At 42.5% G+C, this 68,106-nt stretch overlaps 8 protein-coding genes across 19 annotated transcripts in view; 3 read left to right on the top strand and 5 right to left on the bottom strand.

The window, feature by feature from the left end:
* The window catches only part of slc25a42 (solute carrier family 25 member 42), a 9,588-nt gene extending 5,762 nt beyond the window's left edge, over positions 1 to 3,826 (bottom strand). Inside the window, exons 1-3 of the mRNA XM_071926885.2 lie at positions 3,498 to 3,826; positions 1,362 to 1,523; positions 283 to 394 (exon numbers count right to left, since the gene is read on the bottom strand). Coding sequence (XP_071782986.1) covers positions 283 to 394; positions 1,362 to 1,442 — 193 coding nt within the window. The 5' untranslated portion in view covers positions 1,443 to 1,523; positions 3,498 to 3,826. The remainder of the gene's footprint in view (positions 1 to 282; positions 395 to 1,361; positions 1,524 to 3,497) is intronic.
* A 311-nt stretch (positions 3,827 to 4,137) lies between these two features.
* armc6 (armadillo repeat containing 6) lies at positions 4,138 to 8,284 on the bottom strand. Its single transcript, XM_071926898.2, has 8 exons — positions 8,178 to 8,284; positions 7,757 to 7,898; positions 6,674 to 6,759; positions 5,978 to 6,554; positions 5,681 to 5,826; positions 5,448 to 5,579; positions 5,108 to 5,245; positions 4,138 to 5,000 (listed from the first exon to the last, which is right to left on the bottom strand). The coding sequence occupies exons 2-8, from the start codon at positions 7,875 to 7,877 to the stop codon at positions 4,788 to 4,790; spliced, it is 1,413 nt and encodes a 470-aa protein (XP_071782999.1). The 5' UTR covers positions 7,878 to 7,898; positions 8,178 to 8,284; the 3' UTR covers positions 4,138 to 4,787.
* Positions 8,285 to 8,887: 603 nt separating this feature from the next.
* On the top strand, positions 8,888 to 15,005 carry mau2 (MAU2 sister chromatid cohesion factor). Its single transcript, XM_071926897.2, has 19 exons — positions 8,888 to 9,224; positions 9,451 to 9,468; positions 9,651 to 9,716; positions 9,964 to 10,059; positions 10,157 to 10,251; positions 10,374 to 10,401; positions 10,508 to 10,663; positions 11,217 to 11,363; positions 11,514 to 11,604; positions 11,695 to 11,798; positions 11,953 to 12,030; positions 12,206 to 12,271; positions 12,618 to 12,701; positions 12,791 to 12,840; positions 12,948 to 13,025; positions 13,144 to 13,255; positions 13,365 to 13,455; positions 14,214 to 14,341; positions 14,432 to 15,005. Exons 1-19 carry the CDS (start codon positions 8,991 to 8,993, stop codon positions 14,504 to 14,506), a joined length of 1,797 nt encoding a protein of 598 aa, XP_071782998.1. The 5' UTR covers positions 8,888 to 8,990; the 3' UTR covers positions 14,507 to 15,005.
* A 5,967-nt stretch (positions 15,006 to 20,972) lies between these two features.
* On the top strand, positions 20,973 to 37,163 carry LOC139932916 (transcriptional repressor p66-alpha-like). Of its 6 annotated transcripts, none has more exons than XM_071926882.2 (11): positions 20,973 to 21,112; positions 28,292 to 28,818; positions 30,222 to 30,357; positions 30,814 to 30,942; positions 31,078 to 31,155; positions 31,238 to 31,357; positions 31,747 to 31,941; positions 33,831 to 34,104; positions 34,392 to 34,816; positions 35,049 to 35,310; positions 35,862 to 37,163. In XM_071926882.2, the coding sequence occupies exons 2-11, from the start codon at positions 28,295 to 28,297 to the stop codon at positions 35,996 to 35,998; spliced, it is 2,280 nt and encodes a 759-aa protein (XP_071782983.1). In that variant the 5' UTR covers positions 20,973 to 21,112; positions 28,292 to 28,294; the 3' UTR covers positions 35,999 to 37,163. The 6 variants fall into 6 exon arrangements, with proteins under 6 accessions (XP_071782983.1, XP_078143945.1, XP_078143944.1 ...); XM_078287819.1 differs by having other exon boundaries at positions 30,219 to 30,357; positions 30,817 to 30,942; XM_078287818.1 differs by having other exon boundaries at positions 30,219 to 30,357; positions 31,750 to 31,941.
* Positions 37,164 to 37,508: 345 nt separating this feature from the next.
* Positions 37,509 to 40,270, top strand: ndufa13 (NADH:ubiquinone oxidoreductase subunit A13). The gene is made up of 5 exons (XM_071926894.1): positions 37,509 to 37,631; positions 38,599 to 38,677; positions 38,809 to 38,880; positions 38,981 to 39,050; positions 40,038 to 40,270. The coding sequence occupies exons 1-5, from the start codon at positions 37,538 to 37,540 to the stop codon at positions 40,155 to 40,157; spliced, it is 435 nt and encodes a 144-aa protein (XP_071782995.1). The 5' UTR covers positions 37,509 to 37,537; the 3' UTR covers positions 40,158 to 40,270.
* A 2,450-nt stretch (positions 40,271 to 42,720) lies between these two features.
* Positions 42,721 to 48,298, bottom strand: LOC139932885 (cold-inducible RNA-binding protein A-like). Of its 7 annotated transcripts, none has more exons than XR_013507098.1 (8): positions 48,219 to 48,298; positions 47,305 to 47,404; positions 47,093 to 47,199; positions 46,450 to 46,600; positions 46,130 to 46,319; positions 45,970 to 46,025; positions 43,140 to 43,229; positions 42,721 to 43,012 (listed from the first exon to the last, which is right to left on the bottom strand). XR_013507098.1 is itself a non-coding variant. In XM_071926820.2 (7 exons), exons 2-7 carry the CDS (start codon positions 47,402 to 47,404, stop codon positions 45,337 to 45,339), a joined length of 618 nt encoding a protein of 205 aa, XP_071782921.2. In that variant the 5' UTR covers positions 48,219 to 48,298; the 3' UTR covers positions 44,396 to 45,336. The 7 variants fall into 7 exon arrangements, 5 of the variants coding, with proteins under 5 accessions (XP_071782921.2, XP_078143601.1, XP_078143600.1 ...); XR_013507099.1 differs by having other exon boundaries at positions 45,970 to 46,019; XM_071926820.2 differs by lacking the exons at positions 42,721 to 43,012; positions 43,140 to 43,229 and adding an exon at positions 44,396 to 45,350.
* Positions 48,299 to 53,820: 5,522 nt separating this feature from the next.
* On the bottom strand, positions 53,821 to 56,248 carry LOC139932936 (zona pellucida sperm-binding protein 3-like). The gene is made up of 8 exons (XM_071926908.2): positions 55,772 to 56,248; positions 55,568 to 55,686; positions 54,886 to 54,989; positions 54,569 to 54,746; positions 54,372 to 54,489; positions 54,194 to 54,282; positions 54,023 to 54,111; positions 53,821 to 53,901 (listed from the first exon to the last, which is right to left on the bottom strand). Exons 1-8 carry the CDS (start codon positions 56,246 to 56,248, stop codon positions 53,849 to 53,851), a joined length of 1,227 nt encoding a protein of 408 aa, XP_071783009.1. The 3' UTR covers positions 53,821 to 53,848.
* A 1,093-nt stretch (positions 56,249 to 57,341) lies between these two features.
* LOC139918855 (midnolin-like) lies at positions 57,342 to 61,750 on the bottom strand. Its single transcript, XM_071908384.2, has 7 exons — positions 61,246 to 61,750; positions 60,883 to 60,970; positions 60,652 to 60,714; positions 59,808 to 60,314; positions 59,527 to 59,626; positions 59,023 to 59,256; positions 57,342 to 58,143 (listed from the first exon to the last, which is right to left on the bottom strand). Exons 1-7 carry the CDS (start codon positions 61,476 to 61,478, stop codon positions 57,824 to 57,826), a joined length of 1,545 nt encoding a protein of 514 aa, XP_071764485.2. The 5' UTR covers positions 61,479 to 61,750; the 3' UTR covers positions 57,342 to 57,823.
* Positions 61,751 to 68,106: the final 6,356 nt, after the last annotated feature.

The raw sequence follows: 68,106 nt of genomic DNA, 5'->3' as shown, positions 1-68,106 counted from the left end.
ACAAAAAAATAAATATATAAAAGCTTAATGACAACAATGGGCTAAAAAGTGAGTCTGTGCAATGTGCTGCTCACGAATCCAATTATTTCCAAGTCCCTTTTCAGTATTACAATCAATATTCAGGTTGCATTAGCTACATTGAGAATGTCTGCAGTTTAAACTGAACTTGAAGTCTAGATATGATCCCATGTCGTCCCTGTGGGTCATATAAGGCTTATTACTCTATAATCTAAGACTAGATTCCTCTTCTAGGTCAATAAGTATATGGGGCACCCAACTTGCCTTGGAAGATGATTTTGGTTCTGTCCAATGGGGCGACAGCTGTCTTGGCCACAGCTCCTGCTAAAGCCCCTGAGAGGAGTGAGTTGAGCACAGACTGCGTCTGCTTCAGGCCCTGCACAGAGACGGAGGAATCCCACTTAGTGTTAACATCACCGATAAGAGTAAATGTTGCAATAAATGTATTACCTGGATCTAAATAAGAGCCAGCAGAAAACCTTCAGAGGTACTGGACTGACCAGGGTGAACCCAAAATCATAATAAAACCCTATCCACTGTTTAAAAAAAAATCAAGATGAAACACTGCCCTTGTAGACTGGAATTTCTCACTGGTCCCTTAAGCTGAACCAAGTTGTGTTTGAGTTGCTGTAGATCATTAAACTAGGCTTACATAAGGATAATGGATGACATCTGCCTAACCAGCTCAGGCAGAACATCTTACAAATGCACCCAGACTTCCTTACATACAGCTGGCTAGTTCAGCTCGATTCATCTCTCTCTCTCTCTCTCTCTCTCTCTCTCTCTCTCTCTCTCTCTCTCTCTCTCTCTCTCTCTCTCTCTCTCTCTCTCTCTCTCTCTCTCTCTCTCTCTCTCTCTCTCTCTCTCTCTCTCTCACACACACACACACACACACACACACACACACACACACACACACACACACACACACACACACAGCAACTTGCAGAGGGAAGCACAAATACTTTGCTGGCTAAACTGAAAAGCCTTTGCATGGAGACATTGCAAGGACAAGCCATAGGAACGGGGCATTATCATGACACTCCCCTTTACAGCAGAGACCCTGATGTCAGACCTTTGGGATTACCAGATAGTGAGAGACAAGTCATCGCATTCCATTGGAGGAAAGACAAAAATATAGTACTCATTGCTCAAAGTCTTAGGTCATTTTCTGAGGGAACACAACTTCCCTTGGTATATACTCACTAGTTTATTAATTGAGCTATGTGAATTGCTGGGCTAGGTGATCATCACAAAAACACAGGACAACCATGGTACGATTATCAGATATATTAAGTGAGGGAGGGATGATCATGTCAGTGAGATTTGACCACATAGCTCACTTCTGCTTGGCTGGAGGAGGCCAGCGGCAGCACTTCTCCCTGTGTGAGTGCTGCCCGTTGTTCCTGGACTCCACTCCCCATCCCAGAGTGCTACACACAGCTGTCACTGTCCGCTCTCATGTACTCCAGCCACCAGGGGGCGCCAACGCCAGCAGCTGTGAACTAAACAGTGAGGAGAGAGAGGGAAACAGACAGAGAGTAGGAGAGGTCAGTTTTTAGATTGAGTTAGCTGAAGTTAAATCTGCAGCCTAAATATAAAACAAGCAAGTTTTAAAAGCAAGTTTAGGTGGCCACACCTCTACTCTGTTACTCTGAGAATCACCAGATGAATCTTGCATAGTTGTAGACTTTAATCTTTGTTGGAAAAAAATAATAATATTAAGGAAGGGGCTGAAAATCTTATTGCGAATGTCATCTTGTAAAATTGTAAAACTGTATTCCTTATCTCAGTCTGCCTGATCAGCTATTTGTCAGAGCAGAACAGGGTCAGGATCAAGTGACATGAATTAGATCAGAGCTACAACTCGATAGCTAATTGTCATGTAAGCACTGTCTACTAATTAAGATCATTAGGCTTTGCATTCAGGAGTAACTATGCCCCATCACTTGGTATTCAGTACAAAACTGCTAGAGCCCAGCCCTGTGTTCACCAATAAGCAGAAAAGCTTGTTGTAGTTTGGCATTTTCATTGCATTCTCCTTGGTGACCAAAGCAGTCTCATGTTAGCATGTGACTGACAATGGGTGGTTATTAGATACTGTATAATACAATACACACCTTAGCAAATAGCTATAAGGAGGATAAACCAGTCACCCTTGACCAACTGGCGCACCCTTCAAGGCTATAAAAAGACACTGAGCAAAGTAGGGCTATGTTACACGCAAAAATATCCCTAGAAGGACAAAGTTGGTGACTTGTGGGTGAAAGGTTTCTGTCCAAGTAAAGCTGAAAGAACAAGAGCACCCTCTCTCTTTCACACACACACCTGATCACACCACTCTTTACCACTTCTTTGTACAGACATTCTTCCTACCTAACCAATAAAGAGTAATATGAGATGAGTGTGACTTTATAAGGCACAATCACACCATTATAAACAAGGATGTCTGCATGTTTTTCAATGAGCTAATCATTGTACTCCTCAATCACCCATTCTTGAAAGCTAGGTCAAAGTACCTTTTAGCAAGAGTGAGGAGAATCAGGGAAAACAAGACGGATCGAGAAAGCCATGAGACAAGAGAGCAAACAGAGGGGCTGTTGAAAAGCTGGGTAGCCAGGGGCAACATACTGGCATCTCTACAACCGGGCCTCGAGCCAGATCCTGGGACAAGCACTTTACACCCCAACCCTCAACCCCTCCCCTCTCACCTCAGCCTGTCTCCTCACTCTCAGCTCTCCCTCACCCCTCCCGACCTCTTTCCCCATGCATATCGTTTTACAGCTCTTGTTCCTGACCGGTACGCCTGTTTGGTGTCCCTCAAGCTTGGCTGCAGTTGCAGTGAAGATTTTCGCACTTGCCATCTATTCCACAATATCCCATTCCCATGCTTTTCACGCAGCAGTTGAAAGATGGACCTGTGAATTTGTATTAATTGTGATTAATAAAGAACAGTAACTAGTGAGGATGGCCTTGCCTTTAAGGGTTATCTGCATGGTCATAAAACTATAGTGGGAAAATCCACACAGCTACAACTGAGTGAAAGCATGACTTGCTTCAAGTGCTTACTGTGTGATGATATTTTTCCAATTGTTTTCTAGACAAACCCAGTTTTGAAATTTGTGTACCAATTCTTAAAAATTGACTAGCCAATGCATAACATAGGCTAATATTTTCATTGGCATGTGACATTTACTTATTATTCACACAGCACGCGAGCAGTGGCACTGCATAACCCAGAGAGAGAGTTTGGGTCATGGTGTTTACAACAAGAGAAAAGCTGGGGTAAGCTAATCAATTTCAGGGCAACTGTCCGCTGACATTTTCATGAAATCACCATGCTCCCTCTCTTGCCTCACTAGCTAGTACACTTACTAGCCTTGTTTAGCCACAACTTGTGTAACAACACATAACTACCACCCTTGGTACCCAGCTAGCTGGCTAGTTGTCAATGGTTACGCAAACACTTGATCTCTTACCTTACAAATTTCTGACACCCACCACGGAGACTTTTCTTGCTTTGATGGAGCCAGTCACCCTCCTCGGGTGTGTTATTTCTAATCGTTAGCAAGCTGCCTAGCAGGTTCTGCACACTTGGCTAAGTAGTAGGTTAGCTAACGTTAGCTAGCTAATATATTAGCTAACATTAATGTTACTCGTTGATAGCGCTGTGATTCCGAAAATGTTAAGAGTAAACTTGAGTCTTGTTAAAGATTCCTCCTGATCCTCTCAAGGCACTGTCTCTCACATACTTCTCAGATTCATTAACCCCACAGTGACTTTGAGTGACTGGCATCGTCCATGCTGTCATGTATCTGGTGTTACCCCTCTTGTCACCGACCGACAGCAGAGCGGTTAGCCTGATCGCAGGCTTGACAAGGGTGAGCACAGTGGGATTGTGGGAAATGGAGTGTCTGTGAGGTGGAGCATGCTTGGATAGGTCGGTGAGAGGGGCGTAAGCACGAGACAAACTTGACGATGAGCACTGACGTTTCTCTTGAGGTTTTGGGTTTTTCTGATGCACTTTGTGCACATTCCTTCTTTCAGCTTCTCACTCTCACCAGATACAACTGTGTCATATAGTAGGCTACACACCAAACACACACACAAAGATTACGGAGAGGCACCAAAACTCATTTATCACCATCTTCATCATGCCGACCATATAATGTAGTGAGGGGTAAGTATCAGAGGTTCCAGTTTAACGACGTGTAATATGGTAAACAGAATATAAAAAAGCACAATAGGGAATGATAAGCTCTAGTACATTCAAAGTAAGGCACAACATAAAACAAACATGAAATTGGCTCTGCCAAGACAGGAGGAGGAATTAAAACCCACATGTTGGCATTTAGGATCTCAGTAACAGAAACGTGTTACAAATATCAAATAATTGTGTCACAAAAATTGAATACAAAATATTAACAGCAAATAAAACATCTTGTGTCAAACAGGGCTAAAATTACCTCTTTTGAACTTGTCAAAATAAGACCAGACAATTGACCAGAAAATGTATCAAAACTGTCAAAGGTGTTGAGTGAGATTGGTGGCTTAATCATTTGCATGGGTGGTGGTCAGTGATCACAAGCCCTGTCTGCATCACTTCTTTACAAATACGGGTATGTCTAGATCATGTGTACTTCTGCTTCAACTAAATGCATACCAACATCATAAATTACTAATAGCATATTTAAGATGTTTCGTCCTGCCTGTTGCTAGACTAAAGGTAATGGTGTGTGTATATTCTTCAGCACTACTATCCTCCACTTTCAGTTGGTGAGGCTGCCATGTTTGCCAGTCCACAGCTCTCGTAGTTCCACTTGGCAGCCCAGGTCTCTGAGGGCCGCTCTGCCCACATCACCACAGTCTTGATGGGTTTGCAGCGCCTGGGATATCAGGGCCTCCGCTCCCATCTCCAGGATTGGCTGGCTGAAGTTCTGCATCCGCGCCACCAGGTTTCTCAAGAGCATACACGCCTGTTTCTGTTTATAAAGCGAGAAAACAAAATCATTCCTGTAGAGTTGGCAGACCGTCAAAGGGCCTCAGTTTCCTCAAGGGGAATGATTAATTATGCATGACCTTATATTACCTGCACATTGACCGAATTAGTATGTGCCTTCATAGCCTGCACAGCAGCCAGAGCGCCTCCATTCTCCATGATGACTTTGCAGTTGTTGGGTTTGCGCAAAGCAAGGACACAGAGACAAGCACAGCCCTGCTCACATACCTACAGGAGGATGTGGACACAAATATCTTAAGACATTTGCAGAATATATATATATATATATATAATTTATATAATTATATATAATTTATTTTTTCCCCAACAACAGCTTGTTTGTCTAAAATAACATTTCTATACTGAATCACTGGTAAATACAAGAGCAAAGGCATTAAAGGTCATCAAGCATGTATGAAGCTCAACTCACTGAAGTGTTGCTCATGTGTCTGTTCATGACGATGACAATGAGCTGGACTCCACCCGCATTAACGACCGCATCTTTGACATCATCGTTTCCTGCTATGGCCCGTATGGCGCTCAGTACCTGCCGAACCAAATCCTGCAAGGGAAAAGGACGATTCATTAAACAAACTGATTGAACAACACGTAGATTCAAACTTGCATCTTTTTCCATCACAATCCCTCGTGTGTGTTAGCTACCGCTGACTCATAGCTGTCTGCGAGGAGCGTCATCATGAATTTTAATCCTCCCAGGTCACAGATGTCCTGACAGAACTCATTCCTTACAGCCAGACGAGACAAAGTCGCACACAGCTCGCTAAGAACAGAAGTGTTATCAAGGTGAGCTGTAAGGGAGGAACAAACACAACATAAAGAAAATATATTAGTGAAATGCAAAATGCATGGTGGGTAATCAGAATTTGAGTCAGTCCAAAACTCGGCAGCTGAAGCTATTACAATAAACCCTCAAATACACCAAATTTCAGTTAATCTTACCTTTGGCAGCCTCAACTAAGACCTTCAGTCCACTGTGTTCGAGAACAATCATCTTGGCATGTTCGTGAGCATGCCCAAACGTAACTCGGACGTCATCATCAAAGGTCATGACCCTGAGAGCTATACAGGCCTCCTTCACCAGCTCAGCACATCCAGTGTGCTGTGTAATGGCAGTGGTCAGCAGTGGCAGGACTCCAGCTTTCACCAGATCCTGCCTGTTCTGTTCATGCTTCAAACAGCAGTGGCGCACTGCGCACATGCCGACGCACATCACAGCGGGATCGGCCTGGTACTTCCTGAGGACGGCCAAAAGGAGGTGCCGTCCCTCTGGGTCCAACAAGTCCGGCTGTCCATCGGTCAGTGCAGCCAGGGCGGACAGAGAGGCCAACAGGTCTTCCCGCTCCTCCACGCTCTTTTTGCAATAGGAGAGGATGATGGGATAGGCGTCTTTTTGGGCAGCCAGGTACCTCTGGGCAAATCCAAGGGAGCACTGCTGAGTGAAGCGTTTCAGGTCTGCCGTCATATTCATTTCTGTAGGGCTGGCGGAGTCTTTTCCAATTTGAAGGGAATCCAAGGCCTGCAGGTGGACAGACATTAAAAAAGACATTAAACAATATGAGATAAATAGATGTTGAGATTTTGACAACTGGCACTATCCCACTAAGTAATCCATCTTCACGAAAATTCAAGACCCACCTGCAAGACCTCATGTGTTTGCTCATCTTGCTTTTCATCAGATGATATAGTGGGCACAGCTTTTACTATACAACTGAGGTCCACACCTGCATCCACATAGACATAACATTAGGATTAACAGTCTAACACACAGCAGATTATAATATGTATTCATTGAAAGGTTCAAGATATACATAATTTTCATAGGTGAATAACTTAGTCCTATTTGCCAACTCATGGTAACGTGATGTAACTAACCCTCGTACGATTTAGGGTGAGTGCCTATGTTGAAACATAGCTTTATTTCTCTTTTTTGGAGGGGTTGAATTCATCCTGGTGTTCATGAAACCACTCTTGAATGTGATTAGCAGTGTCTTGGAATATGGGAACATCATGAGAGAACATTGTTTGACCCATAGGGTGCCTGATCATGTAAAATAGCCTCACATTTCCTGACAGTTATATAACCATGCATATCAATCATCAGATCTACTGACTCCAATGAGATCACTGTTCATAGATTACACATCCACCAACATATTTAACAGTTATGCATGTTTGTGCATGGGCCTTGAATATTAATAGTTTCTGAATTGTTTCATAAATATTTGCTCTTTTTTGTTCAGATTATGTCACAGAGTGACATACAAAGTCAATTCTGTGGAAATTTCTGAGGCCCAAGTTTTGAAGTGTTTTGCAACTATCCTGTTAAATGTCCATCTATTCCTGTCAGTGAGCTTTGACTGCCCAGTTTGTCCATTTTTTGCAAATTTTTTGCTGTCTTGATTTTTGAGACTCTTCCCCTTGCCTTAAATAATTTTTCAGTTTTGGTGACTGATGAACCTGCAATTCGGGCACCAACTATTTGGCCTCTTTGGAGCTCTGTTAGTAACTGTCACCCTTGTAACTTGTAACATTGTATTTGTGGTTTAGTTACTTCACATTTATTTTGTCTACTCCCATAGGCTTATAGATAACTCATGGCTGGCTTGGCTTCACCCCAATAATATCCGAGCTCAACAACAACAGGCTAATGGATTGGATGGCCTTACAGGTATGCTTGGGAACAATAACATTATATTATGTCCTTGTTCGCTCCGTTACCTTGAGACTCAAACTGCTCCACAGCTTCCCTCAAAGCCTCATCAGCATCCATCTCAAACTCCTCGATGTTTTCCTTGACAGCAGCATCAAAGGTTTCCTGTGTGATCCTACGTCTCGCCATTTCGTCACGTTTATCTCCACTCTGAAATGCAATTTGATGGTCGTGATGTCAGAAGCTAACAAAATGTATTAACGTTCATTAATTCTGTATCTCTCTGTCTTACCTTAGCCTGACTGAGCAACATCAACGTTAGCTAATCTTAGCCAAACCGCTAACTTTAGCTAAAGCTGATGGTAAATTGAATGTTTTCTGCTCCTGTTGCTAGCTAGCGTTGGTTAAAGTTATACCGTTAAGTCAAACTGTTATCACTTAAGAAGAAGCAACACCACAAAAGACATTAATCAAGTCATATCACTTAACTGTTACCACCGCCCAGTGACAGGAGCCTGCAAGCCTGCTCTGCTGTTGTGAATGAACAGACCAGCAACCGTCGATTTACGCACTTTTCGTACCTCGTTTGTTGTGAGAGCCTGCACTTTGCCGAACAATTTTACTGAATAGCAAATTCCGTAAAAGAGTCCTACTCATAAATGTGCTCGGTCGGACACGAAACAGTAGCCTAGTTCCGCAGAATAAATGTGCCAGCTGCAGAAAATGATCTATTATTTTATTTTTTTTATCATTGGGTTATGTTGTGAAATAAGTATATAAGGCTACGCATTGGGTAACGTGCTTCATATCAACAAGAACAGGGAATATAAGTCAAATTCAACAAGAACTACAATTCCCAAAAATGTTTTATTCTTATTCTTTCTGTGACGTAAACATGTGCTTTTATTTTGAACGGACACGCCGGACCGGAAAATAGGCGATTTTTCCTTCGAAATAAAGGCGGCATTTTATCACGTTTGGCAATGAATATATGATGTGAAAGAACATTTTGGAAAAATGTTTTATATTTTCATTTAATACATATTTAATCTTAAATATATGCCTCATTTTTACTGTGATACATTGTACCGAACAACATATGTACGTCAATTTTAGTTTTATTATGAAAAGCCTTACCGGAAGTGCGACTTGTTTATTCTTGCGTGCTTGACACTGGTGCCCAGACTCATACAAATGACTGGGCTAGAAAACATTCACGACCAAATCAGCTGAGGACGAAGTCGGCGGACATCCTAGCTGGTTTCCGACTGTTTTCGTTGTTTTCGTGGTCGGGCGGCTAAGATGGCAGCGAGCACAGAAGCCCCGGAGTCCTGGTACCTGGCCCTGCTCGGCTTTGCAGAACATTTCCGCACGTCAAGTCCGCCGAAGATCCGTCTGTGCGTCCATTGTCTGAAGGCTGTGTTTCAGTTCAAGCCGCCTCAGAGGGTCGAGGCTCGGACCCACCTGCAGCTGGGCTCGGTGCTCTACCACCACACCAAGAACAGCGAGCTAGCCCGGACTCACCTGGAGAAAGCGGTGAGCAAACACTGGAGGAGAGGAGAGGAAGGCCGGGGCTGTGGATGAATCACTGATAATGACGAATATAAGAAACATGTCAACTGTTATTTCTACTTTTCTTTCACTGCGCCAACTCAGATTGGTTTCACTCTGTGAAGCTAGCTGCTAGCATCGTGTATGTTCTGTCAAAATTAATGTTCAGTGTGATGCAGAAACTAATATTTGATTTTATTTTTCTTCACAGTGGTTCATCTCTCAACAAGTATCCTTTTCTGTATGACATGCCAGATTACAGGCAAACTGGTGTGTGTGTGCATCTGTGCCCATCAATGCATCTCTTTAAAATCACAACTCTTATCAATGATTTGGAGAGAAGTTCAGTATTTTTCTTGTCAATAACCTTGCTAAAATGGAGCAATCAAATTTCTTAATGAATTATATCAGATCCCTCAATTTGAAGATGTCAAATTTGAAGCAGCCAGTCTTCTATCAGAGTTCTATTGTCAACAGGTAGGTGATCTCTTGGGTCCAGGCAGCCTATTTTAGTCATGTGAAAAGTAGTGGTTAAAGTCAAAGATTCACATTTCAATGGGAAACTTTTTTTTTTTTTTTTTTCGCTTAAGGTTATAATAACATAATATTTACTATTCCCTCAGCAGGAGAGTAGAATTCCGCCCTGTACTTTCCTTAGTAAATGCTGTCTGGTTGTTTTGCTGTGCTGTAGTTTAGTTAACTGATCTTTTGCCCTTGTTTGAAGAACTTGGTGGACTCAGCAAAGCCACTGTTGCGGAAAGCCATCCAGATCTCTCAGCAAACTCCCTACTGGCACTGCAGACTACTGTTTCAACTGGCGGTAAGAGGACATTGTGTCACAAACTGATCCGGGTCTCCAATTCTTGTGGCAACTTGATTTAAAACATGTTTCATGCGTGGAATGTTTTCTCCCTCAGCAACTACACACACTAGAGAAGGATTTGGTGTCGGCATGTGACCTGCTGGGCGTAGGAGCGGAGTATGCAAGAGTCGTGGGCTCAGAATACACGAGGTAACAGATTTTTATGTTATTTTTTATGCTTTATGTTAGAACTCCCTGAAGGATTACATACTTTTTAGTGCTCATCCTCTCACAAATAAAGTTTGTTGTTGTGTTTTTTTCCTTTCCTGCAGAGCTCTGTTCCTGTTAAGTAAAGGAATGGTAAGCTTAAATCACTCGCTGCTATTTGAAGTCACGTTGCATATTACTGTGTTGTTTTGTCACTTTATTAATTGTATCTGTTATTATATAATGTGTGTCTCTGCAGCTGCTGCTGATGGAGCGGAAGCTGAGCGAGGTTCACCCTCTGTTGACGCTGTGCGGGACCATCGTGGAGAACTGGCAGGGGAACCCCATCCAGAAAGAGTCGCTCAGGGTTTTCTTCCTGGTGCTGCAGGTTACACACTACCTGGATGCTGGACAGGTACAGCTGAATCCATAGTGGGGACGTCCCACTACTGGTATCCAGTATCAGGCCAATGCCAGGCTCAAATGGGGTTTTGGAATTGAGGAATCTTCCCAGTGTTAAAATCGGATGTTAAGAGCCGCGTGTAAAATGTCAGAAATCAAAGTAAAGCAAAACTTGAATCTCTGCATTTTTCACACAATGAAGGTTTGATAACTTTGATAAAGAAAAATGGATTATATCGACGATTTCTGCCCTGTAATCCCAAACCAATGGTCAAAGCCTATATTGTGCAGTAAATTAATTGATTGGATCATAAATTGGTGTCTGCCGATCCCTTAAGTTTAGTACTTGAAATACTGTCTGTTTATCCCTACTCTGTGGACAAGAACGGCTGTCCATAGTAATGATAACCAACAGTTAAAATGCTGATCTAATAGTCAGTTTTGTGTTTATTTCATGAATTGACTAACCTTCTCGATGAGATGCGTTGCTCAAAGTGGCAAAGTCCGATTCTCCTTTTTCATACATGTGAGGTTTACTAACGCCACGCTGAAAATGTGTTGGTCAGGTAAAGAGCGTGAAGCCGTGTCTGAAGCAGCTGCAGCAGTGCATCCAGACCATCTCCACTCTCCACGATGACGAGATCCTACCCACCAATCCAGCCGATCTCTTCCACTGGCTGCCCAAGGAGCACATGTGTGTGCTGGTGTACCTGGTGAGGTTTTGCCACACACACACACACAGAGGTCAAATTGTTTGTGTGACTAAAAAAAGATGGAAATGGTTATAAAAGCTGAATGAACAGAACATCACTGAGAACATGATGTGATGCATCTTGTTTTTGTTTGTTTTTTTTATCCATAAGGTGACTGTGATGCACTCCATGCAGGCGGGCTACTTGGAGAAGGCACAGAAGTACACAGACAAAGCTCTCATGCAGCTGGAGAAGCTGAAGAGTAAGTTTGTTTGAATACTCTCGCTGCTCATTTCCCCCATGGTGACAGTGATTTTGAGCTGACTCTGATCTGTATGTGTGTGTGTTAAAGTGCTCGACAGCAGTCCCATTCTGTCCACATTCCAAGTCATTCTGCTGGAGCATATCATCATGTGCCGGCTGGTCACCGGACACAAGGCCACCGCCTTACAAGAGGTGGGTAACCAGCTGCAGAGAATCATCTGTGTGTCGCTGGCCAGTTGCTGATTATAAAGAAAGGAATAGATTGTGTAACGGCAGTCTGCTCTAGCGGTTGTCTGAGCTCTTTGATATAGAGCTCATGATGGTGATGATTCCTGTCTGTGTTCAGATCTCCCAGGTGTGTCAGCTTTGCCAACAGTCTCCCAGGTTGTTTACGAATCATGCTGCCCAGCTTCACACACTACTCGTAAGTCTGGAAAAGCCACCACCACCCCCTACAACGCATACATGCATACCACAAACACACACACATACAGTAATGCAAGCATAGGCATGCATGCAGTAAGAAGCAATGGGACAAGACACATCTGTCCCAGATTATAATATGAAACATTTACATCTGTTTACTCTTTCTGTGTCAGGGTCTCTACTGCATCTCAGTGAACTGCATGGATAATGCTGAGGCTCAGTTCACTGCTGCTCTACAAGTGAGTCACATATCGTCGTTGTCGGGTGAAAACTTTGTATCTCCAGTTTTGGTGATTTTCATGTTTTCATTTCAATTGGTGGATTACATGGTCCTCTGTGGGTTGGGAAAATTCTCTGACCTCTTGGCCTCATCAAACCCCATAGAATAGCATCAAAGATGCGTTGTCAACAATCTAAAAACAAAGCTGTTAGCTTAGTTCCTGAAAAGTTTACATTTTGGAGATTCACCTGACGGCAACAAATCTAACATTTTGGACTATTCAAAAGTGAATAGTTAATGGGTATAAAAGTACTGGCCATGTGACGGTTGGGTGACTCAGTGGTTTCTCTCTCTCTCTCTCTTAGATGACAACACACCAGGAGCTGTGGACGTTCATTGTGACCAACCTGGCCAGTGTTTACATCCGGGAAGGCACCAGACAGCAAGAGGTCAGAGAGCCACTTCATACCTGAAGGATATGGATCAGTGTTTATGTGGTTTCTTTACTTTAGTTCTAACTGACCTTTTCTACCAACAGCTGTATAGCCTTCTAGAGAGGATTAACCCTGATCACAACTTTCCTGTCAAGTAAGTGTTTATCCCTATAGACAAAATCACAAACCACATTTTCATCATCAGTTTATTCCATGTTTTGCACAAGTTTTTTCTTAAGAATATAATTTGGACTTCCTCAGCTCTCATTGCCTGCGAGCCGCAGCTTTTTACATCAGAGGGCTCCTTTCTTTCTTCCAGGGACGTTACAATGAGGCCAAGTAAGAACAGCTACCATTTATTTCTAACATTGTTACAGCAAAACCTTCACCAAGTATTGATGTCCTGTCTTTGTGTTCAGAATGTGAACACTAAACATGTGCAAATCTGCATCAACAGGAGATTTCTTAGGGAGACGCTGAAGATGTCTAATGCTGAGGATCTAAATAGGCTGACCGCCTGCTCTCTAGTCCTATTGGGCCATATCTTCTTTGTCCTGGGCAACCACAGGGTAAGTACACAAAACGCCAGCTGTCACATCCATCAGACCACATTAGTATCTCAGGACTCTGTGTGTAGATGTGATCTTCACCTGTGTTCTGGTTCCACATTTCCTCCAGGAAAGTAACAACATGGTGGTTCCTGCCATGCAGCTGGCCAGCAAGATCCCAGATATGTCTGTCCAGCTCTGGTCCTCTGCACTTCTCAAAGGTGAGGCTACAGCTGCCACTCAGCCTTGCCTGACACTGAGGGCCATGTTATCTTAAAGGAAAAATCCAACCTAAAACACTGTTAACACTGCTATTGGCGATGTACCTTACATTTCTGGGTCCTTCTTCTTGTTTGGTGGTGCATTTTGGTTATTCCCCTGGATAACTGGCGAAATGTAGACAACATGATGTGAAGTCCAAGATATTTTCCAGCACAGCAGAGTTTGATTTTCAGCTATCTAAAACATCAATGGTAACAAGGGCTTCTTGCTAGATTCACCGTTTTGCACCGATGTTCAACAGTCATACAGGGAAAAATCCATCGTAAAGGAAGAATAGATAGACCAGTAATAGACCATAATACTTAATACTGCATAATACTTTGCATTTTGAGTAAAGGTGCAACTCTTACTTTTTCTTAACTGGAAAAACTCTCACACTGCTATTGCTGTCACTTCTGCTCTCTCCACCTCCACCTATAACCCACAGCTGAATACAAGTTCACACCCAATATGTGTGAGTTGTCGAAAGGCATTGTAATGTGGGAAATGTTGGAAATCACTAACTGAAATAGAAGTAGACAAGGCAGGTTGAGGGAAAGTGGGTTCAACAAAAAAGTAAATTACAACACTTTATCACAAAATAACTCCTGGAACGCTTTGAACATCACAGACTGATCATACATAGAAGTATAGAGTAGAGTAGGGTGGATTTTAACAAGTCTGTTCCTCAGTACTCATAATGTTCTGTTCCCAGCAGATCTGAACAAGGCATGTGGGAACACCATGGATGCGCACGAAGCAGCCCAGATGCACCAGAACTTCTCCCAGCAGCTCCTGCAGGACCACATCGCCGCCTGCAGCCTCCCTGAACACAACCTCATCAGTGTAAGCACAACTCATCTCAGTCAGTCAACCTGGAACCCGTCAGTCCATCAAACAATATGGTTATTTTTATTACTATGTGTTGTGTTTCAGTGGACAGACGGCCTTCCCCCTGTGCAGTTTCAGCCTCAGAACGGACCCACGACCAGCCTGGCCAGCCTGCTCTGAGAACAAAACCCTGACAGAGACAGGAGAGGCAGAAGAGCAACTCCGAGGAAAGATATTATAAAAAGGATGAAGGGAATAAAAGGAGAAGCAACTGATAATGGGGTAAGAAGAAGAGGAGGCAGGGTAGTGGAATTAGAGACTGAGAGCGGACAGCACTGTCATTGGGCAGACTTCCATTCATCCAAGTTTATTCAACAGATATAATGGGTGCATTCCTAAACCCATTCGGGGCACCGGAGCATCATGACTAGATTAAAGTGAGCGGAGCAGATTTTTCTGGACAGCACATTGTCAATGCCACATTTTTGCTACTCTAACTTTGAAGTGCGTGCAACAGTTTCTCCTACTAGTTCAAGCACTAGTGAACAGTTAAATTCAGTTGGTTTCTCCCCTCCCTTCACCATCTCTCCCTCCACCGTTGGTCCTCTGTGTCCCATATTTCTTTCTTTAAGCCTCCAGGTTCAGCCTCAGCCTGTTATATTTCTCATCAAGAAATGATGAGCTAAAATATTGAGCTATTAAAAAAAAAACAAAGTAAAATGAAAAAGTAAAATTATTTAATTTTACAGAAAGTAAAATGGAAATGCTAAAAGAAGTCTTCAATTTCAAGATTAAACTAGAAGGGCACTCGGAGAGCGCAGACCTCCGCCAAGGTTCGTGCTATTATTGCTTGTTCGTGAGTCGGATCCGGATCTGCTCGGGCCAGTAGTTTTTCCGTAATCCTGCTAACAGACAAACAAACAAACAAACGGCACCGAAAACATAACCTCCTTGGCGGAGGTAATTAGCATTGAGTCCAAAGCATCCATGGCATTGGCTGAACAGTTAAATGGGGCGCAGCCTGCTGATCTTCATGGAGTCTGTACCTGTCTCTTTTTTAGCACTGGTTGGCCAATCCTTACACACAGTATTAGTGAGAATACACATTAAGACTGCAATTTTAATGATATTAACATATTGTTTTGAGATGTACTTGGTGGGTGAGTGGCAGGCTGCTTGGAAGTGCTGTAAAGCATTTAGTTTATTCACTGAAGAGGAACAAGTGAGACTCCTCTGTCACTGAGACAGAGAGATAATGGAGGAGGAAGGCATCCATGTCAGTTCATTTCAAGCACAGGCAGCTGTGTTGAGTGGAGACGATTCCCAAGCAGTGTAATGGATTAATTGGACCTCACGACTGTCCGTCTTTTCCTCTATATGCAGCCATTGGCTTGCTTGATATCCAATAGTATTTAATGTTTTGAAAGTATATGAAAAGTATACTTTGAAAAAAAAAAAACATTTTGACACTGTGATGCATTCATTTTATCGTCTGATTTTACTTCCCCGGCCCATTTTAACTCTCAGTACTGTGCACATTTCACCTGGATTCAAGGGAACCAGTAATCAATATTTCTACTAAATAGGGATGGTTGAATGTTTGCACATATTCTGTTTCATATGATGAAACTCACTTTAAACCTTGTTCCATATAACCAGTTTGGAATAATTATTTTTCTTTCTATAAATGCTCCTTCTTAAAACAGGCTTTGAACAAATCAGTATTTTGGGCATCAAAGCAAATTATTCTGGAGTATTTTGCTCATTTCTTCCAGATGATGGCGGTGTAAATCTGTTTTTAAACGGCCCATTGATGTAGTTGAAAAAGCTGCTTGCCATACTATTTCTCATGTTTTGTTTTGGGGCTTTTTTTGTATTGCTTTTACATTATATTGGATGGATCTGTTCTTTGCCATGATATTCATTCATTTTTAATGTATTGAAATGGTATTTTCTGTCAAGATTCATTCTGGGAGCCATGAAACAAAGTAGTGATGCTTTTGTGTTAAGGGATAGTTCTGTTTTTAATTTAACCTAGCCAAGACTTTTATTATATTTTGTAAAGTTTAACTATTTGGATACCATGACAGGATTTCTTTTCTTTTTTTTGCTTTGTACAGATATTGTTAATCATTTTCAAATAAACTACTGAGTTTGGCCATTTGCAAAGTAAATACAGAACTAAAGAGCTATGGCTGCCATTTACCATTTATTTTTTTGGCAGTTTACAGTATGGTATACAATGAAAATTAATTAAACTTAATGTTTTTTCCCTCTTGTTATTTTAACTGTTTAGCTTCAACACATCTGACTTTTTTTTTTTTTTTTTTTTAGAAATAAAACTTTAAAAGCAAAGTGATTTATTATGTTTGTTGAATAAGCCTACACAATTTGTTTTACACAAGGTGCATTATACCTAATGTAAGGAGAGTGGAGCTGTAGGCAATGAAAACTAGTTTATCATACAGAATATATACAGTATATAGTGTGTGTCTTTATACATGCTGGTACTACCAGTAGACACTATGTTTGTAAAATAATACAGGGTTCATCACACATATAACTGACAGCACACTTCAAATGACAGAGAGTGTTGGGAAAGAGAATCAAAGGAGGTGAATTAGATGAATGGTTTTGTATCTTGTGTTCTTAACACTATTCTAAGCATTATGTGAGGTCCAGGCAGTCTGACACTGAACTGTTGAAGGAAAACATTTAATTGAACAGATCTTTTCAACAAACAGTTGTATACTTGTATACTTCAGAGGTCCTCTATTGACACTGCTACTGATCAACTATGCTGTGATCACCCTAACCCCAACCCTACATCGAGTATTTATCAGTGCTATGTTATTTATACTATTTAACCCACAGCCCCCGCTCTGTGATGTGTTTGCACTTTGACCACCTTATCCCTGTCAACTAATGTAACACTGACAGTGAGTGACAGCAGCTGATTATTTAACCAGGACAACTTCAGTCTTCTTCTTATGAGAGGAAATTGATTGTGACTTTTCAGCTTAGCCTCCACATCTACCTTTAGACCTTTACAGGTCTAAAAGTAGGAACAGAGATGTGGTTTCCACTAAGGCACATGGGGACTGATCTGTGAGGAACAACACAGTAAACTGTAGAGACCGTGACAAAGAATCTGTGTAAGGCAGAGGCCATCAGGACAAGTGAGGCAGAGGAGGAGCAGGTCATGTATTTAGAAAAAGGTCACTGATAGGCCTGAAGCGTTTTAAGATCATATGTGCTGACTCAGAGTCAGCCTCTCCTCCCAGAGTATTAATGGATCTGATCACATTTTGTCTGAGAGGACTTTCCCATGTTGTAAAACTCAGGCCCAGTCTGCTATTATTTGAGTCTATGAAATGCAGGGAAAAATTCAGAGGGCAGCAAATGTTGGATGGAAAATGTCTCTGGAAGGGAGCAGAACACACTCAAACCTCAGTATCCCACATGGAAAAACAGACATTTACTGTTTGAACAAAGGGAAAAAACGTCAGACTAAGGCATACTGTATATTTGGGCTCACCAGGTCTCAGACAGGACAATTTTCCTCCCCAGGCAGTAATACACTTCATATTTTTTTGGACAATCATTGTAGGCTTGCACACAGTATTTCTGCTCCACAAACGTTGCCAACAAACAATGTTACAGTTCATTCAGGGGGAAACATTGGCCTGTCTGTGATACAGTTTTGTAGAGCAATTATTTTGAGAATCTGCTGTCTATCTTTGCCCAGCACCAGTGAGGTGGATGTGCGTGATGCTTATAAAAGTACAGTAGCTGTTGTTCTGTGTGGCAGATCATCATACAGACTGCTGCCACAGAGGGAGACAGAGCAGCGCTGTGGTCCCTGAAGGCAGAGACTTCATGGACTGTACCATTTTTGCAAGGTTGGAAGGTAACGGATTACATATAATGGGATTGCAGTAATCTGATTACATAACGCAACTGTAATCCGTTACATTTGCAATGTAGTAATCACTTTACATATACTTTAAGACGAAGGTTGATTATTTCTTGGTTTGCGCAGAAACATTTACATTAAGTCTTTATAATAGCACTATTAAAACTATCTGCATATTAAAATAAATTGTCTTAATTGCGTATACGATTTTGGAGGTAAAGTAATTCAAACGTGAAAGTGGTCAAATTGCTTTGCTGAATCTGAGTATTCCAAAGGATTATATTTCTTAAAACGGGCACCAAGTGATATAAAATGGATTGGATGCATGTTGGATAATTGAGAATTGCTGTGTTTCTTTTGGTTTGCCGCGGTCAATCAGAGGATGCCTCATGCAGAAGATCAAACATAGCCTGGTAAGATTCAATGACTTGAAAGCCGATGAAAATTGTTTGGTGTTGAAAATTGAATAAAATGCTCTTCTAGGATCAGTTTTTATCGACTTTAGATCAGCATCAATTGAAAAGTTTAATTCCAAAATGAAATATCCACCATTTGAGAATGTGACATCGAATCTGACAAAATGATTGCTGACATGAAGGTAAAACTCTCGACTGAATATTAGTGAAGTTATTAGCAATCTTCACCCCTTACATTGCAAGTAGTACCAGCGTTAGAAGATGTAATCGTCTGTGTTTTTACAGGTACTGAGCAATTAATATAAAGTAACATATTTATATAGCCTATATCATAGCCAATATATATCGATATGGAAAGGAGACCCTTCAATTGCCGTCTCATCTGTTCTGAGACAGACAGACAGTCCAAATCTCTTCCATTTCTCCTGTGTCTTCCTTCTTCCCTCCTTCCCTCAATGCCACCTCCTGCCAGGAGGCGAACTGAGAAAAAAACAGGGGAGATGAGCGAGAAGTGAAAAGTTTTGGGACGCACTAGGTGTCTTGGACGCAGCTGAAGGGAGTCATTTCCTGCCAAATAGTGAGCCCGTCTAATCGTGACTGCAGCAGCTACTTCCTGCATTGTTACAGTACTTAATGAGGATTAAGTTGAAGCTGTCATGTTGTTACGGGCGGCCATTACTCCATGCAGAGAGAGAAAGAAAAGGGAAGCCTGGGTGTGAGCAGACCCCAGCCTGCTAGGCTGTGAATGGGAAGGGAGAAACCCAACCTTCACCTGCTCAATACCAGCTGATTGACTCTGTCCACCAGATCAATTTAATAAGTACAGATCAGATTCAGATCGTCAGCTTTCAGGTTCAGGGTGTAACCTTAATTTCCTCACTACCTTCTCATTGAACATAGCAATATAGGACTTATTTGTCTATAATAAGACCTGCACATAGAAAAAAAAAGACTCACCTCTGTCCTTTTTCATCATATCACAATGTGGGCCTAGAGATTTATTTTGTAATGTTTACAAGCAATAAAAGAGTAAACAAAATCGTTCTGAAATACACTTAAAACACAAGCTTTAATTTACTGCCTGTAGTCAAAAGCCATCTGCAAACTGTTAGTTCATTGTTTGTTATTAGTTATTACAAAGTTAACATCTATTCCTCCTGGGGTCCACAAGAAACATTAACAATATGTACAGATATAGAGAAAACAATAGAGATTCATCATAATACGGTAGCCTACATTACATACAAATACAACTTCAGAGTGTCGTCCCCCCCCCCCTCTTAATTGAATTCTTGCCCTGTGAAGCAGAGGATGAGAAGACGCCCTCTTGGTCCTATTTTGACTGGATTTAGATGACACAATGTGTGGCAGGTAGCCTCAGGAGATGCAGTGGTGGGACGAGAGGAGGGAACAATCAGACCCGATGACACAGCATCATCCAGAGACCCTTTGTGTCATTTAAAGAACGGCAGGATGAAGCTGACAAAGCATTCAAACTTTCACGTTCATCCCTCCCCCCCACCCCACCTGTTAGAGAATAGCAGCCCCAGCCCACTTCATTCTACCACTTTCTCTTACTTGGATATATTTCAAACAGGTGTGTGTGTGTATGTGTGCATGTGTGTGTATGTGCGTGGTTGTTTGTGGATGAGAAGGCTTTTAGTTCAGTTCACATGGATGCTTTGAAGAGATACAGGTCTTGCTATGAAAAAGGCAGCCAGTTGGAGCTGTTGGACGTGATTCTGCAACTTCTGAATAAACCTGCTGTGTGTGTTTTGGACTTGCATGCATGGATCTGACAGTAAGTGCAACACTGGCTGACTGGCATGCAAATGGACAGGGTTCAGTCCTTACTGTGACCCCCCTCTTAGTCCTTATTGTGAGATGGGGGGGGGGGGGGGGGGGGGGGGGGGGGGATATGATGTTGGAATTGCTGGTATGGGTCCTTACTGTGAATTAGGGGGGGAAATGTGATGTTGGAGTTGCTGGTATAGTTCCTTTTTGTGTGTTGGTGGAGAAATGTGATGCTGGAGTTGCTGGTGTAGGTCCTTATTGTGAGTTGGTGAGGAGAAATGTGATGCTGGAAATGCCTTTATAGGTCTTTATTGTGAGATGGGTGGGGGGTGGGTGATGTTACTGCTGGTACAGACATGAGGCAGCCCGAGGAGACAAGGGCCCCTGGCATAGTCGTCCTCCCTTGGCCCTTGGTGGTCAGTGGTTACATGATGTGCTCTGGTCGTCCTGGTATGCTGAGGTGCGCATGCCCACTAAGAGGACGCAGCGGCTCCATGTGTGTTGAGGCGCATTATTTGGCAACAGACGCGGCAGCGGGGAGGGCCGAAAAAAAGAGGATATCCCCTGGATTTCAAAAAAAGCAACGATTTATCGAGGTTAATTGCAGATTAAACATTCCTTGGTCGACCATCGGTGAAGAACGGGTGACAAAGCGACCGAGTAAGTTGACCAAGGTGTAGCCGAAGTTTTTTAGTAAGTGGATTGAGGAGAGCCTTTTATTCGGACTCGTCGAGAGGAGCCAGGTTTTCCTCCACCTATCTGTGACGATAAAGAAGCTGATGGGCTGTTGAAAAGTAACACTTCTCCGCAGAGCCAAAGGTTGAGCACTGGGAAGGGGGGGCTTGCTCAGCCAAATTCGTTTTATTTTATGTTTGCTTATGTGTGCCACTTTGTAACTGTGATCTTTGGACTTGATTTTCTATCGTACAAGTCGTTTAACGGGGTGAGGATTATAACGTTAGATCGCCAACGGTTCATCGTCGGTAGGCTCAGTCCGTGGGCCGGTAGTTGAAATTTATGAGTTCCGACTCGAAGGTTTTTCCTTGGGAGGGGACACCCAGGTAAACATCCTCAGTTAGCCGAGAACCTTAGACTTTGGGACAGTATGATGAAAGTTTGTCCTCTTTTGCTGTCGATTCTCCCGCATTGGGATGCAGGTCAGCGATTCGGGCTCGGTTCTGGTTGTGCGGGTCAGACACTTGGAGGGCTGCTGTGCTGGAAGACTTTATTAGTTTGACTAAAGTCAGTGGCAACCAGTAACAGTCAGATGATAAACCTGCTTGTTTCTTAGCTAAACTGGGTTCGTGTTTTTGTTTGTGCGACCTAGCTAATGTTAGCTCGCTAACTAATAACACGCTCACCTCCTATGAGGCGGTGTCAATAATAAAAAAGCCGGCTGGTTGCACATGTACTGTGGGCTGGGTTTAGTTTTTAAAGGGGTGAGTTTAGACGGGCAGATAGATGGTGTAATGGTGGACGCTGCTGCCTGGTTTAAGCCCCGTGGCACCACTGTTGGTTCTGCTATCTGGTAGCTAATCTTCCTACTTCTCTGTGACAACCGTAGTCTTCCTCCTCTTAAAGCTGAACACACACATACACATACACACACACACACACACAGACGCACACATACACTTCTCTCTCTCTTCCTCTCACCCAGACGCACACACACATTTCCCCACTACAGCGATACGAGTTTCCAGCGCTTAGGGACAAAGCTGTGGCTGAGGCTCTTTGCCATTACACGAATTGACCCGAATTTTTCTATTTTATTTTTACCATATTTATCTTGACACACACTTAATCTGATTGATTTTTAATGATCAAATCATATGTTATTTAATGATCAAATTTGACTGAAGCTATTGTTTTGATGTTGCTGGGAAAACAAAATAGGCTACTTTTCATGTAGACTGGCTACTGCTACCAACTTAATCCATTATAGTTTAACACTTTAAATCTGAAAGCTATGCTTTATTGCACTCTTAATGAAATGTTGCTTTTGATTGAAATTCACAAAGGTCTTTTATTTATGTAGTGTCATGTCTGTGCCGTTTGTCATCGGTTAGACTTATAGCCATTGCTTGTTCTCTTACTATAATAATAATAATAATGATGATGATGATGATGATGATGATGGAGTTGGCTGTGCAGATGATTCATAGCTTACAAGCTTGGCTTGGACTTGTAAGTGTCAATGCAGTGTAAATGAATGGTTTAAGTGTAAATGGATGGCTATTATATGAGTGTGGAGGCCAGTATGTAATGATTTATTATATTCAATACATGATTTGAGAGATTATTCCTTTGGCAAAAATTTTCAACCTTCTTTCAGGGAAGGATTAGTTAATTAGTCAGTAGGCTCCAGGCCTGCAACACAACGACCTGAAATCAAGTCTGGGGATGTGTTGTGGCAAGATGATCTGCTGTAAGGAGACTTTACAATTATTGCTTTTTTGTGGAGATCTGGAATGAACAGTCAGTTGTTCATCTGAACAATGGCCTTAGAAAGCATTATTTGCATGATAACAATGGGGCGCATGGTTGCATTGTTGATTAACTATCACTATGAACATAATACAGGACAGGTTGTCTTTAGTTAAGAGGTTGTCATTAATGCCTTGGATTAAAATTGGTCAAAATAAAGCACAGAGGAGAATGCCATGCTTTGACACTGGAAGCACTGAGTTATCTATCGACAGCACTGAAGTTGCTTAAAGTGATGTCATGTGTGGCCACAGCATGTTGAATCTGATGTACTGGTAGTTCCTCCCAGCCCAGAGTGACTATATTCCTAGTTATACAACTGAGTGAGTCACAAAATGCTCAAAAGTTTCAGCCCTGTTGTTTTTCAGGAAAGACTGTTCCAATAATTACATACAAGACCAATCTAGAGTAGTTGTGTAATAAGCCACTGTTCTGGAAAGGGTCATCGGTCGGCCACATTGTAATCTGCTGCACATGACTGCAGGGGTCACAGGGCAGCAGCTTGGTCGACCGTACATGACTTCATCAAACTCATAGGCTACAGTTTAGGGTCGGATTGCCTTTTTTGCCTATTTTGTGTAGACATGGTGTTAGTTACTGGATACAGCACTGACATGTTCAAAGCTGAAGCGATGTAACCGAGCAACTCGCTGACCCACAAAAGGAGGCTTAGACAAAGGTTAGGACTAACACCAGCACCCAAGCCATCAATGATGTTGACTCAGATTAATTTCGCTCATTGTGATCCTGCAGCAGAGGTTTTCCCAAGGTTTTGTGACAAGCTAGTGCTCGGGTACCGTCAATGATATCGAATGTCATGCTGATAGAAGCAACCAGATCAATTGATAGGAAAAGTTCTGCTGGTGCAGCAGATTCACAAGGTAGTGCGGCTGTGTGCTGCACAGTTTGGGGAGAACCGTGCGCAGTGTAGAAATATGTTTTCACAGGGTAAAGGTCTGTCAGTGAGTAAATAAAATGCTGAACACATAACCCTAACCCAGACATCGGTGATGGTGAGGAGTCTGCCAGTCTGAATGAATGACGGTTGAGTGAATGATGGCTGACACGATCCATGAGTGATTAGATAAATAACCACCTCAGGACAGGGAAAGACACACAGCAGAAAACAAGACAGGTGCAGGTAGGCTGTATGTTCTGACGAGTGGCGCCCTGATGATGGTAGCAACCTGACACCAGATTAAAGTACTCATTCTTGGTATTGGTGGAAGCCACAGACACTAAGAGCCAAGTACTTGCACCGTGCAATTTGATGATGCTGATGTGTTCATTGGTTATTTAATTACATTAGAAATGTGAATGGGAGGACAGAGTTTGATTAGATAAACACTTAAAAAAGTCTTAAAAACAGACTCTACAACGATAATCCCCCTTCCTCATAATTCCCTATGAAATGAGTTTGCCACAATCAATGTCAAGATAAATATTTCATATTAGTACTCGTACAGTATTGTCCAAGTATTTATGCTCATGCTCAAACTTTCCTCAGCAAAAAAGTGATATAGGACCAACCTTGCAGTCATTTTGTTTTAATGTAGTCTGGGTGCTGAACATGTGCACAAAATTAGTAGCAGCAGCTAAACAGTCTTGTTGCTTACTCTTATTGTGGTCCTTATTTACAAAATTCAAATAATAAATAATTACTACTTTATTCTTGTGGCCCGCAGCTACAACCCTAAGGCAAACTTTGCACAGAATCTGTACTGTACTGTTTATCATCATCTGGATTAAAACCAAAATATTTCCAAATGACAGACGATGATCCACTTTTAGGAACTAAAACTATGTTTTCCCGTTCGGACTCGGAGAGGATTTTCCTCTCTAACGTTGGGTCACTCCATGCTTTTTCCACTTTGCTCATTGCTATGTTTTTTCAAAAGATGGTCTCTGTTTGGTTTCTCTCTTACTTTCCCACATCTCCTGCCTACTTCTCCATCTTCACTTTCGTTTTGATGTCATTTTGTACACGTTGCACATTGAGAGATTGTGATTGGTCATGTGTAAAGGAAGTGCTTTATATACCACACCGGGACTTTTAGGGGAATTGAAAATATAACAAACACTTCAATATTGCAGAATTACACTATTATTAGGATAATTGTGGAAACATAAAACTGCGATATACGATTATCTACAATTAATTGTGCAGCCCTAATGCCCATGCTGCATGTCATCTCCTCTCTTTCACTGTCCCATCTTTCCTGTCTTTTTTTCACAGAATAGTAATAACCTTTAATAATAATAACATTTAAATAGACTTAAAAAAATGGACAGACAGTTGAGTATCATCTAAGATCCCAAAGGGAAACTTCTGGCAAAAGCACATGGATGACTGTGAATTTAGGAGTATCAGCATCAGAATTATCTATATGTGTACTGTAGTGACCCCCCCCCCCCCCCCCCCCCCCCCCCCCACCACCACCACCACCACCACCACCACCACCAACTATCCATCACAGGCTTAAGATTGTCATGTGGCGTCTCTCAGGCTCCATTACTGCTATCCCCAATGCCCCCCCCCCCCTCCTCATTACCCCTCCTCATTACCCCCCCCCCCCCCCTCCATAAAATTGAATTTGTTTGGACTGTGTAATGGCCGTCACTGTAGAAGCCCTGCATCTGCTCCTGAACCTAAAGGGTTAAAACCTGCTTCAGCTTCTCTCTCACTCACACACACACACACACACACACACACACACACTCACAGATGCACACACACACACACACACACACACTAGCCAACCGGTTTAAACCGGTTCTCGGGAAAAGTGCTTTGTGTGTCCCACTGAATCCTGGGAAGGGTCATGTCATGTGTGTCTCAGTGATGTCAGAGCATTTGAGAAAAAAAACAACTTAGTCAGCTCTCTGTTATCAGATGATTGGTCGGTGTGCTGCGTTCTGACTTGGTGTGTGTGTGTGTTGTATAGGTACAATATGGATACAATGAGTGTGCTGTATGGCTGTCGACGTAACCATTCTGAGAAAAGGAAGGGGAGGGGGCAAGAGTGTGTGTGTACGGTGTGTGTCACTGAGAAGTAGCCCAGGTTGAAAGGGTTAATCGTGGTCCTTTTTTTTTTTTTTTCAAAACCATAGCTTCCTGTAGTGCGTCGCTGGGCAGACTGAGGGCCTCAGCAAACTAGTGGTTGCTGTCTTTCCTTATGGAGGGCAGGATTGGGTCCCCGGTCTGAAGCGTGTCTGAATATGATGCAAGACACAATCGCACTGTGTACAGACTGTCTCTTCTTTGTGGTCATCCAGTTTTAATAGGGATGGGACCGAGCATCAGTCTCATTGACTGTCACTCTCCACTTGTGCTGTCTCTTCCTATAAAACCTTGTTACAACGTTTTTCATCTCCCTGTTTTCCCTCTCTCTGTCTCTGACCTGTGTTTGTGTGTGTCTGTGTGTGTGTCTGTGTGTGTGTGTGTGTGTGTGTGTGGATGGAAGACACAGGGATTAAGACCAGCCGGTATAGGGCTAGCTAGCAACAAGGTGAATGTGTGTGTGCATGTACGAGTGCATGTGTGTGTGTGTGTGAGTGCGTGTGTGCACACGCTGCAACCCCTTATCTCATGTCAGTCCCACAGCCATCTGACTGAGTGAGCCGCTGTATGTCTCCATCTCCACTATTGTTAGCATGTCAACATCTGGTGGGATTGAATTTGTCGTACACAGGATAGCAGACAGTAATGCTTCTAGTCTGTGCCTGAATTTGGGGAAAAAGGTTATATGCAAGTTAGTCTTTCAGAGCCGGCTTTTCCATCACAATAATATTCTTTTTTGCCAACTTTAGTTTCCAACTTTAGTAAAAAAGTGTTACACTTGCACAAAAATGTCAAACAGCAATTCAGTGGCGGGAACAGTCATTTATCTGAAACAAAGTGTTTGGTTTGATTTTTGTATTGCAGTTAATGATAAGAGTACTGTCTTAACATCACTCCATCGCCAAAACCCCATCGTGGTTTTGGTTTAGACTGAATGTGAATCCGTGGATGTCTTGGCACAAGTCTTCAATCACAGCTTTATTATGATCTCAGTTCCAAAGTTATGACCAACAAAAATAAGCTATGTATTTATACATTTTAATAGAGTCTCATTAATTTCATATTGTATTATTTTTGTTTTTGTAGAACAGTTAACTTGATTCCCTTATTGGGTAATAGGTCTCTAGCCAAGTTTGACAGGCTGTGTTAACATTATGTAAATAAATTATAATATTTGACTTCCAATCAGAGCTTACCATCGAGCCCAATGATAGATGCAACCATTGTCCAGGCATCATTTTTGAGATGTTATTGCTGTAGTGTTTCAAATAAACATAACGAACCGGGAGGTTTTGAATGGCTGTAGTCAACTTCTCGTCCATTTTTCACTTGCCAGGCTGAACTATTGTTCATGAAACAAAATTAAATTGAGGGAAACAAGAAAGTACGGAAGTCTGATTGACTGTTGACCGCCGCTGACCGCAGAAAGTTAGGCCGTGGCCAAACTTCTCGGCCAACAAACTTGTTGAACATCTACACATCGGCTGACTTTCCTTGGTCGCTCAGCTCTGTAGGAAATGAATGGACTTCCGGCGATTTGTTGATCATGTTGCTTGCAATATGGAAGCATGGTTGGTCCTAGTTAGAGTGTCTTTCTGATACTGTATGTTATAGATCAGAGGTTGTTAAACCTTTTTGGCCTGTGTCTGAAATTGTCCAAATTTTGCCAGCTCTTGACACCCAGGGGACCCACCAGAAATTGTGTGACCCATCATGTGCCACGAACTATAGGTTTTCTGTTCAGGTGTATCAGTTTTGTGCATCAAATTCAGAACACTACAATCCCATGATTTGATGCTTAGATGGCCTCTGCACACACAAAAGTAAATCAAACATTTATCATAAAGAACACGCTATCTAAGAATCCATTTTATCTGTCTTGAGCGGTCTGATTTGGCCACAACATTGTACCACCTGCTAGCTGTGGGAACAAAAGTCACTTTATTGAATGTCAATTATTTCTACATGTTCCCTTAACTACACATTTATTTGTGAATGATTGACATCTAAGTGAGTTCATCACCCAAAGTCTCTTTTCTACAGCGGAACTGTATTAAAATAGAAATTGCTCATTTTTCCCCTTTTTTTTGCCAACCGTACTTCGGGTTAGATGCCTGGCTGCCATGACTAGATGTGACTGGTCATGACTGCTCAGTCACCTAGACCACATTACCTTGATATGGGACAAGGCTTAGATAATGAATCTCTGTGACTTGTGAAATTCCACCTGTAACTTAAATCCAGTGTGAATATTGAGATGATGACACTATTATTTCTTCCTTTCTCCTTAGGGGATGTCTGAGGAGGCTGTCCGCCAGACACGCAGCCAGAAGAGGGCGCTGGAGAGGGAGGCTCCTCCCTCTTCCACAGAACCCTCCGCTGCTGACAGTGAAAGCAAGAAGCCTAAAATGGACCAGTCCGAACCCACAACCGAGACGCAACCTACACCCGACCCCACACTGGCACAGGACGGCCAGAGCCGGACTAGGAATGGATCCGAGGACGAGAGTGAGCAGGAGCAAGAGCAGAGCCGGCTGCCGTTACCTTTAGCGTTACCTTTGGCCTCCCAGCCGGTGAAGGATGACCGGGAGAAGACCCAGACGCAGGAGACGGCCGAACCCAGCTCAGACAATAAGACTGACCGTAATGACAGGGCCAGTAAGGCGAGGACGGAGCCAGTTGTGGACACGAGGAGCCGGGTCCGATCGTCGGAGCCCAAGGTGTCCGGTGGCATGCTGGCTGCAGGAGAGGTGAAGGCCACCATTAAAGTGGAAGTTCAGACAGGAGAGCAGCCGGTGGACATGAGCACCTCTAGAGGGTGAGAAACACTATTTGAATCATTTGTCTTCAGCAGGAGATGCCACACTGGAGTATGTGACAACCACTTGAAGTAACTGTCAAAACATAATGCTGTGAATGTGAACTCCTGTGATCCAGCAGGAAACCTCATCTGCAGCGAAGTTCTGCGATTCCTCTGAAAGACTGCAGGAATCTAGATTTTTGTTTTTAAAAACTTACTTGGGGGAAATATACCTCCAGATGAATGACACTTTACTTGAATCTAAATAGGCTAAATATATGCAAAGTTTCTTTTAATAATCATGACATTTCTTTACACATCAGTAGAACTTCCCACTAGAGTGTCTACTCTGTGGGCGGGTGGGGACCTAAAACTTTATCCACCTCCATTTTCCCCCTGCTCACCACCTGAACCCTAAAAACTCCCCTCACACAAAATGAAGCCCGTGTGTCACAAACCGGTTTCAGCCGGTTGTTGCCATGGTTTCCACAGTGGAAGGAACAGTGAGGGGAGGGGGGGGGGGAGTGTGTGTGTGTGTGGGGGGGTAAACTGAGTGTGTCACGTGATGATGACTTTGAGGTCATGTGACCTCTTTGGAAGAGTAGTGATTAATCCACAGGAAGTGATGATGGCGCTAAGCCCTGAGGAGAGACTAATACACCCACACACACGCATACAGACACAAGGAGGACGGCTGGGAGAGAGAGGCCTCGCTTTGTCATGCGTTCATTTTAACGACTGCTTCTTATGCTGATATAAATTGATCATCTGAGTAATCATGAGGGGCTTGCCCTTATTTTCAGAGGAACTTCAGTCACCACTCATCGATCCATAAAGATTGATGAGTGGTGAAGATTTTGGTGATCCGCTGTACCAAAACTAGCATGTAGCCTGCAGGTGAACTGGTCGCTTTCCATGAGAGCCACGCATGTATTTCCATATAGTATGTCACGTGTACTGTCACATTCTCCAACTGCCCTGTGTCAGCAGAGATAGGAAGGTAGTGATATGTGCTGACGTGTGATATTGAAGACAGAAGTGAGGGTTGATCCAAAATGTCCCTAAGACTTCCCCCTCGCTTTAATCAGTATGACTCGGTGTGCTTCATATGGTATGCATTTCATAATTGGTCCTATAAAGGATTAGTCTCACTGTGGCTGTAGCGGTTTTCTACATCTGGGTCTGGTGATAGTGAGCACACAATGCCAACTGGCGGTTACCTAAATAGTCCTCATCATTTTTCAAGTATTTAAAATGTGTTCAACAACCTTATCGCCTAGTGGAAGCATTTTTAAAAAAAATTCTTACCTTCTAACATTTTATTTCATTCGATTCTGCCTCTGGTCAGTGCACAATTGGAAAAGTAATTAAATTCATTAGAATATAAATTTGGATGCCAATGTCCCCCCTGTGTCTAGCAGTATAAAGAGAGAGAAGCGCCCGCCGTCCGCTGACGATGATGACGATGATGTCATCATCTTGTCGGATAACGACTCCCCCAGCCCGCCAATGAATGGCTTGAGCCACTTTAAGGAGCTGGACACAGACCTGCTTATGGTGAGAACAACACACACAAAAACATCATCATGCATGTCACTATGCTTTACTCCTAATGGTGCTGGATGTGGTCTGAACCCCAAGTTCAAATCATAAAATAGATTTAGATTAATGTTCTGCACTCACAGTCAGATTTAGTTTTTTAAAACGTTGACACAGTAAATTGGTGCAGATGGGACGTGGTGTGAGTAGGATTTTTGTCCTTATTTCTTTGGAAGACAAACATACAGAAACACACAAACAGCCTGGTCTTATTGTTTTGTTTTCTTTAGCTGATGCTCTTATTCAGAGCAACTTACAAGTTTCCCACTGAAGAACATTTTGACAGAATGCATGACGGTTGATGGACACACGCTGACTGTTGTGAGGCTCGAATGTGTAACCTGTCAGTTATGGGGCGGGCTTTTTGTCTGTTGAAATGTGACTGAAAGTGCTGTGATGATCTCCTGGGTGTAGAAGAGCAGCCCGGTGGAGAGGGAGCGCATCATTAAGCAGCTGAAGGAGGAGCTGAGACTGGAGGAGGCCAAGCTGGTGCTGCTGAAGAAGCTCAGACAGAGCCAGATACAGAAGGACACTCTCCAGAAGGTAAACAAACACTTACTACCTACGTCAGCACGGGGTCACACAAAGAATTGCACATCCACGCAGTGCAATCTGGCACTTTGAACATTCTGTTCGTTGTTTTACATTGTTTTACATCTTTCTCTGTTTCTCTCTCAGTCTTCAAGTCTGTCTGGCTCTGCAGCTCCTCCTCCTCTAATTCGGGGAACCATTGTAGGCAACAAAGGCTCTCAGCAGGTTAGTGGTGAAATGTCACACAGGCACAACCATAAACGTAATGGCACCTTCATACAGCTCCTGATGGTGTTTTTCTGGTCAGATTGTGACGGGCAGGAGCTCAGGCACGGTCATCCCTCCTCCGCTGGTGCGAGGAGGGCAGCAGGTCTCATCCAAACATGGCTCCCAGATCATCATGCCGCCTCTGGTCAGAGGGGCACAGGTGAGCCACAACTGGGATACATGCTGTTATCAATGTTATTACCAGCCCAAGACATTAATCAGCTATTTTTGATACATTTAAACCTTGTCTGAGCATTTGAATTTGTTGGATATTCTCATTTTGAGAGGCTTGGCCAAGGCACTGATAGCCCAGTGTACTCAGTCTTATTGCTGCTTTTCACACTCTAAGACAAACTACTTGGCAATAAATTAGCTGAAGCTCAGGACTAATTGCCTTTCTCTGCACCTCTCTCTCTTTGTGTCTGCCCCTTTTGGTGCTGGTAATGTTCCTCCCTTGACCCTCCATTCCCCTCGTTTGTGGTGTCCCTCCTTGACGCTCCCTGTCTCCCCTCTCATGGTCCCGGTTAGCCCATCTCTGTGTCTCCACAGCAGATCCAGGCTCTCCGCCAGCAGCAGCAGCAGCAGTTGGCTGCTTCCGGGGGCTCGGGCTCGGGCCCCCCTCCTCTGCTGCTGGCCCCCAGAGTCTCGGCACCTGGGGTCCAGGGCCAGAGAGGCATGGTCCAGTCGGGCCTCATCAGAGTCGGCAGCGTCGGCAACGCTAGCCTGCTGGTCAATATCTCCCAGGTACGTCCAAGTTTAAAAAGAAAGAACATGTGCAAAATATGCATTACCATCAGAGGTGGAAAAAGTGCTGTTGAGGAAATCAGGACTCAGCTCAGGTTAGGAGTGTCCAAGAGTATGGCTTCTTTATTGCATACATATGAGTTAGCATACAAAGTCAGAGCATGTCTAACAAGTAGGCTGCACACCTCATAGAGAAGTGCAGTTTAATTTATACTGTGAAACAAACAAGAACCTAGCTACGTACTTGGCCTTCAAACAGATAACTTGTAGCAGTGAAAGAACAGTGTAATATGTGATCTTTTCCATGCAATTCTAAATGACAGAGAGGACAGAGGAGTGAGAGAAACTATATTCTTTTAATAGGAAAAAAAAGAAAACTTTAAAACTTAAAGTAAAGCCAGACTACTTCTTGACTGATTTACTGTTCAGTGCGAATGGCTCCACATTTGGCCAATTTACGGCTGGCCAGTTTCTCATGGAATGCTCATGGAGAGCTTACAAAATTTGTACTCTGTAATGAATGTGATTTAAATGTTAAGGGCAATACAGTCAAATTATACTAAAGTAAAAGTAAAATTACTGACGTAAAAAAAAAAATACTCATAATACAATTACACAAAAAGCTACTCAATTATAGGAGTAATTAAAATAACAAGAGTAATTAGTTACTTCCACCCTTATTTACCATTTTGCACAAATGTATGTTATTTATCCTTTGAAAAATCTTGTGTTTGGGGTGTAATTTCTGTTTGACAGTCAACAACTGTGTAAAGAGAGGCAGCAGATTTGGCAAACAGCATTATCTTGCCAGCAATTTTTCTTATATTCCCTACTCTAACAGTTTCAACTTATTTCAAATTTAAAAGAAAGGGAATGAAACAGGACACACCACGGATTAGCTGGATTTTTAAGTCTTTATTGTTACTAACTGTGGATGCATGCTGCATACACTTCAAGATACTGGAGCACGTGAGTTTTTGTTCACATTCCAACTCGCCTCGACAAGTTAGAGGTTAGCGACTGTTTGTGCATGATGTTAACTTTTGTCTACACTTGACCTTTGGTGAAAATGGCACAATTACCCATAACCAACTTTTTTCGGAGAACCGATGGCCAAAAAGTGAAGGTAAGCTATGTGAAATGAAGTGGTAAAGTCAGATTTGACTTTGCTAACGTCAGTTTGCTAACGCGGTGACTTGCAGGTTCTCTAGCTAAAGTTGACCATCGTCCGTGTTCAGGTGACTAGGCAGTGATGCTAGGTTGTTTGACACATTGCATTGTTCCTCGCCATCTCCAGCGTATTTGCTGATGTTATTCAGATTTTAATTGATACTAGTTTACTAACATATTATTAATTTAAGCAATAGGCTTAAACAATGGGAGACCATGGTTTACAGTGATTTTAGATCATAGGCGTTGTTAGGCACAGCGCGGAGCGGAGGCTTCTTTTAAAATCGACGCCGAGGTAACAACCATTGTATGAAAAAAGGGCCATAACTGTTCAATAAATTTTGCTATTTAATCAATAATAATTTAATAATACTCATTGAATCTTGTATTTCTGCCAAGCAGTATAGTTCTGGTCCCAGTATAAGATATGTTTTTCTGTTACATAAGCATATTAATTTAAAATTAACCGTTTCATGTCGGATTCATGTTTATCTGGTATTTTACAGCAGCTTTGAATGTGACTCCGCCAGTCTGAGCTGAAGACAGGAACTATCCTGTAATAACTATTGAATTAGATGCTGCAGCTACATACTTTCTTGTTTCTTTGCCTGTAATATAACTTTTAAATCGTCAAAACAAGTGAAAGATATTTAGATTTTGAGTGTATGTTTACAGCTGTTTCTGTCTTCTTTTTCCCCCTCTTTCCTTCTTTTTAAAAGGCCTCCCCAGCCAGCCTGAAGGGCTCCTGCATGACCTCCCAGTCAGGAAGCAGCAGTGTGTCTGTGGTCAATGTGAACGACTCCCCGGCCAGCCGCCAAGCTGCGGCCAAGCTGGCCCTGCGTAAACAACTGGAGAAGACCCTCCTGGAGATCCCCCCACCCAAGCCCCCCGCCCCAGAGTTCAACTTTCTGCCCTCAGCAGCCAATAATGAGTTCATCTACCTAGTGGGACTGGAAGAAGTGGTACAGAATCTACTAGATACCATCCACAGAGGTATGTTGAATCTTCTGTAGTTTTGGCAGTTGTGTAGATGTGTGGCCTATTTCAGACAAATGTTAGCTGTTGGCCTGCCCACTTTTATTGAGGCTATCAAATATTGAGCGTGCAGTCAGGGAGTGATACATGTAATCCCTAGTTTCACCCAGGAATTGTTAACGTGTCTTACCTGTCTGCTTATCTGTCTCTTGTTCTTTGTAATTAATCTAATCTTTGAGGCTACAGAAGTCCCTCTGTTCGTTTTCACTCATTGCCTCTGGGTTTCCCCTTTCTGTCCACTCCAGGAAAGACAGGTGTGGCAGTGTCCAAGTCTACTGCCAAAGACCCCTTCACCTGCACCCAGTGCAGCACTGACTTCACCTGCCGCTGGAGGCAGGACAAGGCTAAAGGCGGTACAATCCTCTGTGAGGACTGTATGTCATCCAATCAGAAAAAGGCTTTGAAAGCCGAGCACACCAGTAGGCTGAAAGCTGCGTTCGTCAAAGCGCTGCAGCAGGAGCAGGAAATAGAGCAGCGCATCCTCCAGCAGGCTGCCTCGCCAGTGTCCCACGCCACCTCCTGCTCTTCGTCCTCCTCATCCGCCTCTTCATCGATGAAGGTAGAACAGCTGGTGTCTCAGCAGCTGAAGGCCAGAGCGTCCTCGCTCCAGCACCATCACCAGCACAGCAGAGGACAGAACCTGGTTCACCATCACTCCAGCATCAAGCAGGTAGACATCACCTTTTCTTTAAGGGAAACACTTCTATTCCACTGTAACTAGAAACCCTCTCTATTCAGCTGCCATACCCTCCATCACCGTCAGTTATTTGGATGTAATCCCTTATTATGTCTGTAATGTAAAGCACAGGCTCATATTGTCTCCTTCTCTTATTCTGTCTCCTCAACTCTCCCTCTCTTCTTTTTGAATCCATCCCAACCCCCACCCCCCCTTGTGCCCTCAGAGCTCCCAGGGCCATCTGTCCCGTGGAAGTGTCTCATCCATGGGGGTGAGGGGTGTCCCCCACTCCTTCTCCTCTTCCTCTCAGCTGCAGAGCGCAGTGGCGGCCGCAGCCTTGGTCAACCGGCCAGGTAAGCATGCCCATGTTTCCCGCCCCTCTGCCCAGAGTTCAAAGGTGAGCAGCAGTGGAATCGGCGGCAGCAGGAATATCAGCGGAGGTAGTGCCTCAGCCACTGCATGGAAGAAGCAGAGCAACAGCAACACAGGTAGACTCACACTAATACCAGCCCAACACTGGCCCCTGACATCTACTCTCTTACCTGTCAAACTCTTGTCTGGTCCAAAAGCAATCCTTTACCTTCCCAAGACCAAATTTTATGAGTGTTAAGAAATCTATGCAGTAGGTGCAATATAGTGTAAGCCCCCACATTGGAGTGCATAGGAAATACTGTCACGACACATGCAGGAGGAAATGTTAAAAGTTGTTTTCGGACAAGGCAATCCCACTCCTCAATTCCCCCGCTGCCACTGATCTTTATCTTCCTACTTTAGTCCCTCTGTTTGGTGGTGTATTCTCTTCCTGGGCTTCACAACTCTACCTTAGAGTAGAACTACTGGTAGTTTCTATTCTGTCACGTTTCCTGTGTGTGTGTGTGTGTGAGTGTGTGTGTGTGTGTACACGTGTGGATTTGTGTGCAGGTATTATGATTAATCTTACTGTTTTTACCAATCTCAACTCAAAAAGCATCAAACTCATACCACACTAGTGTAGTTGTGTCCGCAGCCTGACTTGTGTTTCTGTCCCCCGTGTGTGCAGGAGTGACTATGGCCTACGTGAACCCCAGCCTGTCAGGTCACAAGACCTCGTCCACCGTCGACGCCCGTCAGAGGGAGTACCTCCTGGACATGATCCCCTCTCGCTCTATCTCCCAGACGGCAAACACATGGAAATAATTGAAACAGTATCATACTAAGTTTTTGTCAGATTTCCTCAGCTCCGATGATGTGGTCAGCTGCACCCCCCGGAGGACCGTTAGGCAAATACAATCTCTCAAAGAGAAGAAACGTTCCCTCTTGACCTTTTTTAAGATTTTTGTTTTAGTTTTCTTATTTTCAAGTCTGTTGTTCATTTTGAGGATCACTGTTCTTTGATCATTGTGCATAAACCATTTGATTTGATTGGGGCAAAGAGAAAACAGATACATCAAGGGCTTCCCCCTGGTTACTTTTGTCCTCCACAAATGAGTAAATGATGGCTTGAAAGTGTTGCTGTACTAAGAGGTTATGTCTATGTTGAGTAATCTCTTCACCTTGATGAAGGAAGAGCTCAGTCTAAAGTGTATAGGCCCTCCCTCCCATGATGTGGGTCAAAATGACTCAACTTAGCTTATGACACTTGAATTGTTGACTTCATGTTAAAGAGTTCATATTCAACAAAATCCACATTCATTATAAGTTAAAAACAAAACTGAGATGTAAAATGTTCAGTACATAACCCCTGTAGTTTGGAGTAAAAGGTTTGGAATTTCTTTGTATTTACTGTAAGTTATTTGGTTTCTTTGACTGATGTTAAAAATCACCGTCACTATATTGTGGTTTCCACAAATGAACAGTTTATTCTAGCTTCATTGTTTTCTCCTGTCTGTTTAACAGAGCATGCCTACCCTTAATCTGTCTGTTCATTGTGCACCTTAGCTGAAGGAGCATGGTCTTATTTCTTTCTTCATCTGTAATTACCATCTGTATCTTGCTTATTTTCTATTAATGTCAACATTGTAAGATGACTTTGAGTGTCAGGCCACCGCTGAGAAAAATGCGAACTCTGCAGGAGCTGAATCTGACACACTGGAACCAGAGATCTTGCATCCGATTTGTTCAACCATAATCCCTGCAGCATATGCGGCATACGCCTTGCCCTGAATCCGTTTTTAGGGGCAACTCCTCCCAGCTTCCAAGTCCCTGGACTACACAAGACCATCTTGTATCTTGTACCCCTCACTGTATTGCATAATTTCTCTGCTTCCCAATCTTTATTGCGTGTACAAACTTATGTTACAGTTTATTTGGTTTACTTTTTTCCTAGCTCCTAAAGAAATAATAAAATATAAATAATTTTAAACCACTTTGTGTCATCTGTTTTGCAAAGATATTGTGAAAATATCATAAAGCCTCCATTTAGAGACTGCGTAAATCAGCTTGATCACATTTTTAATGGATTCATTTTCTCATGCAAACATGCATTGTGAATACATGTCGGGGCATTCAGCATTGCATCATGACACATTTTAACCGGTCAGCAAGGAGGTTTTATATTATATATTTGAGTGGTATTTCTGAGAGGGTGTCGTCATCTCAGTATGGACCATAGACTACGATATGCACTCACCCAGACAGATGGGGGCGGTAGAGCCCCTTTAATGCTTTTCCGTCTGCAGAAGAAGAAGTGTCACTTCACTGACGTCACCGCTCTGTTGTGGGGAAGGGTGCTGGAAGATGGCGGCGTCCAAGGTGAAGCAGGACATGCCTCCTCCGGGAGGCTATGGTCCCTTTGATTATAAGAGAAATCTACCGAAACGAGGACTCTCGGGTACAGACATCACACACTTATTCAGCTGAATATATGAACATGAATCCCTGAATGAGTTCTCTGCTGCTCTGACACTGGGAGGCAAACAGCGGCTAACGCTTTCCAGCTAGCAGACACAGAAACTAATCTGCTAACATAGTCAGCAGTTGGTGATTGTTAAACTGATGTCAGTCATATCATATCAAGCAACAACGTCTACATGTCTTAACTGCATAATCTCAAGTGCCTAATGTTGTCTAACTGGGTGAACAACACTTGTCTGTGATCATCAATGTCAATGTTCACTGTAAGCTTGCTAACGAGCTAATGCTAGCATTTTTGCAGGAAAGCATTAGATTTCAAGCAATGCTGTGTGCAGGAGTTATTCTAGGTGGAAAACATATCAGGTTTTATTGTATGAAGTGTATTCTAACAGCTTGTTTCATTATGTTAGCATATTTAGTTTTGTTACTGTGTGGAGGCAACAAACCAGGTAACTAATGAGTTAAACTGTACTTCTGGACTGATTGACAAATCATGTTTATTAAGGGACATCCTATAATCTTGAGCACACAGGCTAAACTGGGGCTAGATTTGGCACGCACATACAATTGATCCACTCATGTCCATGGGTCCAGTGGGTTCTGGCATTGTAAATAAAATGATTTTCAGATGGCTATGCAGTTAAAAGCTGTTAGGGCTTTCTATAGTCTGCCTGGTACAACATTGGCCTATATTGTAGAAATTCATTCATTCCATCTATGTGACATGGAAGAATGAAAACTGGAGAAAGCACAAATTAGGGAACTTACTAATACGTTGTTTCTGTGTCTATGTGTTTTCCAACACAAATACAAGATAGTTATATCATAATATAGGGCCATTTTGTGTCTGTAACAGCAACTGGGAATGTGATCAGGATGAAACCCTAGGCCTAACTCTGAAATTATCTGTGATTTATAAAAACGCTTCATTCTTTGATCTGCAGGTTATAGCATGTTCGGCATTGGAATCGGTGTTATGGTGTTCGGTTATTGGAGGCTTTTCAAATGGAACAGAGAAAGGAGGTAAGATCAGTCACATAATTGTGCTTCTGGTTTAAATTACATCGTTTACAGCCAAACTCAATGTGATGTTCACAGTCGTCCTGAAAGCGGCATGATGGAGTTGTGATGTGTTGTGTGTTTGTGCATCGCAGGCGTCTGCAGATAGAGGAGATGGAGGCCAGGATAGCTCTTCTGCCCCTGCTGCAGGCTGAACACGACCGAAGGTGACAACAAAACACTTTCTCCCTCTCACACTCATACATGCATAATCTCCAAATTTGCTGTTAAAATGATTCTTTAACATTTAAATTTCCCGCTTGGCAGGACATTACAGATGCTGAGGGAGAATCTGGAGGAGGAGGCTGTCGTCATGAAGGACGTTCCCGGCTGGAAGGTAAAGAAAGGCTTTCCTTGTTGAGGGTCACAATGAAATACTTGGCATTGCACACTGATGGGAAGATGATGATCCCATAAAAGTAATGACAAAAATATCCTGTTGACTAATGCTATTGCAATAGGACTATCCATTCAGCGGGCTAATGGATTGTATTCTGAAAACGGAAAACTTAAAGTAGTATCACAAGCAAATAGCAGTTATACCTTCCTAATTATTCTGGAAGTTGAAGATTAACGGATTTTCTCACAGGCATTTGCCTTCCTTAAATTCTCTAAGGGGGCGAAATAACAGAAAGTAAAGCGATACTCGAAAATGAAAAGAAGAGGGTTTTTTCCACAAGCTTTCTGTTGTTAGTTGTATATCATTGCAGATGTTCCAGTTTAAAATAGAAATTATTTCCCAGTCGTGGCACTTATTTTTGTCAATGAGGGAGGCGTAGATTTAATTTTGTCCTCATGACTGCAACTCAAATTCTAAAATGTGATGCATGGTTGACTGCCATGCTGAGATGCACCTGCAGGGTGGAAGTAACACAATCATTTGCCTGTTGTTACTGTAATTGAGTAGTTTTTTTGTGAACTTGTGAACTTTTTGCTTTGCATAGGGAAGGTCATATGTAACTGTTTTGGCTCACTAACTTTTATTCTGAGTACATTTTAAGTGAGCTGCTTTTACTTAAGGGGATTTTTACACCAGTAATTTTACTTCTACTCAGGATAGACTGGCATTTAAGAGATGCCACAGCTAAATAATGTCTACTATTAAACAACCATTTGGTAAAATATTGTATTCATATCTGCACATATTCACGTATACCTCTCAGGCCACGAGAAGACGCAGGCTATTATTTGAGACGGGCATTTATAAGATGTTTTACAGCAACTTTCTTGCTAAAAATCTTCCCCTTTAGTGGAGGTTAAAAAGTTTTTGTGATATTCCCTCTCTTAAACGTTTGTATCTCTGTGTCCTAACGCTGCCCTGCAGGTCGGCGAGAGCGTCTTCCACACTCAGCGCTGGGTCACGCCTCTCTCCGAGGAGCTGTTCAACCTCCGACCTCGTGAAGAGCTTTTGCACAAGCGCTTCGGCTTCTTGTGGTACGTGTAGTGCCGCCAAGACGGGCCGCGTCCCGACCTCCGCCTCCTTCCACCGCTGACCTGAGCCCACGCTCAACACAGCTTGTAAATGTTCAATATTAAAGTATCTTTTTCTGTACCTCATCCTGGTTTACCTGTCTTTTTGGTTTCATTTCACGGTGGAGAATGCCTATATTGTTAATGTTAAAGAGCATATGAAGAGGAAGCTATGACCTGCAGCAGTTATCACATAGCTGGATGGGGCAGACAAGATGGTTATTCCTCAATTTTGAGCCACTGCGCTCTTTCATCTTTTCAACCAAGAATTTCACAACATTTTAAATCCTGGTTCTCCAAGTCCTATTCTCAGCATCCTTCTTAGGCTGACATGAAAAATGGACTACATTGTGTACATACAGCAAATCCAGATCGAGAACTTTGAGTAGAGAATAGCCAGGAGAAAGGTTCCCTTGTAAATCTTGAATTATAAACTGGATTTTTGGAAATGGGCGGCATATTGTGTATCCAATTCGCTCCATGTGGCTTCCAACGGATCAGGATGTATGTTGCCTGTATCCTATCACATGATCTCAAATTTTACTGCATCAGAATATCTGATTATAGAGGACTTGTAATAACTCCAAAAGGATTGGACAACTATTTTGTTTTGTCCCAGTATTGTCACACTTGTCAGGTGACTGAGGTTGAACTTGAGGGTAATTTCATCCATTTTGATTGAACACTGGCCTGTTTCAGGGAGGCCAGTGTGTTATTATATAAAGTCATACCTTACCACCAAGGTTGTGAGTTGTGAGCATGTGTCAGAAGTAAGAGGAGAAAGTCTGAAATCACATTGTCATTTGAGTATGTTGTGTTAACCAGCCTCTTGCTTACATGCTCCTTGGTAATGTACGATTGCTTTTACTGCTGTTATTTGCTGGAGAAAGAAGTAAACTGCTTATGTTGGATCTTAAACCAATCTAGTGGGAGTGTGCATTTTGAGGTTGGTTTGATATCACAGACCTGAATTTGAGATCCACATTAAACTAACTTCCTCTGACATCATCTGGCAGGTTTTCAAAATGTTGAACTGAATCAACCCTGTGTTTTGTTTAACTGTGTTTTCTTGCTGTTGACTAGCCCACAGTGCAACATTATATATGTAACCTATGTGTCTCAACCTGGGGAGGCCTAAACCTCCACCTGTTTTTGGGTGCAACCTGCTGTTTTGAGTCACTGAAAGGTATGATTTTAATTTTGTTTTGCTGACTTTACAGGACTTTTGATCAACAACCTTAAAAGCAAGGTAGAGTGCAGTCACCTTCACCTCCAGGGACAGTAGAGACCTTTAGATTACCACAAATCCACAAATTGATGCCACAAATCCCCCGCACCCACTGACAACACTGTGTGTGTCATGCTGTGTAGAGTAAAGGCTCGAGAGCAGGGTGTATTTACAAAGGTCAGCTCCTTCCATCTAGATCTCATGCAGTCAAGATGTTTGTTTTCTCTCTCACCTCATCAGTATGCTTCTGAGTATCCAGCTGCTAGATTGGCAGGCAGACTACAAGTTAACATAAACACTGTAATGCATGTTTATCTTGCTGCCACCTTACATCCTCTCCCTCTCACCCTGTGCTTATCTGTTCATTATTTTCATTCAACACAATCTTCATCTCATTGTATTCCTGCTCTTCTCCTCCATCCTGTTTACTAGTACTTTTCCTCTGCTATCTCCCAACAGAGATTAAGTCAATGAATGATAAGTTTCTGTAGTTACCTCAAGCTTATTACAACCATTCTGTTTTGCAAGTGCAGCTGGTACATGATGCACAGAACCTGGTGGTTGATGCCATCTGCAGCAGTCTAATCTCTCGCTGTGGAAGAGCGTTTCAGCAGCATTCTGCTCTGCATCCCAATAGCCAGTCTAGACATCCCAGCTGCTCCTGTGCTTCCTTACATCTTACCTACCTAGATGCATCAACCACATTTCAATTAAATCATCATTACTCATCGTTTACCTACACAAGCCTGTTGAGTAGCAGCTCACCAGGAGCAGTGTGAATATAATTTTCAGGCTGGAAGGATGATGAATGATGGATGTTTTGAACCCTCATGGCACTTACGGTGCGGATGGCTCCAGTAAAAACTACAATCTGGTCTAACGCCTGCTGCGCTGACATCCAAAGGTATAAATTCAACCGGATTCTGGCACAGACCATTTGGTGGAGCCAGGATAAGAAACCCTACCACGTGAAATCAATATTCCACCCTATGGCATTAGATGTTTTTATATGTGTGTGTGTGTGTGTATATATATATATATATATATATATATATATATATATATATATATATATATATATATATATATATATATATACACACACACACACACACCTATATATCTATAAAAAGGAGAAAATGGTCAATTTTCAAACTTCAAGTGTAACTTGCTCTTTCAAGTCTGTTTTAATGTGGTCTATTGAAAATATTACATTTCAAAGAATATTTAATTTCCATGAGTAAAATTTCACCAATATCTGGAGTCACTATTATGAAAAGATGCCAAATAAGTTTTTTTTTATCATCCTTTATTAGAACTCATTTCTACAACAGAAAGAGATGGGACATGCACCAGCCATTTGTTCTTTTTGCGAACAATTCAAGAGGACACAAGATTACAATATCTGCAACATTAAACTTGTGTCTACGTTTGAAAATATTTGTCAGAGCAACTAGAACTTTTTTGGATTTCTCAAAAACTTGTTTCTAGCGCAGGTTGATGTTCAAAATATTTCGCCAACTCAGATTGGCGGCATCATCATCACTGATTCCTCATGTAGCCGCTGCTTACAGCCGCCCCACTGCTGCCATAAGCTGAACCTGAAACAAGGCAATAACAAGCAATTGTGTAAGCTTGGCAAGTTCATCTCTGACAATACTCGTCACAAACTTTGTGGTCCCATCATTAGGGCAGCAATGGTTCAAAATAAATAAAACAAGGATTTACCTGGCGACCGTATCCACAGCATCACTGCCGTCAAGGCCAGTCATTTCAGGTAAAAGGAGATCCAGGGAAACCTCCAACAGTCAGTTCATCCTAAACAAAAGAAATTTAAAATATCAGGCCAGGTCACTGACCTTTGCCACATCACAATGACAAGCCACCATAAAATGCATGCAACAGTATTCATGACTCTGACACTCACCGCTTATTCATATGTAAGTGAATAAGAACAAACAAATCAACTGAATACAGTCTAGAGGCCTGACAGGTCAATTGAGACTGCTGTGGAAGGTTAGTGGAGCAAATTTGAAAACTACTGCAAGTGGACAGAAGTCGGACTGAGGACAATACCATGACTGAGGGGCCAATGCTTTTTGGTGGATTCAGAGAAGCTGGAGCACCACAATCTAGAAGGGTCTTTTATTATTTCTCATTGGACGTTTGAGTCAAAATCGGGAAGAGGCCAAGGAACATTTCTAGATGGCGACATCTGAAGTAGGGGAATAGAACAGCGGCTAACTTGAAGGTATTCATGGAAACAATGAGAACTGAGTTTGAAGGATGTGAGCAAAGCAAAAGGAGTTTTTACCTCACGTGAACTGGCCTACTGTTTCTCCACATATGAACTAGGCAAGAGCAGCTTTCATCTCTGACGAGCACTTGTTGGTAGGCGCAACACTTCACTCTCCAAGGACTTGTAGGTTTTGGAGTAGCTGAGCTCTTGAACGTAATGAAGCATTAACATGACCAGACACCAGCTGATGTTTTCCCAGCATTTCCATGTGCCACTTTGGGGGCATATTAGTGTACCTCACTAGAGGTTTGGCGTAGTATACTCCTGATTCTACCTGCTGGTAAAGTTATTGCCTGCCAAAACACTGCACTAGGCTGATGGAAGGTTTTGAGGCATGTTCAAGATTCACTGGGCCAAAATCACCATGATCAATTTGGTTTGGTAAGTCTAGTTTTTAGTTGTAAGAACCCAGACAGGAGGCTAAAGGCATCAATGAAGTGGATATATAATCTAGAAAAATTCACCCAATTACAGTTTATCCCCCTCATTAAGAAATTTGCCATTCCACTGTCTTGGAAGACAGAAGTAAAATTTTAGACCTTACAAAGAATCCCAGGTTTAATTTCAGCACTTTAAGTAAGCAATTCACGCAGCGTTGCACTAACAATAGTAGATAGATTAGAGTTTACAGCTCTAATCAGCATAACTCCCCCATGAGGTATTTTTGAAAGGCACAAGAATCAGATTATTTTCCACAAATTGTTTAATAGGCTCCATGAAGCCAAATTGACAAGAAAAAAAAATGTTGATACAAAGAACATAAAGTACAAAATTGTTCCCGGCTGAGATATTACTTTGGGGAGACCAGTTACATTTGACGTTGATCACTTATACAAGATTAGTCCATTTTACAGCACATTTAAAAATGCAGACGTTGAGCAGAGCAAAAAAAAAAAAATACCTTGGACAGACTGTAGCATGCTGCAATTTGCAACTTCATGAACAGCCGGCCACTTCAGGTGTGTAGTTCACCAGTCTGAAAGGAATTCACTCTTTTGGGAAATGGAACATACAGGACCCTCGGCTAACCTAAGTATTTAACACTAAAAGGAATGTAGTATAAAATCCCAAAAAAGCCTTTTTAAGGTTCTAAATGGATCTCTTATTCTCGCTCAGTTTAAAACCTGGCAGGAGGTAGGTCAGTCAATCAACTAACTGAAGGAAAAACAAAGGAAAACAAGCCCTATCAGATGCCCCAATAAAAATCAGGGCATCAAAATGAGGAGACACTTAACAGTGCAGTGGGAACAGAGCTAAGAGTGTTGAGATAGTGGCTGATCAAACAAAAAGCCATGTGGAGAGTTATTTGATATCCACCAATTTGCAGTTTACAGTACTAATCAAATCAGACATTGTACTTATAGCAAGGTAGCAGATAAGAAAACTAAATGCCTTAAGAGCAATTAAGATGGTCCCTCAAGAGCAAGGAAAACATCTTCTGTAACTTCTGTTTAAACATGGTTTGTCAATAAAGGGCCAAAACTCATGGCTACATTTTAAGATGCTTGAGCTACTACAACAGAATAGGACTACAAAAATAAGGTCAACAACACGTGGACATTTTTCTTGAGGAGCGCATCTTTTAAATACAGCCAGCCAAGTGATGATCTTGAATCAGGGAGATTTTTACTCGTGTGTAGCTGAGGATAAGAAGTGGGCACACAGGTAAAGACACTGAAAGATCAAACATTGGAGTTTGACAAAATCCCACTCAACCCACCAGACAGACCAAAAAACCCTCCCTCCATCGGCTGAGATGTGAGCGATATTGAACTGATCAAAATAAGATCCAGAGTAACATTCAACATAATTAAAGAGTTTCAAATTGTGGGAGGCTAGCAAAATTTTGAATACTATACATACGGAGGCACCAAGCTGGGGTAACATGAGTAACAAACTGAGGGGAAATTGCTACAAAATTTCACACTTGGGGCTGCCCCCTCCAAGTGAAACTCTCGTTAGGTTTTTTTGTTGGTTTTGAACTCTTGCTAACAGTGTCACCGTTTAACCATGCCTGGATTAGAGGTATTAATACAACTCGAAGCCGTACTGTTTCTTAAGTTAAGTATGATTTTGAAAAACAGTTGGCTTTTTTAGAAAATGCAAGATGTCTAACACCACATGGTATCATGCAATTAAATTCGGCAAGTGGCTCTGAGGTAGTCAGTACTGTTCATGTTAAATCTGATAGTGATATCAAAACTCAAGTGACAGCCCCATCACAGTTCACTTATACACATGCACACTAGTTATACTTACCATAGCTGTCGTATCCATCTCTGTAGGATCCCCCAGAGCGGTCACCATAGCTACCCCTAAAAATTAGGAGATCAATTTGATTAGATCACTGCATAAAAATTGCCTTTCAACTTGAACAGATTCAGCCAGCCTCAAATAAAGCTTCAGACTTCTTCCTTACCTATTATCCCTGTATCCACCGCCACCTCCACCACCAGATGAATATCCACCGCCACCTCCGCTCCTGTATCCACCGCCTCCATAACTCCTTTCTCCGCTGCCGTAACTTCTGTCACCGCCACCATAACTTCTTTCTCCGCCGCCATAGCTCCTGTCTCCATAGCCTCTATCGCTACCATATCCTCCGCCTCCTAAAAACACAAAAGAAACCCCCATAAGCTCAACACAAACCACGGACCGTGAAATTTACTAAACAAGGAGGGCATGACCAAAAGCAAACGGAGTGCAGAACAAACCATTATGCAGATTGCCAGCCCTTACCTCGTGAGTAACCTCGCCCACCTCTCCCTCTGCCTCCGCTGTAGCCTCCTCCTCCGTATCCACCGCGAGAACCTCCTCTGAAGCCGCCACCTGAAGGCCGTCCGCCACCCTTTCCTGCTTCATCCACACGGATGGACCTGCCGTCCAGAGTCTGCAAAAATAGAGCCAGTCATTGGAGCACCCCAATTCATCCTTCCTTCCGTTTTGGATTCATTCATATGTCATGAAAACCAGTGGCTCTCGCTGATGCCGTTTCCCAAACTAAGACTAACGCACACTCCCAGGAATAAATAGCGGATGCTTTGGATGTCCATTGTGCTAATGCATTGGGAAAAGCTTACTGAATTAATTATTTGTATCGGAAATTAACCAAGTGTGAGATTGCAGCTGGTCTACACCATATAGCCCTGTGATGAGTGAAGCTTGTGGAAATGTTGTAATATAGTTAGTCTGGTATCCTATACGCCCAATTCGTTCTTACCAGCAGTTTGTCTAGTTTATAATGCCATGCTTACACACAAGCCATCCCAGTGGATGAGATTAAGGAGTTGGCTGTATTATTTTTATTTGGACTGAATGCAAATTTTTAGCATGTTACTTTGTAGTCGATTTGGAAGATTAAAAAATTGTGACATTTACTTACCTTGCCGTTCATTCCGTCCAATGCATCCTTTGCATCGTCAGCGTTATCATACTTCACAAAGCCGAAACCGCGAGACTTTCCTGTCTCTTTGTCTCTGATCACATCCACTTGAAAGACAAAGATATTAAAATTAGATAAGATTAAAATCATTTCCAATAGGTACCATCAACATAAAGCTAATAAAGCCGAACAGACGGGTCAAATATTCTTACCTTTTGCGATGTTTCCATACTTGGAGAAAGCTGCGGCCAGCGAGTCTTCGGTGGTGTCGAAGCTCAGTCCCCCAATGAAAAGTTTACCTTCGTCGGACATCTTTTGTGTAGAAACAGAGCACAAAAATTATCCCCTGGAGCAAAAACACAAAATACTATCACCTACGCACAATATACGTTACATATTCATTCTGTATATATGTATACACACAGTTTGCCAAACAATTTGACCGTGTAAAAAACACATCGGCAAATGGCGTGTCCCTAAAGTAGGTCATCGTGGGTGCACGCGTGGGGCACCGCCATCTAGGCCATATCAAACGGGTTTTATGGTAACAAAGATTGTTTTCTAACGTTAATGACGAGTTAAGCCTACCTTAAGATAGAACGAAAGTATACCAAATTAGAAGGTAATCAAGTTTATATAATGTTGGCGCTACTAAATATAGTTAGGCCCTCAGGCTTTCAGGCCTATAAACGCGGTAAGGTTAGCGGATTAGCTAACGCTAGCTAGCGGTCGCGTTTCAGCGCCATTTTACACCACGTTCCTCGTCTTCACTTTTGTTTAGCTCGCTTAGTTAGCCTGTGCTACCTTATTTTTACTGGGTTAATATGATCAGCCGAACACCGAGTTATTACAAAACACAATCATTTCACCCAACATTACGCGTGTTATCTGTTAAACAAGTTAGATAACGTCGACCATTTTAGCACATGGACGGATGCTAACGGTACCCGAAGAGCTACATTTCCGTTACGTTAGATATTCTGAAAAACTGCAACAGTTATAATTAGGACATTCACAAGGACGCTAGCCATGGTCTGAAAATAAATTAAGTAATTATAAATAGTCTAGGCGAATAATGCAAACAGAATCCGTGTAAAATAGAAGAAAAGAATGAAATAGCGGCTACCTTCGGTTGGAGACTGAAGACAATGATGATGAACGGAGCAGCAGATGGACGAAGTGGGAGAGGACAGCGGCCGCGCGCTGCTTTTCACTGGACGCGAGTATTTAAATGAGCATGTAAAGGGGCTGGGTTTATGTGGTTCATGTTTAATTTCCACACCCAAATCTTCTGCAGTTAAACTGAAACTTGTAACTTGTAAAATCATACACAAATTACTGATTTTAAAGGATGTTGCCGTTTGCGACCCCAACAAAATACCAAAATAACTCTAATTTAGCTGATTCATTGTGCTGGATTAGACGACTATCTGGTCAGGAATAAAATATATATATATATATAGCCTATATAGTCAGTCACCAAAAAACTGTCCTTGGCTGTATTAGGAAAGACTATAAATGTAAGAAGATAAATGTAAATGCCATCAGGAAAATTAAAAATGCAGATTATCACGTGTTAAAATGCCAAACCCAGTGCTTTGCCTAATTGTATTGTTTATTTTATTTTATCCTGCACAATTACAAGTCGTGCATTTTTGTGAGTATCATCTGAGGCTATATTTTCTTCAAAACGATGCTCTTCTCTGAGTGTTTAAGATAATAATACGCAATGAAAACTGATGGTCTTTCTTTTCGATGTGAACAATGTAGGCTAGGTCAGCAATGTGGAAAAGGTGACCTTTCATTTTTTTAGTGCGCACAACATGGATTTAGTTGGATACAACATCCTTATCAAAAGTTTTTTCTTCTCCTCAGTGTATTTTGGTTCAAAGAAAGGGGAAGAGGGAGGAGAAGAAATGCCAAGTGTGAAAATACGTTTTTCAACACTTGGCTAGTCTGTGGAGAAGCTTTTCATTTTCATACAAGTGACAATGTAGCCTAAAGTGTTTCCCAGAGATTTGGGCCAACCCCCACCACACTGTATACAATGTAAATATGTAAATCTTTAGGAGGATCACTCAGCTATTCACAGTAAAATGCTCATTGTTGGAATGGAAATGACCATGAAGTCAGCAGCAGCTTTAATTTGACTGAATGACTGCAGGGTGTTTTTAAAAAGCTGGATATATAATCCCAACTCTTGATCAAGTTGCAATGTGATTTATTTAATTTATTTGTTTATTTTGAGGGGGGACTCACAACAAAAACATATTTTTAAATGCATGAGAAATCTAAAAAAAAAAAAAAAAAACCTTTAAATCAAAGTGAAGTAACTCAAAGACTGTAGAGACCATATAGATCCATAGAGACCACCTTTATTTACTGACTACTAGGACTCATTAAATACTTTTTGTAGGTTAAATATATTTACTCAGTAGTAGGATTTTTTAAATACTTTTTGTAGGTTTTAAAGTCTTTTCTTCTAACAGTTTGTAGGCCCAACTCTTGTTTCAATTCAAGCCACATAATACCGGATTAATATCAACTCCTACCTGTACGGGGCAGCACTGTTGTGACCTCAATCTTATTACCTCCGCCAAGGAGGTTATGTTTTCGGTGCCGTTTGTTTATTTGTTTGTCTGTTAGCAGGATTACAGAAAAACTACTGGCCCGATTTTCATGAAACTTCGTGGAAGGGTGTAGCATGGGCAAAGTAAGAACCCATTCAATTTTGGAGCGGATCCGGATCCGACTCACGAACAAGCAATAATAGCACGAACCTTGGCGGAGGTCTCCGAGTGCCCTTCTAGTTATTGGTGTTAAAATGAAAGTATATTTTTAGACCTGCGGGGCTGCTGTAATTAAATTATAGTAAATAGTTCCATGACTAGACTGATTTTTCCATCTATCTATCTATCTATCTATCTATCTATCTATCTATCTATCTATCTATCTATCTATCTTATAATTTGTAAATGTGTTTATTCAAGCACTTTGAAATGCCAGGAATAACTTTTGTGTTTTTAAGTTAAGGCTATGAAACTCCTGTATATTGCACTGTGCCAAATGTTGTCATGAAAGTGCATAGCACCCAGTGGTGCATCAGAAAAACAGTTGTCGATACTATGTTTGAATGTTGTAATTCAGTCTTTCTTGAACTGTCCCACTTTATCAGGGGACAGCCATGTTTTTTTTATAAAGTGGGATAATAGTGTTAAGCTAAGCTAACATTAGCAAAGTTATTGGCATTTGATTATATGTTCCATCAAGAAATTTGAAATGATCACAAGCCTCCTGTCAGCTTGAATATAGATGTAGGTTTACTTGGATACATAAACATCATTAAAAAAAAGCATTTTCCTCCTTCTCCTCAATGTATTTTTTGTTGAGAGATAAAGAAAGTGAGAGTGGAGTGTTGAAAAAAGTATTTTCACACTTACCAAGTCTGTGGAGCAGCTTTTCATTCAGGTGACAATGTAAAGTGTTTCCCAGAGATTTGGGCCAACCCCCACCACACTGAATACAATGTAAATCAGGAGGACGATCACTCTGCTATTCACAGTAAAATGCTGATTGTTGAAATGGAAATTACAATGAAGTCAACAGCAGCTTTAATTTGACTGAATGACTGGGCAGGACTTCAACAAGCTGCAATGTGGTTCATTTTATTTATACATGTATTTATTTATTTATTTATTTATTTATTTATTGGAGTGAGACTCACAATAAAAACATCTGGCCAGTTATTTTTAAGTGAATGAGAGAAGAAAAAAAAAACCTTTAACACTTTATTTACTCAGTACTAGGACTATTGAAATACATTTTTAAGTTTTAAAGAAAATATATTTACTGAGTAGTAGGTAGTAGTCGTATTTTGAAATACTTTACTTCTACTATAATCTAGTGTTAGGTCCAACTCATTTGTTTCAATTCAAGGCACATAATGCCGCATTCATATCAACTCCGTCAGCTAGGGGGCAGCATTGTTGTATCTTCAATCTTATTATTGGTGTCAAAATAAAAGCAAATGTTTTTGGACCAATACCCAAAGGAACTCCCTGCAGCACAGTTTTTAATCTACTGCTTCATCTAATAATCTAAATACTTTGTAAATGTGTTTATTCAAGTACATCGAAATTCCAGGTAGTCATATGTCCAGTCAACCATGGCATAGTGCACTCTGGTAGAAATGCAGTTCACATGAATAAGGAATTATTCTCAGTACACAGAAACCTAAACCTAGTTATTCCACCTCCTAGCTATATAACTAGTTTTCTGTCTTCTACAGGTCTCTAGAAACCAGAAAGAATTTAACCCTTATCCCAATACTAGAATTTAGAGCAAGGAGAAAATGTATTAGAATGACAATAAAGATATTTAGGCAGTAAAAAGTGGTGGTTCCTGGGACAAAATGACCTCATATGGTGCTAAGTAGCATGAAAATGAGTGGGAACCGCTACTTTACATGGAGGGTAGGACTTGGGCACTTTATCTTTGTCTCTGTGAGATAGAAAGACAGCTGCAGGACACCAAAATGAGGGAGTAAAAAGTGGACAGTTTGTTCAGACAAAGGCTGCTAGAGGACACCCTCATCCATTCTCACTTGATAACCACCTCCGTCTGTACATCTCAGCATGCCGTCCTGACTGTCAGACAGTCTGCTGAGTGTCCATTCTCTTGGTCCTCTCACCTACTCCCACAACACACACTAACAATACCAACGTGGTTAACACGAAAATATATATCCATCCTTGCAGTGATGTCAGTGTTTTGTTGACACCGCCATGTTGATGCCCAAGTTTGCTACCAAAAGTGTTCCATTATAAACACAGACTATACAACAAACAACCATGAACAAGCGAATGTCTCATGACCTTAAAAATATCTTTCCTTTTCCTCCAAAATGAAGTTCTTGGAGAATGTGACCCTTCCTCTCTGCCACCACTAAAGTCTGCAGATAAACTCCCCAATCTGCCATTTCATAATAGAGAAATAAATGGACTAAATAAATGGAGAAATGATGTGGAAAATGTCGACAAATTATTTCCAGCATGGAGATTTTCTTTTTCAGACATGTTCAGATTTCAAGTTTCAGTTGCTCCTCTCTGCTTTAAATCAGGAAAAAAAAAACATATAGCAACATTATATATTTTGAAGTTAAATATCACTATGAAGTGTAAGAAAGCATGTTTCACAGGTGAGCATTCCATGGACTTTGTTGCCATAGTGACAAATTTCATGTGTGGGATCCATCTGTACCTTCCACCAGCAGTTTTATGTCGATTTCTGTCCTTAGTCATCTGAGTGAGGATTACATATTTCATTTAGAAACTGCTATCATTTGAGTGCCAAACACTTTAGAACCTTCACTGTAGATTTTTGCTTTAGTTGTTGTTCATTAATTTGTTCATGTTTGGTCTTTATTTGATACCAAACTGTCCTTTGGATGACACTATACTGAAACATACACTTACTGTACTGTTCAGTATGAAACAGTTAATTGTTTCTGTCTTTAATAACACTGAAGAGTCATTTGACGTTTCCCTCAAATGAACAGAAGTATCAGTTTTATTTTTAGAGAACACACAGGTAAATATGCCCCGTGATTTGCAGACCTTAAAGACAAACTGTCAGTAGCACACTAATTATTACAGTGTTGTCCTTGTTACAGTGTCTGATTGACACTAGCACTGTCTGGTCCACCATAAATAGCAGCAGAGATGATGAAACAACTTTGCTTTGTGCATGACTAGTTCTTGTGATTCAAAGTAATTTCACCACTTTGTCATCGTTTATGCTGCAGAGAGAGGCGCCAAAGCCTCATGCTGTCCATGTGCCAAAGCAATCTAATAGCAGGATTTCAATGAAAGGTCATTGGCTAAATAAGTCCTGCTGATACAGTGGGACTTCACGCATCATTAACTGGCTGTAAAAATGTTGTAAGATGACCAGCCTTGGGTCATGTTGGAGCAGACTATGGTTTTCCTCAGCACAGTAAGTCTGGTAGGGATCTTTCACTTACTGGCTTCGTTCCATTGCAATTCCTTACAGGTGTTTTATTGTTCTTTTAAAAAAAAACACTTCCTTGATAAAGTCATTTTGGTATAGTCAGATGAATTCCAATCATGGTTTAATAAATCATTAATCAGCCGTGTCAGTGGTCCATCTAGCTGACTGACCCTCCAGTCGTCAAAAAAAAAAATTGAGATTTAATTTAAAAAAATAAAAAAATAAAAAAAGGGTGTTTGTTTTGCATGCCTCAAGTGCTTTGTTTGTATGTGGCAGTTTGTGTGAGTCAGTACGGCAAGAGCTGGTGAAGTGTGTGGGGACTGAAGTAGGCCCCATGTCCGATTTGGATGTGTGGGAGGTGGAAGCGTCTGTAGATGCATTTGCAAGCGGTGAAGTGTGTTTGAATGCGTGTGTGGGAGGTGAGGAGAGGGCAAGGTACATCTGTGTAGGAGGCCCAGCGCCCAGCCAGATGACATCGTCTGTCCACCGTCTGCCCTGTCCTCTCAGCACTGGTGAATACGGTCTATGGTAGGAGTACGATCTTCTCCCACACCACTTTTACACATTCCTCTACACACACACTTCACTGATCTGAATCCCCCTTCCTCCAAGTCCTTGATGCTGAACAGTGTGCAGATGAATTGAAATACAAAACGTTGATATTAGTGTCTGGTAGTTCCTTCTCATGTACGTATATTAGGTTGAAGAGACAAGAGAAATTCATTAAAGACATTTATTCAGTTGACATCACGTCTTGATCTCGATGGGCCCCAGCATGGTGTCCCCTTCCCACACTGGATCTATAGTACAGACAGAAGTAGTGTTAGGATTTTGGAAAATAAAAAAAAAATAAAAAAAAATAAAAAAAAAATAATAATAATAATAATAATAACGGTAATAATCAGTATTTTAGACTCTTACCAACAGTGGTCAAACCTCTGGCCTTCCGTATGCTGCAGCTGGTTTCACAACAGCGACACACTTGATCATCCCCATCTGCAGATCTCCACCTAAAACAGCATCCAACATTAAAGCTGCAGTGGAGTTGTGTTTTCCATTTTTTTATTAAATAGTTTGATGGATAAAACATACCCATTTATGAAAGAGCAGGCCTTGTGGTTACCAGAAGAGACGGCGAAGGAAGAGGCTGGTTCTGCTCTCAAATGGCAGATTATGTAGGTCTGTTGAGGTGGGAATGGGAAATGGGCAAAAATTCACAGTCTATTCGCTTCAAGAATGAGGCAAATTACAACGCTTTGTTTTAACTCACTGAGTCACTGCTCTGTTGTTGGAACCTGAAAGCCTCCAGCTGAATCTGTAGCTTGTTATCCTCGGATCGAGGTAGGAATCGCGAGCTGGAGCCTGTGAGCTTAGCGTCAACCAGACATCTGAGTGCAAAGCAATGTGAAAATTGAGTGTGGCATTTGTGCAAGACTTAAAAAAACAAAGTTTGATGTTTGAACTTGCCCCAAGTTTTGGATGAAGGAATATCTTGGCTCTGCGTTCATATCAGGCTCCAGTGTTGCAACACAGTGATCAACAAAGACCCGGAGGGGCATGTGGTTGTACTGCATGATGGCTGCTTCAATATTTATGATGTTTCCCAGGAAGTACTGATTGGATGGTCTCTCCGAGTGCCAGTCATCTGGTGAAAACACATTGAACTAAGTAAATTATGTAAATTCTGGTAATACTTGCTTAACATTAAGTGTTAAGTTGGGACCAACGTCCAGCATGCCCTCTAAACAGTCTAAAAAGACAAATCCAAGTGCGATAATCCTCACCAGTCATCAGCCTGATGGTAAAGTAGAACTGTTCCTCTGCCACCTTGGTGGAAGTGTAAGGCGTCCAGATGGGCTTCAAGTCACTGCTGCTCACATTGTGCTTCCTGGGGTTACAGAAACATTCAGGAGAACAAACACTCCGGTTTCAGTTTGAGGATAATGGACCTTATCAAACATGGCTGCCATTTTGAATTCACATTGGGTAGGAATCTACCTGAAGAGCAAAATACAGCCCAGCTACATCCTACTGTTGTGTCAAGCAAGGAGGTTTTACATCATAAATGTTGAGAATCTAACAAATTACCCACTGAAATAGGCATTAAACAAATGGATCAATAATTCAGAGGGATATAGGTTCACATTTTAAGGTAATGTATTTGGCCCACTATGCTACTGGAATTTAGCCTAGATAGGTAGCTAACTAGCCAATATGCTAACCAACTTCCCTGCTAAATCCAAGCAGTTGTTGTAGTTGTTCCTCAAATTGCTTGCCAATTTGATAATAAAAATTTGTATAGCGCTTTTCTAAATACTCAAAGACGCTTAACCCTCTGTCTGAAGTCTGTCTGAACCTCACTTATGTAGGTGGTGAGGTAATGTTTTATTTATGTGCTAGTCTTCCATGTAGTGTTTCCCATAGGAATTAGGTCAAAAAGGGCATAGGTGGTCTTACAATCTTTACCTCGTGTAGTGGCACTGAATATCAACCATAGCTGCATTGGTCTTCAATATGGGGGTGTTACCAAGGGCTGAAGGTTCATAGATTAGAGTGAAGGTATAGATGAGGGAGTCTTCTGTCATCTAAGAACGAGACAACCAATCAGTGATAGTTTTAGCTTTTGAAAATTAGAAGTTTAGCATCACAGTATTAAGAGGATTTCCTCACCATAACCTGGCTGCCACATGATTGGAGGTCAGATTCATAGATGATGAGCTGGCTGTCCACCCCTGTGGCCGCACAGCCTCCCAGAGTGAGGTCTGCAGACTGGATGGGCTGGCTGTTGCCCAGGAGATCCTGTCTCACCTCCACAAGGACCCCGCTCTCCCCGCACTGAGCTGTCACACTCTCAGCCGGCACAGGCTCCCACTGCTCAAACTTGGCCTCTGGCTTGGCTTCGGACATGACAGGAAACCTCCAGGCCAGCGGTGCCTCCAAGGTCTGCTTTGACTGAGACTTCAGTCTGAGGGCGACTGAGGGCTCCTGTCTCAGAGGCAGAGGCTTCTTAGGGCCAAACCTGGCTGGTGCCTGGATGTTACCTGTGTTCACATGTTGGCTATTCAAATTATAGTTACTCCAAGCACCGTAAACACATTCTATTGTAATGATGATCAGAAGTCGCGTAGAGACGTCGCCGGATGCCATGATTGCTGTAGACAGGAACAACTATTTTCAGAGTGTCTGAAAGGCTGTTTTATAATTGCTGAAACTGATAGTGACCACGTCACAGGTGCTGTGGCCTGTGTTGCTGATTGCAGGGCTGGAAATAAATCAGTGGTAATGACAAGAGCTGGGAATGGTGGGAGCTGGGTGATTACTGTTCAGTCTCACAAAGCAGCTGAAAACCTTCTGGAAGAGTTTGGCTTTGCACCGCTGACAACTCATTTTGTTTAGTCATTCATTCATTAGTTGCTAACTTGTAATGGAAAAGGGTGAGAGGGTAGAGTTTTCACTGAATAATGTGCAGCCACGAACTATTGTTGAGTGTTGAATGGTGTAAGTAGGGCAAGCCAAAGTAATTAAACCGACCAGTAAAGGTTAGAGAATCCCCAGGTTGAACCCCCAGACAGAATGCTGGCAAAATATTGGTGGAGGGAGTGAATGAGTAATGCTCTCCCTGTCCCATCCCTCAACAACTACTGTTGATGTTCCCTTGAGCAAGGCACTAAACCCCAACTGGTCCAGTGAAGCTGCTCACTGGCCAACAGTGGAGGGCTGTGTTTACTTTGTACTGGGCAGCTTTTGTATGAATGTTTTGTGTGAAGCAAGGCACTGCTGGAAAAGTGCAAACGTGCTCACTCAACTTTCCCTGAATAAATAATTGTAGCTACAGATCTGCTGCTCAATATGCTCCTTTGTCTACAGGGCCAACTAAAAGGTACATGAGATGAAATACTGAGTCTAGCAAACCATTTAACAGCTCTGTTGCAAAAACCCTGAGCAGTGACATGTTATGCTGGGACATATAAGGTTGGAAACTTTACCTTGTGAATGGTTTGGCATGTTATGGAATTCAGATAAATTTCAGGTAATCTTGAGGGCCAGTTAATATGCCAATGATAAAATTCAGCAGGGGTTTCTGGATCACTTGCAGGTGCTATTTTCTTTCCAGGGCAACAAGATGCTTTGATCAGTAGTAAATAAATGGAGCCACTGGGTGCAAGTGGTTAGTTCCATTTTTCTCTGTCAGTCCTCTTTACCGAACCAAGATTGTTCGACCACAAATATGTGCAGAGAGTTGTTTGCAATTTCCCTTTATTCCATGAGAAGGCTTTTCTCCTCCTCTCGCCGTTCCCATTCTAATATTGCATATGAAAAACATTTTTGTAGAACATTCTCTACAAAGAACAAAAATCATGTATGAACAATTTGATTACATTCAAGACATGCACGGTTAAGGCTTTGGAATACATAAACACAAACATTTACAATAAGTCTTCAGACAGAGCAGCTGTACAAAGCACAAAGACGTGTAACATACAAATGTACATTTGAACCTCGTGTGAGATATGCTACATAATTCTAGCAATGACAGCCAATGTCATTAAAGAATGGACTCAGATGCAATAGCACAGTAACTCCTGGAGGAACCAGACTTTTTCTTTTGGTCTTTTGAGCTTATATCTCACTCATAATCCATTTTAAAAATACTCTGCTTCCTACAGCTGCTTCCTCTCTCAGAAGTCTTTCATGACCCAGATTCCTCTCTGCTGCTCTCACCTACACCACAACAAGGTCAGAGGTCAGCTCCGGTTTCCACGGCGGCTCCTCAGCGACCTGCAGCTTCAGGTCGTCTGGAGAGCCGCCCTCGCTGATGGGCAAGCTGCCGTTACTGTGGCGGTGGGCGGTCCTCCGTCGTCCGGGGGACCAGGGGTGATGGTGACGATGCTGGTACGGGTGAGAGGTTTGCGAGGGGTCCGTGCCGCCGCGAGTCCGCCTGTGGAGACGCCTCTGGTGCATCAGAACCTGGAGCTGCTCCAGCTTACAGCGCAACATCTGATTCTCCTCTGTGGATGACTGCTGGGGGAAACCCTCCACCCCTGAAGGAGAAGGAAACAAAAAGAGTCAGTTACTCACACTCCATAAAAACAAAATTACTGAGTTGGTGTGTCTGATGTGTTCTGTCATGGATAATTGCAATATAGTCATATATTTATGTTTTTAGGTAGAAGAATAAAGGGAGAAATGTCAGAGGCGATGTCAGAGAAAGTGAAAAAGTGAAGGCATGCTGCCTGAGTGCATCTCTACAACAATGCTTCCAAGACCAAATTCCAATACATTTACTGTACTTGGTGAATAAAGTGATCCTGGTTCTGAAATGAATACCAATGTGATCCAAAACAACTCTTGTTGTAGCCAATGTCAGCTATGTTCATGAATGGAGACAGAGTTTCCTCTTTCCCAGTGGACACCTTCTCGCTCTACCCAGCTGTGTGTGACTACATATGACCTTTCTGCACAGCAGCTAAACACTGCTGGTCATTGTGATTCAAGTTAGTCTAATAGCATGCTATTTTGAGCCAACGCAGCCTCAGTCATTTTGTTTATGGCCTGGGAAGGTTGGGCTGGCTTCCAAACATGATGCTGGCATACTGGAATCCACTGGCAGAAACTGTGCTGCAAGTCAAAGTGAGTATTCTCCTACAACCTTAATATGGAGAGTGAAAGCTATAATCATCCGCTACAAATGTGGTACAAATGTTTTTATTGCAAGCTGACTGGGTTTATAATCTCCCTTCTTCCCTTGTGCCTCATGAAAAATGTCAAGAAATATGTATATGTTTACTTTTCTAAAATATCAAGTATGATAGATGTGTTGCTGTTACCCATGGAAAGTAACTAAATCATTACTGCAGTTTACAATACAAGTCAGATCTCCCTGATGATGTTATATTCTCATCGTTTTTGTAATAGCTGACCTGTATCTTTAGTGAGGCGCAGGGACTCTGTCCTCTGGGTCACCAGTGGCTCCTCTGTAGTGAGCAGCGGGCTGACTGGGAGGCCTGGAGCAGAGCAGGAGGGTTGGGGAAGGGTGGGTGGAGCCCCCTGGTGGTGACATGTGGCTCTGAGAAGGTCGTTGAGGATCTGGAGAATGATGGTGATGCCACGGCGCGGGTGGCTGATGCTAGTCTGACTGACAGGAGCCAGAGTGCCTGAGGGGACAGGGAACGGACAGGGGAGAGGGAGACAGGGAGAGTAAATGATCAGGAAGTAGAAGAGTGTGTATTGGGATAAGAGAGGGGTGAGATGGATATGATGGATAAGAAAGTGGGAAGGATGGATGAAAAAGAGGAGGAAGCAAGGAGAAAGACAGACGACATAAACTGATTGAACTGCTGTTAGCTAGGTTGATCACACTCTGTTGTTTTTCACTGTCATGTTGTTGCCTTCAAGCCTCTGCTCCCATACCAAGTTAGACTTACCAGAGAAGGTTCCAGAGAAAACCCCCGGAGAGTGGTTCACGAAACTTTCTATGACAGCTCCTGGCTGCTGTTTGTCAGTGGGCAAAGACTGGCCATTACTCTGTAAAACAAGGAGGGAAAGGCTCTCTCACTAATCTCTCAAAGTGCTCTTTTTCACCATTCCATATGAGATGAGCATGATGAGAAAAACATAACTGCTAATAACAGGTTATATTGCAGTGTAATCATGACAAAGCGATGTATTTTAGATGTACTTTTTCAGTAGAATATGTATGGCTAACCTCTGGGAAGGTGGAGGCTGGGGCTGGGCTGTGGGGTCCAGGACTGGAGCAGGTGGGACGGGGTGAAGAGACGGGGGCAGCGGGGTGATGTGGAGAACCGGGAAGTGGACAGCCAGAAGGCAAAGAAGGGGTTGAAAGAACAGGGGAAGATGTGTGGATGGAGTGAGCAGGAGATGAGCGCTGTTGATGGCAGATCACAGGGATCCTGTTGGACAAGTGGGAGGTGGGAGCAGTCAAGTTAAAGGAAGTCCTGGGCCTTTGGGTGCTGAGCTGGATAGGGGAGTGGGGGGCCGGGGACAAGGTTTGTGAGGGGGGCGAGGTGTTGGTGGGGGAACGGGTCGAGGCAGAACCAGGATGGGTGATACTGATGGTTTCGGATAGGCCGGCTCTGTGTTGCTGCTGTCCCGCTGCATTCTGAGCAGCCAGCTGGAGTTCGACATACATCATGTGGGCGCCAATTCCCAGAGTAACGGTCAAAGGTGAGCGCCCAGACAGGAAGTCACTGATCTGCAGGATTGGTAGAAACGGAAAGAAATGCTTCACAGTTAAATGGACATGCATGCATGTGTGCATATGGGTTTGTCTCAAAACCATCAAAATGAGAATGTGTGGGCATTTCTTGAAAATGTTTGTTCTTCCAGCTCAACCATGTACACATGGCATTTTCATATAACCACTGAAGCACATAGACAGCGTAAAGTCAAAGGAAGTCCTGAGAACACCTGCAGCAATTATTTTTTACTCTCCAATGAGGTGTTACACTCGTGAAAAACCTCATTCAGGCATTCATTCAACTATTGTCTATTTACGGCATGCAGTTAGTGACAACACATTAAAGTCTTACCTGAGCTTCTGTTAAACTTTCCAAAGCTTGCATCATTGGTCTGTCTGTTCTGGTAGTCTGGCACTATGCAAGTAAAAATATAACGAAGCATGAGCATGTAACTGCAGCAGTTCTTTCCATCAGATGTGCAAATACTCTTTTAAAAGGCATTCTATCTTTTCACTAAAGGAAATGGCTGACATGTTGCAGATTAATCAGTCATTGAACTGCATTGTGCATTAGCTTACTTACTGTTAAACCAGCTTCGATGGTAGGGACCAATGTCAGCTTGCTCTCATCTGCTACACCCAGGTCCAGAAGCTTTCCTGCATCCAACTGCCTGCAATGATGAACCATGCAGGATAGAAAGAGTGATGATCAATTCCTGTGATAGGCTACCTGGTCAGCTATACACTAAATAGCCTCCATTGTGTGTTAAACTAAACATTTTTTATCAAAATGTCCTGAAAGCATAGGTGAGATTAAAATGTATGTCGTGTCTTGTGTAGTAGATTATGCTACAAGGTGCGGAACTGGCCAATAGCATGCAATGTAAGAAACAGTCAAGCTTATTGAACAACTCAAAAATGTCACTGAGGACGGCAGACAACTCACCTGTCCTTATGCAGGAGGACCATCCTGTCTGTTGGCAGTCTGAGCTTCTGGGAGAGGCGTGTCTTCAGCCCCTCCACCGTCTCTGCCCGGGGGACGGAGAGCTCAGCCTCGCTGCCGGTGGTGGAGGTGACGGACAGCCGCATGGCGGGCTGACCGGAGAGCACCGCCCCGCAGGCTGCAGCCCGGCCCGGCGTGAAGCTGCAGGGGCGCTGCTGCCGCTGCTGCTGCTCCATACAGACGACTGGGCTTCAGGGTAAAAGAGCGAGGATGAAAGGTCCAATGGAAAATAAGAATAAGAGTACTGACTGCCAGGGTCACTTGATGCGTAATGCGATAATACTGCTCTTTATAGCCTCGGTCTTCATTCCTCAGTGGAACGTGTGAGCCATATATTCTCTTTAAACGTTAAAAATAAAGCTAAGTAGCTGGTTGAGGGCGGATAAACCACAACAGACTGCAACACAGTGCCTCTGCGGTTCGTTTCTCCCCTTTCCCTCTGGCTGTAATAGACGCCGCACTACTCGACCGTGTGTAAAACACCCCTACTTTATCACGGCGAAGTCCTCCCATCTCGCATAACAGCCAATCCGCGAGAGCCGTAAGTACAGTCTGCCGGCACTGTCCAATCAGCAGCCATGTTTCACCACATGGCTCCACCCCGTTCTGTGCCTCACTCACCATTCATAAAGTAAATGATGCAATCTGTACAGCAGTTCTGCATTTTGTACAAGCTATCGTCGATGAATAAAGTCAAAAGAGCATAGCTGTCTCAATGAAATGAGATAGATTATATTATAATCATATGATTTTAAACGCATGGTAATGTGTGCACTTCATTTGAAGCTTCCCTAGTGATAATATTCCTATAATATTCCTATAGTACGTTTCTGCTTTATGGTAGATTTTATCTCCCATGGCATCACTACAATAGTCCTATAACATTATAGAGATGTATAATACTTGTATAATAGCCTTCTAAAATGTATTATATGATCACTACAGTTCTTTTTTGTTACAGCCATTTGAAATGTAACAATTTTTCCATTTTAAATCTTTATCAGGGTAAGGGATTCTTCCCTTACATTCATAATTATTCATTTTCTGGACCTGCTTTTTCCTTTTTTAGGGTCACGGGGGTATGAGCCTATCCCAGCATACATTGGGAATCACAGATCATCAGTCCATCAAAGGCCTGACACAATCATTCACACTCACATTCACGCCCATGGGTGATTTAGAGTCTCCGATCCTATTCTAGTCTAGTATTAGTCATTGTTTTCCTCAGTCTTTTCTAGTCTACTCTTGTAGTCCGCAGCCTCTCTCCTCCTCAGCTGTTTAGTATTCCTGTCCCACCTCTGGTCCACAGCAGGATTACGGGCTGCACCTGTCACATGATGCAGAGAAGGACCAGCCTGGAGTAAGTGACGTAGGAAGCCGGGCAGAGAAATGCAGCTAGATTGTGTCTCCTAACGGGGGCTAAAAATAGCAACGCCCACTACACCCCCGCTTCATCCAGACTGCGTCACTCCATTCCCATCCCATCCCACCTACCTCCCTTCCTCTCCTCACCCACCCACTCCATCTCTCTCCATACTCCTCCATCTCTCTCTCTACACACACACACACACACACACACAAAGCACACCCCGCGTGCGTGCACGCACTCACGTCCCATCTTCTCCTCTTTGTCTCATCACTCCATTTCCCTTTTTCTGAAAACAGCAGCCCCGAGCAGCATATGAGAAGAATAGCAAACACAAACGCTCAGTGTCCATCTTCCTCTCCTTTCCCCGTTGCTTAACATGAGCTGGCACTCATGTCAACAGTCTGTCGTTTTCTCTCTCCCTCTCTCCCTCTGAGTATCTGTCTCAGTCTATGTGGCTTTGTTTGGTTGAGCATTTCCTTCTCTGTTTGTTTCTTGCCTGCCGCCTTTTCTATGGCTTTGGTAGTAACATGGCTGACAGATGGCCGGCTGAAACATGAGCCAACACCCATAAGAAATACAAGATGTGACCTAGGAGTTAGGATTACAATGATATATATATATAGTGAACTCACAACCCTAACCCCATGCTAATCTTTGGGACTTCTCCTTCTTTTGGGATGAACTGAACCCCAGTGAGAGTTTGATGCAGATCCAGTCCACCATGAGCTTGTCCCCCCCCCCCCCCCCCCCCCACCTCCCTCTTGGCTCCTCCCTGGCGTTTCCACGGCAGTACATCGCTCCAAAAGTTTGATCGAGACAAAGGAGAAGGGAGGGGCCGCCGCTTTACATTCTCAGGGCCTCGCCGAGAGTCGTTCCACAGGATGTCCTGCTCTCCAGAGCATGCAGGGACGCGGCTCTGACGTCAAGAGGCCAGGAACACTCACACTATGTTCCTCCTCTCCTCCACGAATCTCTGCACCCGCACATTCCTCACACCCCTTCACGGCCTCTCCTGGCACAATTTTCCAGCTGTTTCACCCCTCTGGTATGTTACACCTCAGTCCCTGGAATTTCAAGGAGATAAAACGGATTGTATGCGGGGAGCCGAGCTGCACGAACGCGATCTTAATCTTTCAGCAAGAATCTTGTTGATAGATTGAGAAAATTAGCAAATGGCCCACATTATTGTCAACCCTTCTGACATCATATTAATCCATCAGATGAAAAGGCATTTATGGCTCTTAAATGTATTAATTTCTGTTCTAAATTGGGGTGAAAATTTGAATTTTTCGCTTCAGAAGAATTTCTAATCATTCTTTCTAGCTCAGCCATCTGTTCCAAGTCACATGCTGCCCACAGCACAGCAGACCCCAAAATAACACACACTCACACACGCGCGTGCGCGCGCGCACACACACACACACACACACACACACACACACACACACACACACACACACACACTCTCTATGAATGATTTGACCGAAGACTTGTTGTAACTGAATGCGTGTTTATTTCAAGAATGCATGCAGCACTGGTCAACAACAGGAAATGAAATGTAATCACTGTGCTCAAGGTCACATCTTGGGGATAAGGCTCTTATCAAATACTTTAATTAAAAAACACTCTGGATTATGAAAGTTTCTGATTAACATTTGACCACTTTAATTAGTATGAGGTGTCTATTTTGCCCCATTCCCTTTGTATGCAGTATCATGGGATGACTAGCTTCAAAAAACTGCTGATCTCATTTGGATAATGAGGATGTTTTGTTTGGGTTCTGTAGAGAAAAGTTCACTTTTTATATATATTATATTACACCTAATAAACATGGAGAAACTACAGGTTTATGTGTAACAGGTTTAGCATTGTGGTGGGTGCAACAGATTTCTTTTCTGTCCTCTTTTCTGTGCCCCATATACAGTACAAGATTCAGAAAGTTTGCCCACAGTTGCGGCCCAGAACATTTTCAATGGGGTCTGAAGTGTGTGTGTGTGTGTGTGTGTGTGCATTTGTTTGTTAACAATCTTATACATTCTCTGAAGTGTATATTAAATACGAAACTGTGAATTACATTGTGCCCCAGCCCTGGAAAACCTTGTGTTTGTTTATGTTTGAAGAGGTTTTACAGGCTTTTTGCTTGTAAAGAAAATACAACATATTTGCTGGACTTCATGATGCTCTTAAGCAAGTGAAAATTCCCGAAAAAGGTCTGAACGGTTTCAAATGTCTCAAAATGTCCAAAAATGTATGATTTGTGGCAAGGTTATTTTAAGAAAAGTCATTTATGGCCATAAAAGCCCTGCTGAACCCATAACATAGACAGAGATAAATGACCTCATTCCTGAATCTGTTGCATCATTTCTGTACTCCTTTAAAACGGTGATGCTTCTGTCCTCCTACGGACCATACTGTATAATGTCAGAGTTATGTCAGATAACTCCAGTAAGTAAGAGGTCATTGGGTTTGCTCTGAAATTAAAGCAACTGCTGGTCATGTGTGTTGTTAATTCTGTCACTCACTCTGATGAGCAGACTGGACACCACTATTTACATTCTAATTATTCAGCTGTCCAATTTGCTAAATTGTTGGGGCAAATTTCTGAGCAGATCAGGTGCTCCGGAAGTCTAACTTTGCTGCTTCACACCCGCTGTCCACCCACATTCTGGTGTCATGCAAGCAGAGATTAGGCCTCCTGCCACTTGGTTGATAAGGTATCCGTTTTCTATTTGTGCAACACCCTCGATTCTAGTATCAAACTTGACAGCTTGCAGCCCACAGTTTCCTCAAATCATGTTTGTCAGCCTGAAACAAAAGTTACTAGATGCAAATATGAATATATTAATTATTATAAAATCAGTGTGTCAACATGTGTGGCTATTAACTGTACTGTACTGTGGAGGATTGGTTCGGAGGATCATCCTCCCCTGATAACTAACTACAGCTTATAAGAACTTCTGAATTACAATTGTTCTCAATCATTTTTATGTCAATACAAACACATTAGGCCATGAACCCACATTTGATAAGACAGTAAAGTAACCTATGTGGTAACAGAAAGTGAAACCTGTGATTAGAAGTCATTCTGTAGGCCTACATTATGTAATTGGGATACTTTCTATACTTTTCTAGAGTGAAATAAAACTAGGCCTATTCCTCATAGTTGGGGGACTTCCTGGAACACCCTTGGGGGATCCCCAAGGACCCTCAAGGGTCCTGGATGCAGGGACCTGACTTTGAGCACTCCTGTTCAACATCCACACTGAGAACTGTCTTTTTCTATTAAGCTGCAATAGAAAGCAAACAACGGTGCAACGCTGCCACCATGTGGTGAAAAGTGTGAGTTACATAAAGGTCTGCAACATTCATTCATGCATCTGTCCCCATGCTGCTGACAGGGGATTATATTTCTAAATGAGGATCATTCGGCAGACTCAAATATAGCATTTGACAAATATTTAGATGCGCATATGATTAGAGTGTCTGCATAGATATTAATACAGTACCGCATAGCCTACTACTGATGAGCATCAACTGCATGGCGTGCCATTCATAGGCTAAAAAACTAATGAGGACGGGTTTTCTCCTGCTATGCGCGTACACGACATCCATCTAACATCATCATCGCTGCTGGTCACGTGGTGTGTCGGGAGCGGGCAGTGGGTGTGTCTAATCGTGTGTGGTTTCATTCATAACTACAGTCTTTATTTGAAGCCCAAATCAAACTATGCAGACGGGGCAGGCTGGCGCGGTTGCCTATGGACTGCTTCAGACAGAGTCGACTACCGGGTGAGTCTGCTGTTTGTCTCGCTCACAAGGACCGGCGGACCTACCGGCTTGTTCATGATGATATGTGATCATTTAATTATGTAAGGTGTGGGATATAGCCTAACATACAGAGTCGCGATAATCGCGGCATCTGATTTACTGAGCGTTGATTGAATTGATAGCGGGATGCGCGCAGGAGGGCGCGCGGACACACCGGAGCGACCCGTAACATGGAAACACAGCCCGGCAGCAGAAGGAGCCTGTATGACTAATCGTGATTTATTCCCCGTAGGCTGATAGCGGATGATGCTGAAATGTGGGACAGTCCTGATCGGCGGGTTACCGGGGAAAGGATGCTGCTGCTGCTGCTGCTGAGCGCCGCCAGCTGCAGCAAGTCGCTGTAGTCAGCATCCTGTCTGCACAGCGGAGGAAGGCTGGAGCCTCTATAAGACCAGGAATATAGACCGTAAGATATATCTGGTAATAATCATTCAGTCACACATCAGGCTGTGCTATGCGCCCCCCCCCCCCCCCCCCCCCCTCTTATAAACACCATCAGCATCAGAGTCCACACATGGAATGAACTAGAAGCCAAAGTATGCTGTTAATGCGCGTCTCCGCGACTGAGACGGTCTAGTCAAAGCAGGAGTTGAACAGCATGGATAAAATGTGATTGAGTCAGAGTGTCCTAGAAATAGACCACAGACCCGGAAAATTCACGCGCACTTTGAAGGTTTTCCTCTGCCAGTTAGGCTCTGTGTTTCCAGTCAGTGATATTCTGCTGTTATCCTCAGTGATGCACTGGTAAACACAACGCTGCAGAAACTCCAGCTGGACATAACATTAACATCAGCTAAACATAATATAAAGAAAAATAATATTGTCAGTATAGGGTGAATTTATCTTTTTTTTTTTTTTTTTCTCCATGAAAAGGCCATAATTATATTACATAATTCTGTTACTATTTATTGTAATTTACCTCATAAAGATTTAAGTCAGCTTTAAAAGATGAGCAGAATAAAATACTCTGTTAACCAAATAAAGGAATACTACTACTACTACTACTACTACTACACTACTGCTATTAATATTAAAGGTTTAGCCTCCACTACATCCCTGCTTATCATCCTTCCTGTAACAAATATTGTATTGAACAAACCAGTGTGACTTATATGACTGGTAGGAATCATTGTTGTGACATGGATGCAGCAGGTTAGCAGTGAATTGGCTTGATAAAAAAAAAAAAAAGGACGGTATTGGATTGGGTCTTCATTGTCTGTCCGGGTTTGGTGATGGAGAAAAAAAAATAAAAAATTACAAGGTTGTCAAAAGGAAAATGGCTGAGATTCTGACTGTTTTGACATCTTTTAAAAGTACTTTTTCTCCAAGAGTGGCATTGTCAGAAATAATAAAGCAAAAGCAGAATGTAAGTTCAGGATAACACTGTGTCATTTCATTCTTTCACAGGATCATTTTGACCATTTCAGGGTTTGTTATTCAATCAGTGTGGAGGAGACAGCTGTACTCACTAGATTACTTTGTCCCGAGGGAGACTGTGATATTACTGTCAGAACAAAGCAGGACATCATGCAGCGTCTCGTGCGGGCTACGGCTTTTTGAGAGCATGCTAAACCTCTTCTCACAGTATTTTCTTGTGCGTGATTAAA

This window comes from Centroberyx gerrardi, chromosome 13, assembly GCF_048128805.1.
Source record: "Centroberyx gerrardi isolate f3 chromosome 13, fCenGer3.hap1.cur.20231027, whole genome shotgun sequence".
Classification (NCBI taxonomy): domain Eukaryota; kingdom Metazoa; phylum Chordata; class Actinopteri; order Beryciformes; family Berycidae; genus Centroberyx; species Centroberyx gerrardi.
This window is presented reverse-complemented; position numbering and strand designations above follow the sequence as displayed.

Bases quoted from the DNA above. Each gene is read 5' to 3' on its own strand.
- armc6 (XM_071926898.2), bottom strand. From the start codon at position 7,877: ATGGCGAGACGTAGGATCACACAGGAAACCTTTGATGCTGCTGTCAAG. The intron at 6,760-7,756 runs GTAACGGAGCGA...ATGTGGATGCAG, and splicing joins GGAGCAGTTTGAGTCTCAAG to GTGTGGACCTCAGTTGTATA. The intron at 5,580-5,680 runs GTAGCTAACACA...TTTCCCTTGCAG, and splicing joins CAGACAGCTATGAGTCAGCG to GATTTGGTTCGGCAGGTACT.
- mau2 (XM_071926897.2), top strand. From the start codon at position 8,991: ATGGCAGCGAGCACAGAAGCCCCGGAGTCCTGGTACCTGGCCCTGCTC. The intron at 10,252-10,373 runs GTAACAGATTTT...CCTTTCCTGCAG, and splicing joins GTGGGCTCAGAATACACGAG to AGCTCTGTTCCTGTTAAGTA. The intron at 13,456-14,213 runs GTGAGGCTACAG...TGTTCCCAGCAG, and splicing joins GTCCTCTGCACTTCTCAAAG to ATCTGAACAAGGCATGTGGG.
- LOC139932916 (XM_078287815.1), top strand. From the start codon at position 28,295: ATGTCTGAGGAGGCTGTCCGCCAGACACGCAGCCAGAAGAGGGCGCTG. The intron at 31,156-31,237 runs GTTAGTGGTGAA...TTTTCTGGTCAG, and splicing joins GCAACAAAGGCTCTCAGCAG to ATTGTGACGGGCAGGAGCTC. The intron at 34,817-35,048 runs GTAGACATCACC...TTGTGCCCTCAG, and splicing joins ATCACTCCAGCATCAAGCAG to AGCTCCCAGGGCCATCTGTC.
- ndufa13 (XM_071926894.1), top strand. From the start codon at position 37,538: ATGGCGGCGTCCAAGGTGAAGCAGGACATGCCTCCTCCGGGAGGCTAT. The intron at 38,678-38,808 runs GTAAGATCAGTC...TGTGCATCGCAG, and splicing joins AAATGGAACAGAGAAAGGAG to GCGTCTGCAGATAGAGGAGA. The intron at 39,051-40,037 runs GTAAAGAAAGGC...GCTGCCCTGCAG, and splicing joins AGGACGTTCCCGGCTGGAAG to GTCGGCGAGAGCGTCTTCCA.
- LOC139932885 (XM_071926820.2), bottom strand. From the start codon at position 47,404: ATGTCCGACGAAGGTAAACTTTTCATTGGGGGACTGAGCTTCGACACC. The intron at 47,200-47,304 runs GTAAGAATATTT...TTGTCTTTCAAG, and splicing joins GTATGGAAACATCGCAAAAG to TGGATGTGATCAGAGACAAA. The intron at 46,026-46,129 runs GTAAGGAAGAAG...CCTAATTTTTAG, and splicing joins GGTGGATACAGGGATAATAG to GGGTAGCTATGGTGACCGCT.
- LOC139932936 (XM_071926908.2), bottom strand. From the start codon at position 56,248: ATGGCATCCGGCGACGTCTCTACGCGACTTCTGATCATCATTACAATA. The intron at 54,990-55,567 runs GTAAAGATTGTA...CTGTAACCCCAG, and splicing joins ATTCAGTGCCACTACACGAG to GAAGCACAATGTGAGCAGCA. The intron at 53,902-54,022 runs GTAAGAGTCTAA...TCTGTACTATAG, and splicing joins CAGAGGTTTGACCACTGTTG to ATCCAGTGTGGGAAGGGGAC.
- LOC139918855 (XM_071908384.2), bottom strand. From the start codon at position 61,478: ATGGAGCAGCAGCAGCGGCAGCAGCGCCCCTGCAGCTTCACGCCGGGC. The intron at 60,315-60,651 runs GTAAGACTTTAA...CCAATCCTGCAG, and splicing joins AAAGTTTAACAGAAGCTCAG to ATCAGTGACTTCCTGTCTGG. The intron at 59,627-59,807 runs GTTAGCCATACA...CTTGTTTTACAG, and splicing joins CAGCCTCCACCTTCCCAGAG to AGTAATGGCCAGTCTTTGCC.